This window comes from Sturnira hondurensis, unplaced genomic scaffold (genome assembly GCF_014824575.4).
Source record: "Sturnira hondurensis isolate 20B ecotype Veracruz unplaced genomic scaffold, ASM1482457v3 Scaffold0004068, whole genome shotgun sequence".
Lineage (NCBI taxonomy): Eukaryota > Metazoa > Chordata > Mammalia > Chiroptera > Phyllostomidae > Sturnira > Sturnira hondurensis.
In genome coordinates this window covers 7,176,995-7,249,083 of record NW_028076699.1, presented here as the reverse complement: position 1 = coordinate 7,249,083, position 72,089 = coordinate 7,176,995, and the positions used below count along the sequence as shown (strand labels likewise).

At 37.6% G+C, this 72,089-nt stretch overlaps 2 protein-coding genes, 1 long non-coding RNA gene and 1 pseudogene across 3 annotated transcripts in view; 3 read left to right on the top strand and 1 right to left on the bottom strand.

Annotated features, from left to right (window-relative positions):
* FAF1 (Fas associated factor 1) overlaps nt 1-13,633 on the bottom strand; it is a 432,339-nt gene extending 418,706 nt beyond the window's left edge. The window contains exon 1 of the mRNA XM_037043313.1: nt 13,147-13,633. Within this exon, the coding sequence (XP_036899208.1) occupies nt 13,147-13,191 (45 nt within the window). The 5' untranslated portion in view covers nt 13,192-13,633. The remainder of the gene's footprint in view (nt 1-13,146) is intronic.
* Nucleotides 3,737-3,881, top strand: LOC118985069 (uncharacterized; annotated as a pseudogene).
* A 7,829-nt stretch (nt 13,634-21,462) lies between the features above and the next one.
* Nucleotides 21,463-26,436, top strand: CDKN2C (cyclin dependent kinase inhibitor 2C). Its single transcript, XM_037043312.1, has 3 exons — nt 21,463-21,724; nt 22,176-22,315; nt 25,694-26,436. Exons 2-3 carry the CDS (start codon nt 22,187-22,189, stop codon nt 26,069-26,071), a joined length of 507 nt encoding a protein of 168 aa, XP_036899207.1. The 5' UTR covers nt 21,463-21,724; nt 22,176-22,186; the 3' UTR covers nt 26,072-26,436.
* An 11,884-nt stretch (nt 26,437-38,320) lies between these two features.
* On the top strand, nt 38,321-60,409 carry LOC118985008 (uncharacterized). The gene is made up of 3 exons (XR_005066027.1): nt 38,321-38,420; nt 40,897-41,088; nt 60,250-60,409. It is a non-coding gene; the product is annotated as an uncharacterized LOC118985008 (long non-coding RNA).
* Nucleotides 60,410-72,089: the final 11,680 nt, after the last annotated feature.

Sequence of the window (72,089 nt, the reverse complement as noted above, 5' to 3'; positions counted from 1 at the left end):
AAAAACAATTATGTAATTGTTTTAATTTTAAAACAATTCTTTTAATTTAAAAAATCACATAATTCTTTCTAAGCATCTTTCAAATTGGTGCTATAAGAAGATGTGCCTCTTTACTGGGTAGTTTTGTTTTGTTTTGTTTTTCTTTAAAGATTTATTTATTTGTTTATCTTTAGAGGGGAAGGGAAGGAGAGAAATATCAATGTATGGTTGCCTCTCGTGAGTCCCCTGCTGGGAACTGGCCTGCAACCCAGGCATGTGCCCTGACTGGGAATTGAACCGCGATCATGTGGTTCTCAGGCCAGCGCTCAATCCACTGAGCTACACCAGCCAGGGCTTGAGTGAGTACTCACTAGCATACCTGTTTGAGAAATGTGGATATATAAGACTGTAAACTTGACTTTGGAGTAGAGCAGACCTGAGTGCCAAACCCAGCCCTGTAACGACTGACTGACTGACTACCTGTCATTAGATAATTACTTAACCTATTTACACATCCACTTTTTCATATTTCAAATGGGAATAATAACAATGGCTCTCAAAGATTAGACAGTACATACTGACTAGGCTTCAGTGTGGTTCTGAAAGACAAAGAATATTAACATCTTTTCCTTCCCCAAACTTTCTGGGCTCTAAAGTATTCCCTCCCCAGGTGTTGAGATTGTTACTCTCCCCTCCACTGCCACCGAATCATTACGTCTCCTTCTAGTAGCTATAATATAATTTCATCTTTTTTCCAATCATCATCTCCTACTCACACTCAGGCCTTTTATATGGAAATGTAAGATACAAGAGGGTCAAGGGAATTTTATAGAACCTACAGAAACCTATTTATGATCCCTACTGACCCACAAGGGCCACTACAGCAGGGCGGGGTGGGGAGGGGACTAAGCAAGCAGTGTACTCAACCAGGTAATCATTATCCTTATGACCTAGGACTATATCAACCCAACAAGAAAATCCAGATGGTAGAACCAGAATTAAGTTTGAATCCCCTGGGCCACCTTTTGGAGAGCTGCCACACAGAAGGTTTACCAACCTAGTAGCCTTGGGTTGCTGCTGATAAGGGGAAAAAAAAACCCATCATGCCCAGGAATGGTCAGAATGGAATCTTGAATTGTCAGAATAAGGCTATATAACTTTCTACCCCTTCTGTCCTGATCACTACCCAGGAAATGGCCAGGATGATATGATCCCTTTTCTGGGGATAGGGGGCATTCAGTGACCAAACTGACTTACTAAGGAGGAAGCTGTTCCAACATTCAACATTCAACAGTCATCCACATACCCAATGCCTATGGACAGTAAGAAACATGGAAGGTCCCTCAAATATCTTGACTATCAGCTTATTGTTGAGTGGCTTTTACAATGAAAAGTTCACCATCATCAGACTGCAAATAGTCCAGAAAACCTGAAAGCATAACAGAGATTAGTTTCAAGGGCCACAACAGTGTGGCCAGTCGCCCAACTAGGCTAGAACACCAACACCATAAGCAGAAAAAGTGTCAACAACAGTGAAGCACCACCGACACCTCTAAGTGGGAGGTGAGAGGTTCAACATAGTCAATTTGCTAAAAGCAGGCAGGGACCAAATCCCATGGAAAGTGGCTTCTCTCATTATATGACAAACAGATCAACTTCTGGCAGGAGTTACAAGTCTGGCATGCAGTAGTACTGTCTGCATCAGAAAAATAAATTCCTTTGCACAGTTGATGATAGTTGATGTGACATCACATCTGATACAATGATAGATCCAGACAAGAATAATGGCTCTAGGCAGTGCAGGCTCAATCAAAGGTCTGATTCCCATGACATTCAGGAAAGAACAGGCCCTTACTGTGGGCATCTACATGAGTGATCCAGGCATTCTGACCAGCAACTATAATTTGTTCCACAGTTCACAGCTTCAAGGAGAACTGTCTTTAATCTGCCACTCTACAGTTTCCAAGTGGCAGACCAAATAGCTAGGCCACTGGCAATAGACCAAGGGTCAGCAGAAATACAAGTTTCATGAAAGAGAGTAATGGCCAGAACTGTAAGAACAGCCTTGACTTCTGTCCACAAAACAGGGCAACCACATCCATTATCAGACTGTATAGGTGGTGCAGAGGCTGAGCAAGCCCAGAAGACAAGGAGATACAATCAGTTTCATTCTGCCTGAACCACTAACATACCAGGTGCAGGTTTCAGGAAAACTCTATGAACTGAGGACCCTATAGAGTCGGTTGCTTTGCTTCAAACAATGAAGCACTAGGAAATAAAGCTTCCTCTAAAGGAGAGGTTGAGCCATAAGACATTTTGCACCCCCATCTTCTCATTTCAGACAAAGCAGTAAAAATTCTAATGAAGCCCTGACTGGTGTAGCTCAGTGGATTGAGCGCTGGCCTGCGAACCACACGATCGCGGTTCAATTCCCAGTCAGGGCACATGCCTGGGTTGCAGGCCAGTTCCCAGCAGGGGACTCATGAGAGGCAACCATACATTGATGTTTCTCTCCTTCTGTCCTTCCTTTCCTCTCTAAAGATAAATAAATAAAATCTTTTTTGAAAAAAAGGGACATCCTAAAAATATAATAGAAAAAAAATTTAATTTTTAATTCTAATGAAATTTAAAAAAATTTTTAATTCTAATGAAAACAACTTTGATTTCTTCCAACAAGAGACTGCAAATTTGCCTTCTTTCACACCTAACTGTAAGTGTACAAATGTAAGTGTTGTCTGAACAGAGGCAGAAACTCTTGCCTAGCCAAGACAAATCTTAGCACTTACTAATTCTACCTGTTACAGTGAGTGGAGTCTCTGACAGATAGATTCATTGGGGACAGGGGGCGGGGGGTGGAAACCCTACCAGAGAGAATATTTGAGAGTTAGCAACAATCAGAGGAATGTTTAGGCAAATGCCTTTCAAACTACTTCTTGGTCCTCAGTCTGCAACCACCTCCCTAATCCTCGTCATTAACAGGCAATAAAGTAGAGAGAACTACTTAACAATTTGTTCAACATTTTGCTACCAATTCCCATAGACTTTCCCCAAATTCTGTTAACCAGCCAGTGTGACCCTCACCCTTCCTTTCAAAAAGTCATCTGTCAACATTCCATCCTTGTTGCCAAAACTATTAAGAGCAAAGAAGGATTTGAGATTTTACCACACTTGCAAGCTAACAAGTTAGCCTGCCAATTTCATGGATGCTGGCCAAAGACCTAGCCTCCTGGGTTGGAGAAAATGAACTTTATGACTCATGGCAATATCTGTAGTCAGAACAAAAGCATTTTCTTATGCAGTTCCCCAGTCCCATTTCCCACAGGGCAACACAAAGTAGGCCAACTGACACCTGCACATGCAGTGGGCTGCATTACAGAAGAGAAGCCCAGAGCCCAGGGAACCCAAATCTTTTAAAGGGAATACTATGAGATGCTCTGCCTGTGGAGTAGCCATCTTTCTGTCCCACTGCATCACTGATAAACTCATTTTCAATTTAAACTCTAAAAAAAAAAAAAAAATACTACTCATGCTCCTTTGCTCCAAAGGGAGACAATATCACTATCCTCCAAGGCTACACAAACATCCTTGAACAAATAGAAACAAAGGCAGTCAGTGCTTCTGCTCACGAGGCATGGAGGGAGAAACCAGGGAAAATCCATTGTATCACTGGATCCCAACACAGGGCCACTGCAGAATTTAGATGTTAAGAGTCTAGCACAGTAGCCGACACATACAAAGCAATCAAAAGCTATTTGCTAGCCCCTGGCAATGGGCAAGGAGACACCTGATTGGTGGTATTGCTCTTATATCAGTCAGGGGCAAAGTAGATGCACAGTTCTTAGTTCATCCTAGCTTGATACCTACGTTGGTGGCCAGAGCTGTTTCATGCCTGGAGCAAATAAATAAACAAATAAATAAATAAATGCTAATGTTATTATTCCTCCTCCATGGTGGAACTTTTTTTTTAAGTCAATTTTAGTTGTATCCTTTGGTATGTAGTTAAAGTGAAGTGGAGACACAAGTCCCCTTATGCTCCCCTCCCTCCAGCAATCACCACATGGTTGTCCATGTCCATGAGGACAGATGCACAGATGGAAAATAGGATGACAGATGCAGGGTTAGTGAGGGGTGGAGAGACTGAGGAGGAAGGACTCATGGACATGGACAACAGTTTGGTGACAGCTGGGGGGGGGAGTAAACAAGGAAAATGGGGATAGACTCACAAGTGAGCATTTTAATTCTAGGTTCCATGGGGGAGGAAGAGGGTGGTGAGCCTCAAGGGCACAGAGACAAAGCTTTCCTGTCACTAACATTTCTGTTACAGCTCAATCATTAAAGAATCCAAGGAACCAGGGTAAATTGCAGAGAGGGAAAACAACAACAAAAAAAAGTGACTGAAACCTAACTCTAAAGCCATTAATAATGGTGCATATAACCTGCAAACTTTCTGCTTTGCTTTATCACAACTTAACATCTCATCCTTTCTATCTTAATTATTCCTCTATAAACACAAACAAATAGAAAAAGGCAGGTACAATTATTCTAATTTTGCCATATTCCTTCTATAACAAACTATAGAAATGATCCCTGAAAGTACAGTCTTATACTACTCCTTCTATAAATGGGTCACTTTGAAGTTATAACCCCCAATTCAATAAAAGTCCAATTTTTTTCTCAATGACAGATTTTATTATTGAAAATCATATGTCAGCAAAGGATGCCTGCAAATAGATGCCTAAAAATACATTAAAATTTATAATTCTACTCTATATATTTGTACCATACCATAATATTCTTTCAAAAAAATTCACTGGGGCGCTGGCTGGTGTGTTTCAGTGGATTGAGGGTCAGCCTAAGAACCAAAGGATTGCTGGTTCAATTCCCTGTCAGGGCACATGCTTAGGTTGCAGGCCAGTTCCCCAGTTGGGGGGGAGCAAGAGGCAACTGGTCAATGTTTCTCCCACACATCAATTTTTCTCTTCCTCTTTCTTCCTCCCTTTCCTCTCTCTAAAAATAAATAAAATACTTAGTCCTGGCACATGTGGCTCAGTGGATTGAGTGCTGTCCTGTGAACCAAAGGGTTTCCAGTTCAATTCCCAGTCAGGGCACATGCCTGGGTTGCAGGCCAGGTCCCCAGTGGGGGGCATGTGACAGACAACCACATGTTGATGTTTCTCTCCCTCTCTTTCTCCCTCCCTTTCCCTCTCTCTAAAAATAAATAAATTAAATATAAAAAATAAAATAAAAATAAATAAAATCTTAAAAAAAAAAAAAAAAAAACACTGAGTACCTCTTACTAGATACTATAGGAACAGATGGTTAAGGCCCAGGCCGTTGTTCACTCAAAAAGTTGACCATAGGGGAAAGAAACATCTGAAGTGATTGTTGACAATCTGACATAAGACTCAAATGAAGAGAAACTCCATGAGATACATAAGAAATGACTAGCCCTACTGGACGCAGATTATAAGCAAATGGTAGGAGATGGATTTTGAAGGCTAAATAGGTTTCCAAGGGACATAAAAAACAGGGGAGAGGTTTCAAAGACATGGAATCATGAAATAGCATATTCTACTGTGAGCATATTTGTTTACACACTGGAATATTTGATTGTCCTAAGTCATAAAAATGGAACAGTATGTAAGATCACAAAAATCAAAGAATCATAGGAATGGATGTAACTTCAAAAGTCATCTAGATCAGCCGTTCTCAAGTACAGTCCTTGGATCAGAAGTATCAGCATGACCTGAGTCCTGGAAAAAATGCAAATTTGCAGGCTCCTCCCAAGATCCACTGAAACAGAAACTCTGGGGTGGGCATCCAACAACAGGTAGTTTAACAAGTCCAGGTTCTTCTTATGCAAGCTATAGTTTGAGAACCACTGATTTAGATCTACTTTTTTCAGCACTACTGATATTTGAGGGTAGACAATTCTTCACATTGGGAGGATATTTTGTGCATTACAGAATGTTTAGTAGGATCCCTGGCCTCTACCCACTACATGCCGGTAGCAACCCCCAGCTATAACAACCAAAAATTCTACAGACGGTGCCTAACAGCCCCTGGAGAATAGGAATCACCCACAGTTTAAAACCACTGATCTCAATCAGGGATTAGCAAACTTTCCTATAAGGAGTAGGGAAAGTATTTTAACCTTTATAGGCCATGCAATCAACTGCTAACCTCTAATATGCATGACTGTCTTCCAACAAAACTTTATTAACAAAAACAGATGGTGATTTGGCCCTCATGATGTAGTTTGCTGAATCCTAATCTAGATCAATTACCTAAATTATAAATGAACGCCCTCAACCCCACTGCTACAAAGAGATTGTCCAGACTCTATTTGAATACCTGATCTAGTCCAGTCTTCTGCTTTTGGATAGATATAACTCTGGACAGACCTCGATTTTATAGAATGAATACGTGATACCTGGAAAGGATGAATGACTTTCTCAAAGAACCACAGCCAAAAAAAATAAAAAAAAAAAAAAGCAAAGCAAAAAGCCAGAAAAAAACTAGAGCTCTTGTCTGCCTAAGTGCAACATTCTAACAAATGCCTCCTGAAGAGTTGTAACCATAGGATGTTTACAGTATTCTATATAACCATGTAATTCTCTGAGGCATGCAAATGTTCTAGTACTTTGTAGTTACTAAAACCTGGAAAGAAAAGGTTTCTTCAGGGGTGTGGGTGGGAGATAACCTTATCCTAAAGGCCCAGACGGTAAATATTTTAGGCTTGCGGGCCACAAAGTCTGTCTCAACTTCTCTCCTCTGTCACTGCACCAAGAAAGCAGTCAAAAACAATAGGTAAATGAATGGGTGTGGCTGTGTCCCAATAAAACTTTATGTACAAAAACAGCAGCCAGTTTAGAGGTGATAATTTCCTGAGTCCGTAAAATCAGCTGGGCAAACAACAGGCATCAACCCAACCACACTTAAGAAATCTGAAGACTCTGACAACCTTTGAGCTTAGAAACATGTCACTAGACTGGAATGAATAATAGAATAGGAAGGACCAGACAAAGTGCCAGCCCCTCCCTTCCTTACTCTATCTGTCCCTCTGTCTGTCCCTCCCTCCCTCCCTCCTTTCCTTCCTTCCTCATAGTGTGTCTGCTACATGCCAGGCACTGTTAATTTATTTTATATGTTTTATCATTTAGAGAAATTTCTGCCTGGTAGTTCTGTTTTCCTCTAAAATGCCACTCTTCTGTGTATCTGGATAAAATCTTTAAAACCAATGATCATGGACAAGTCATTTGCTTCTTCCGGGTCTCAACTTCCACAAAAGGAAAAATGAAAAGCTGGAAATAGATCATCTCTGAAGTACTCTGAAGAAAACAACCACGTACCTTAAAATTGTCAAAAATGAAAATAACAGCTAACATGTAGTGAACACTTTTTATGTCAGATACCTGTTCTAATTAATTTACACCAGGGGTGTCAAACTCATTTTCACCAGAGGCCACATCAGCCTTGGGGTTGCCTTCAACAGGAGTAGTTAGTTACACTTATACAGTCCTAAAATTATTTTGGCTATTTGAAAGCAACTGCAAAAATGAGTTTGACACCCCTGCTTTACACAGATTAACTCTTTTTTCACACTCATTTTCAGTTTCAGGGAAACTGAGGCAAACACGTGTGAAGTGACTGGTCAGAGATCAGATGAATGAGCGGCACAGCTGCGATTCAAATCCAAGTGAACTGATTTCAAAGTCCATGTTCTTAACTACTAATTACTGAACTTCATTCTGCATGACAAAACCTTGTTTCTTCCCCAATGACCAACAACCCCAAACTAAAACAATATAACTTGTCCCTCTAATAAGTAAAAAGAGGACACTGAATAAAGAAAGGACGGTAACAAGACTACTTTTGGCACTAAATCTGCACAAAGTAACCTCCCCATAAATGTTTATGATGTTCCATGAATACTTAATTTAGTCCCTAATCCACAATATCTCAAAAGATACCTATCCTTTTGGATTGATACTATTTCTACTTGCAAAATCTGATACCCTCTTTTGTAAAAGGTATCTTGTCTACAGCCATACCACCCTACATGCACCCGATCATCTGTAATAGGTATCTCCTTGTGTAAACCAAAAAAGAAAGAAGAGGGATTTACAGCTTCGTCAAGAAGAAAAAAATGTTATGAAGGAGCAGAGAGTTACCAGTAGTGTCATGAAAGAGTCCATGTTTCAAAGAGGAGTGGATAAGCACATGAAAACCTAAAAGCCCCACAGTGATAATTCCAATATATGAAAATATATAAAGCAATTTAGGCAGCAAAGGTATTACCAATTGGAAAGCCCAGAAGGAGAAAACAAAAGCACAACTGTGTTGACCAGGAAATATAACTGAAAGTAACATAAAAACCAATGTCAAATTAGAAAAGAAATTAAAGGGACTCTTAATCACGACCACTGAACTAGATTCAAAATGAATACTTTCTAGCAACACAGATAAGGTTTTGTTCCTGAAAAAGTATGAAAGAAAACAGCACTAATAAGAGCTGTTCTTTTTTTTACTTCACTTAAGTAGTGTTTCGATCTATGTCTTTACATTATCAGTACAAGAAACACAAATAAAAAAATATGAAACCGGTATTTAGACTAACCTAAATGGCTACACCACTCTTTTTTGTTCCCAGATAAACCATGTTATAAAAATGTTATCTTAGAGGAAAAAGAAATTAGCCTGACAGTTGTGGCCTGGTAGCTTGGCTGGTTTTAGCACTGTCCTAGCACACCAAGGTTGCAGGTTTGATCCCCAGTCAAACACCTATGTGCCCAGTCAGAGCACGTATAAGAATCAACCAATGAGTGCATAAATAAGTGGAACAACAAATTGATGTCTATCTGTGTGTCTCTCTCTTTAAAATAAATAAATTTTTAAACAAGGAAATTAACATGGCATTAACTCAAAGGGGGGAGCCTCATTTTTAGTTCATCTGGACCCAAAGTTAAGAGGTAACTACTGAAATGATCTGATAGCAACCACAATTCTATTTGGATAACCATTTTTGCATCGGTAAACAAACCAAATGCAGTCTCAAAAGCTAGTCTGATCAAATGATTTTTGTTCTACATTTAACCTAAAAAAAAAAGTTAAAAGAATTCTCAATTACAAAAAGAATAAGATTTGGAACTTTCACGTGAATGCATCTCTGTTATAAAAAGACATTAAGAAAGAAAAAATATCTCATGATTCATCAATGCCTGCCAGTTGTCTAAACCCAGGAAATTCCTTTAACACCCCCTCCTGGCTGTGGCCAGCCAAAACTGTAGGTGTACTAGTCTATTCATTCCTTTACCAGCAACATACTATACTAACACTATTATATTTAAAGCTGATTTTTATTAGACTATTCCAAGTTCTAAACTCACTCAGAGTTAAATTTACAAATAATTGACTAAATAGGATGCTGTCATTCTCTGCATTCAAAATTTTGGGGGTGCAGCTGCTGTGAAAAACACTGTGGCAGTTCCTCAAAAAAATCAAAAGTAAAAATACCATATGATCCAGTAATTCCACTTTCAGGTATATATCCAAAAGAACTGAAAGAAGGGACTCAAACAGATATTTGTACACCACGCTCATAACTTCATCAATAACTCACAACAGCCAAAACATGGGGAAAAGTGTCCATTAGCAGATAAATGGATAAACAAAATATGGCATATATACATACAATGTAATATTATCACATATGTATATACACCAGCCTTCAAAGGGAAATTTTGACACATGCTACAACATGGATGAACACTGGAGACATTATGCTAAGCGAAATAAGCCAGTCACAAAAGGGCAGGCACTATACAATTCCACTTATATGAGTTACCTAAGTATTCACATTCACAGAGACAGAGAGTAGAATGATGGTTGCCAGGGGCTGGAACGGGGAGAGAGTGAGAAATTTCCATTTAATAGGTACAGAGTTACAGTCCTTCAAGACAAAGAGTTCTGGAGGTGGATAGTGGTTATGGTTGCCCAAAGTGAATAAATTTAATGTCACTAAACAGGACACTTAAAAGTGGTTAAGATGGCAAAGTAAATATCATGTGTATTTCACCATAATGTAAATTTTGTTTTAATTGGGAGCTGTTTTTATTTGGGGAAAAAAATCTTTTTAGAGGACAATTTGGAATATATTTGCTTTGTAATGAGTTCACTCATCTACAAAGTCCCAAATCTATCCCATTAAGTTTCAGCTGTAATCTTCCATCCACTTATAAGGAACCAGGTTTTATTTATTTTTATATATGTATAAATAAACATATATGTGTGCATAATTACAGTAAAGACTTGGAATCTGGATACATGAATGATACTGGTTTCTCCCATAACTGAGCGAACCAATTTCCCCACCCAAACGCGAACATAGTAAAATTACGTCCTATTTACCTCACATGATGGTTATCCACTCCTCCACTGATTTCAACAGAAATACCTTCTCTATTGAGTTGAAATAGTTAAAGGCAACACAAAAATCCTTCTTAAAAGTTTCTTCCATATTTAGACACTGAATTTATAAGAATCTATCATCCAGCAATAATCAAAACCTAAAACTTTATTTTTAAAATCTAATCACATTTAAAAATCATGTCCCTATTTTTAAAGGATAAACTGAGCTCTCAAAACTATTTTTAAATTTCATAATCATACAAAGTAAATAGAATATAATTTCACTATGTTCACTTTTGAGTGGGAAACTTATCTACCCAGTTATAGAAGAAACCAGTATCATCCAAGTATCCACATTCCAAGTCTTCAGCTGCGATCTTTAACACAAATTACCTGGTTCTACTCTGGGTGGTGTGGCTCAGTGGATTAAGTGCTGGCCTCTGAACCAAAAGGTTGCCAGTGTGATTCCCAGTCAGGGCACATGCCTAGGTTATGGGCCAGGTCCCTGGTTGGGGCATGCAAGAGGCACCTGATCTATGTATCTCTCACATATCAATGTTTCTCTCCCTCTCTTTATCCCTCCCTTTCCTTCTCTAAAAATAAATAAATAAAAGCTTTAATGAATAAATACATACATACATTATCTGGTTCTGATAACTGGATAAATGCTAAATTTAAAAGTTAATCCTATAAAAATCTTGTATAATATTTAAAAAATAGAAAAAACAGTCCATTTTAAAACTAAGTCCACAAGAGCAAACTGATCTGGAATCATTTGTAAGAGAAATACAACGTTCCTAAACACAGAAAAAAGGCTAATGTACATAAGATGTATATAGTTTTCTAAGTAATTGTTTATTCTACCATAACATTTTCTTACCTATTTAACAATATGAAATTAGCTCAACCATTCAGCAAACAATTATTCCCTGCCAATGCTTTTTTCCATTTTGTAAATAATTACTCACAAACTGCCATTGGTTTGAAGAGAAAAACTTTAATTACAGTGTATTAATGTGATCAAAATGCTTGCCCAATTAAGTCTCAGCTGTAATCTAAGGTTTCTCAGCTGTAATCCCAATGCTTACCAGAAAAATCTTACTTTGCCTGTAAGTACAAGAATCCAAAATTTCCTGTCCTTGGCCAATAAGGTTCACAATATGCATAAGACTGATAGTTGTCAAAAGTAAGAAGAGATCAAGCAAACAAAACAATAACAGCAACAAAAAGAAATAAAAGAAAAAAACTTAAGCAAAAGAAAAAAAGAGAGTAAGTCATTACAAGTTATTAGAGGAAGTAAAAAGTTTGGGGAAATCAAAACAGTCATAATTACCTTGAAGCTTTTAATGAGGTAAAGCACAATTTTTCTCACTTTCTAAAGCCATTCCTATCAGAGCATAAACATTTTGTAATAGGACAAAACTGCTCCTGGAAATATAAAGTCCTTTTTTTCAAACAACTGAATTTCACATTAGATAAACAACTGCATTGGAGGGGGAGAAAGGATGATGAAAAGATTTAGACAAGCAAAAATATCTCGGGCTAATCCTAATCCTACAAAACACTAAAATCTTGTGGTCAACTTAATTTGAGAAAACTTCTTTCTGAGTTTGGAAGTTACAATATAATCAAATGCGGATTTGTGCATACTCCTAATAACAAATACTACTGGGTAATCGAAAGGGAAAACTCTGGAAATGGACATCAGAATATTAAGCTGAGAAAAAGGGAACTTAAAAAAAGTAGTCAAAGAATCAATGAGGAAGAAAAGCTCATCAAAATCTGAATAAGGAAAAACATTACCTAAAATGCCAGTGTTACACCATGTGCAACGGTGACAGTGTTAAAGAGGGAAAAGTCTGCCTGTACATAACAGGCAGACTTCTAACTTAATGCCAAAATGAATGGTTAAAAAGATCTAACTACAATATTTTCACCAAACTCAAAAGACCAAAGGTGGTGTTCACAGGGTATTGATTCTAACTCCAAGTCTTTCATAATACATACAGCTCTACTTTCAAAAGGCCTCCCCTTAAACATGCCAGTGTTACTATCCTTTAAATTACTGGCGGAGAAAGGACAACACCCAAGCAATTCAAAGCTGTAGGAAAAGAGAATCTGCAAATTTGAATAACTTATTAAGTTTGTAAATTCACTGCAAAGATACTATAGTATATATAATTTATTTGACTCCTGCTAATCTTCCTAACCTCCAAAGATTCCAATAAAGCATCAAAGTCTCAAATGTTTATTTCTTCTTGAAACCGACCAGGATGCCCCGCTACCCTCACCACCTCCTCTTCACCATCCTTTTTTACTCTCTCTTAAGTACAATACTCGCACAACATCCCAAACTCCATACCCATGCTGGCTGCACACCATACTCCATACAACACACTCTCATGGAAGAACTCAAACTCCTGACCCAAAACACCCCATAATTAAAAGCCCCAATTCTACACATGCCGCATATGATACAGGAAACACTACACAGTCCACATTCATAACCCAATTACCATAACACCCCTTCACCCTACAAGTCCCATTCAAGCCGTACCTAACACATTTTACACTCATACAACATACACAACCTATGAATTACACATCCCCCGTGGCTCAACACACACACCCAAGCCACCTACTGGATAACACCCCAAACCACTGCAGTGCTCAAATAAACGCTGGGAAGAAGCCGCCCTCTGGCACCGGGAACCCACGAGGTTTGAGGTGGGAGGGGGACAGGGCCAGATACTTCACCTGAAAATCCGCCAAGATCATCTCCCGGTCCATGTTGGACGCCATGGCGGCCTCCGAGTGCCGCGGCTCCGGGAGCGAAGCGCGCACCTGGGAGGGAGACGGCGCCTCCTGCGGCCGTCTCCGCCGCCGCCGCCACCGTCCGGCGCGGAGGGGCGGGCGGGCGAGCCGGCGGGCGGGCCCGCGGGCCGGCGGGCGGGGCAGCGCGGGAGGCTAGGAGCTCATGCACTCGGTAACCTTCAGGAACCTGGGCCGCCCGCCTGCGCCCCGCGGAGACCACGCCGCCCCGACAGGGAGGTTGGTTTGGATGCAGATCCGGTCTGACTGTACCCGGCCAGGATGAGGTCAGGTCAGGTTGTGACAGCACGGATTCAGCTCCTTTCAGCCACGGCGAGACCGGCAGGGGCGGGGAAACCGAGCGAACAAGCAGGCGGGTGAACGCAGCGAACGCCTCCGCCTCCTCCTCTTCCTACCCGGCCGCCGCCTCCGCCCCTGGTTGGCTTACACCACGGCTGTCGCACATTTTGCCTGTCATCGAGGTCGCAAAACACCGCTTTGCGGCTGCCACGTGACTGCCCTTCTGTCAAGTGCTGGGCGCGCCACTACCAGGCGAGGATCCGGGCGCCGCTGGCGGAGACGCCAAATTCCATCCGCGGGAGTCCCGCAACAGGTTATTCCGGTTTGGAATTAAGCAAAGACTTCACGGTACCGCTTCCCCCTAGCTGGAGCAGGGGTCAGATTCTGTGCTCTACGTGGTTGCAGTCACGCACATACATTTCAAGCCTCAAACCAACTCAACGCACTCTGACAACCCGTCTAACAGCATTTCATAAATGTGCATTTCCTCTAACAAAGTTTCACCAAAATATAACCTAGAGTCTTTTACACTCAACCTCACTGTCAAAATCAATTGACACACAGTCACACTTAATCCCAATCCCCCTGATGCCTGCATCCTCAGGTTTTATACATGGGGGAGACGTGGAAGCTGAGAAATATGTGAATATCCACCCCAAGAAAAAGATGAGTGTTTTCCTGCTAGGACAAATAAAAAACATTTCTATCACTTTTTAAATCAGGGACACATCTTACAAATGGGGAAAACTTGAGTCTAGCTTTGAGTATATTTTCTATTTAAGATACTTTCACAAGTGAAGAAATTACCAGTTACTAAAATTTTCAACTAATTGTCAGAAATTGGCAGGCTTCGAGCCCCCACGGTGTATGTGACCCAGTTGGTTGGGCTCACTCCGACAAAGTGTAAGGTGACCCGTTCCATTCCCAGTCAGGGCACATGCCTGAATTTCGTCCAGGCCTCCGGTTGGGGGCGTAAGAGAGGCAGCGATAGAGGTTTCTCGCAGGGTGCTTGTCTTCTATCCCTTTCCCTCTTTCTAAAAGCAAATTAAAAAAATATTTTAAAGAAAGAAATTGACACGCTTTGAGCCAAGAACAGCCAAAGGCTACGTGTGAATGAAGTGTGACAATACAAAATTGTGCTGACTGGAGGAAGAGTGACTAGGATTATGTTCAACTTTGACATGGGAAAGTATCTTTGAAAGGTAATACAGCATTTACTTGCCTTGGAAAGTATGTAAATTCCTGAAAGTATGAAGTAGGATTGCTGATTTTCTTCTGTAGAGTTAAAATACAGACTAGTGAAATCACCATATAGAATCAAGACCTTTGTGTTTTCTTTTTTTTAATATTTTTATTTATTTATCTTTAGAGGGGAAGGAGAGAAGTATCAATGTATGGTTGCCTCTTGTGAGTCCCCTGCTGGGAACTGGCCTGCAACCCAAGCATGTGCCCTGACTGGGAATTGAACTGCAGTCGTGTGGTTCGCCGGCCCGCATTCAATCCACTGAGCTATGCCAGCCAGGGCAAGACCTTTGTGTTTTCTGAACACAAACAAGAGGACTAGGGTGTTCTCAAGACTTACGTTTATTCTGCGCATTTTCCTAAGTGAAAAGAGTCTGGCCTACAACTCTCTGTGCCAATCTGTATTTAGACCAGCATTAATTAGGTAAGGAATACAACTTTCCATACTCACATGCAATGAAGTCTTTGTTTAATTGCTATCCTTAAGGAAGTAATTTCAAAATATAGCTAGAATGTGAATCACGAGGTGAAACAGTACCACAGTTTAAGTGTGGCAATTCAGTTGTCACATTCATGTATGTCACTCTCAGCACAAGGCAGGTGAATAATTGTCTCTAGATACCCGGCTAGGATAAGACAGCCACGAAAAGTTGAGATTTTTCTCTGTGATGATAGAAGAGAAAAAAACACAAAAATCTATTCAAATCCAATGCTACATTGCTTCTCCCTCCCTTCTGGCTATCTGGAAAGTAAAACATTATAGTAATATAGAAAAATGAGAATACCCTACCTAGACTTTAAGGCATATGGGTTCTAGTAATGCTTTCCCAACTAATTTGCTGGGGAAATTAGATGTGTCACTTAGTCTCTCTCACTTCAGTTTCTCACATGACTACTTCAGGTGATGAGAAAACAATTAAGAAAATGCATGGAAAACATAAAATATTTTTACAAAATAAGCATATATTTCATAGTCAGCATTCACTACACTTTAGTTCTAACTCTTCCCCTTAACAAAAAAAAAAACTCGAGTCTCAATCTCTTTACTTCTACAATGTGATTTATAAAACTTATCTCAGAGAGTAATTATGAATATTGAGTAATATAATACTTGTGAAAACTTCAAAAACCTTAAAGCTCTCTAAGCATATCAGTTGTTATTATTCTGTATACCAATTCCTAAATGCTTTTCTTGGGACCAATTCTTTCATAAAACTGAAGCTAATAAGATTCTTCTCCTTTCTACTCTCTGCTTTCACTATCTTATAACACAATTTAATGCTCTAATAAAATTTGTTAATTTTTTCTCTAATTGTTTCATCTACGCATGTTTTAATCTCTCCTCAAAGGTTGAAAGTTCCTTGAGATTATAAACCATTTCATCCCATATATTTTTACATTCACCATAGTTCATTCATAGCAAAGTTCTAAGCACATAATAACCCATACTTTTGAATTAATTTTTATTGGATGTCTAGAATACACAGGTACTTCACACACGTATCTCATTTAATTCTTACAACCACCATTTTACAGCATAAAAACCATTCTGAGAGGTTAAGAATTTCCCCAAAGTCCTGGGACAAAGTGACAGACCTAGGCCAAAACTAGTGCTCTTTCCACTTACCCTGTGGCCTCCCTGCAATTCACCTTCCATGCTGCAAAGTTTGTACAGTTCCTGATGAAACTGATGCTCCCCTATGACCTAACTCTTCATGGTTGGATAGCCAGTACCCAGAGTAATTGTCCACTTCAGGAAGAAGAATACAAGAAAAATAAATACTGAATTAAGAAGGAAAAAATTCACTTTTCATTTCTCAAGAATTCCTCCCTTAAGAGAAACTATTTCATTTCAGTGTTACATACTCAGAGAAAAAATATAGAGAGATTCTCTGTACATAAACATGAACAAAAAATAATTTTTTACTTCTTTTAAATATTTTATTTATTTATTTTTAGACAGAGGGGAAGAGAAGGAGAAAGAGAAGGAGAGAAACAAGTGTGTGGCTGCCTTTCACACACACCCCCACCAGGGACCCAGCCCACAATCCAGGCATGTGCCCCGGCTGGGAATCAAACCAGTGACTCTTTGATTCACAGTCCAGCACTCAATCCACTGAGCAACACCAGCAAGGGCCAAAAAAAAAGATTTTAATCTAACCATTCTCATAGTTGGTCTACCACATTAACTCATAGAGCCCAGACTAATTCAAATACTGTATAGATCTTTTTTTAGAATCTCCATGTTCTCTGATATTCATTACCCTTTTAAAAAGAACTTTTTTTCATCTTTCTCTAAAATGTACATAGTAAAAGTTATTTGTAGTTATTAGGCTAAATTTTTATTTGAAATTATCTTACTTTATAGAGTAGTTGCAAAGATAGCACAGAATATTCTTATACACCTTTATCCAGCTTCCTCTAATGTTATCATTTTACACAACCATGGTACAGCTATCAAAACTAAGAAATTAACATTGGTACTATACTATTACTTATATTCAGGAGATTCTATTTGGATTTTTATATTAATGTCCTTTTTCTGCTCCAGGTCCAGTCAAGAATACCATACATTATATTTAGTATCATGTTTCATTAGACTTTTCCAGTCTGTGATATTTTCCTCAGTCTTGACTTGTGAAGAGTAGTGGTTAGGAACTTTATAGGATGTCCCTTGGTTTGGGTTTTTCTGATGTTTTTTCTGAATTACACAGAGTTTATGGATTTGGGGGAAGAACACCACAAAGGTGATGTATTCCCAGCACATAATATCAACATGACTTATTACTGGTGATGTTAACCTTGATCCTTTGGTTAAGTTAATCAAGGTTTTTAACAATACTATTCAATTATAATTCATGAGAAGATTAATACTACTACAGTATTAGATCCATACTTAAGTAATCAAAATATATTTCATCTAGTGGTTTAATATTCTTTAGGAATTTAGTGCCTAATCCTAATCCTGCCTAATGAAAGAGGCATAAAATTTGGGGACTCAAAATCTGAATTTAAATTCTATATCCACAACTTACTGGCTTTAAGTCACAATCTCTATAGGCCTCAATTCCTTCACCTGAAAAAACAAGAATAATTATTTCACCTCAAAGAGTTGTTGTAAAGATTAAATAATGTGTGTATCATATTTTAGAACCATGAAACACCATACAAATATTAATTATTGCTATTATGTTTAAGCTTCTGAGTTGCTTACTGGGCAATTTTTTTCTTATTTTACCAAAAATCTTTCATCAGTGATGTGAGTACCCACATGAAAAAGCCTGCTGAATCTCAGAAATAAAATACCAAAGCCACAATTATGAAATGATTAAATGGTCCCCCAGGGGGAACCAGTCTGCTTTCCACCTCTGTCAGATCTATAAATACAACAGAGGAAGACTTTGAAACTAGGTAAAGAAATTGTAAATACCATACACATATTCCCAAAGGTAATCATTCAGAAACTGTGCATGCTTAGGTCAATTAGGAAAAGTCACAAAGTAATCTGACTAAATTATATTTCTATAAGCCCTTTAAAATGAGTGTGAACTGTTGGAAAAAATTTCATGACAGTAAATAATATCCCACTATAAAGCCTCTATTTTCAGTGTTTGAGTAATATCTCATCACTACGTTAAAAGAAAAACCTCTATTTTCAATATATAGGTACTTAATTGTGCATCTTTCTTGTATACCATGTTAGAATGTAAGCTTACTGAGGGCAGAAATACTTTTGAATCTACTTCCATGAACTGGCACTCAATGAATATTAGATTTTCATTGGAGGTACTTTGTAGTACTTACTTATGCCCTCTGAGCTAAGGCTAAAACCTCTGCGCCGCCACTTCTGGCTTACACATAAACAGACTGAGCATGAATGTGCTTTAGGGCACCAGCTACACCAGAGTAAAAAAAAAAAAAAATTCTTAAAGGATTTAATATTTCAGCAAAAGCAACTTTGTTGGATTTCTTTACACATTTTTTTGGTTTAGTATTATTTTTACTTTATTTACATATGAGGTGAGGTGGTGAGATATCAAAATCATTTCAGTGCTTAGTACCTGCAAAAATCTTAATTGAGCTCTACTGTATGCCTCTTAAATTGCCATAAATTTTATTTACTGATACTAACCAAAAGTATTTTATTTCACAAAAATTATAACATATGTGTCCCTATATATTATAATGAGTTACAGCTTAACGTTCTTCCTCATTAGAGTATCTTCTCTTAGCAAGAAACCATAATAATGCGAGAAAGCAATTCTCATACATTGGATTCATGCCAGTTATCTCTTCCAGACCAACAGTGCTACGACATCATCACCCTCCAGCTGCACTAAAAAATTACACAGTAAGTCCCCAGAATAACCAAAAGTAAATTGTATTATTTATGACATTTACTGGTGAGAAAATGGAATCCTAAATGTTCTATCTAAAATGTCTAAATAAGTATAAGAAAAGAGTTAATTTCCCGTGGTGTAGTTCACGCTTGATTCACATTTCAAGTTCTGTTACCTAAGAAAAAAGCTCTGGTTATTTTTTTTTCTCAGCAATTCAGTTAAAGAAAACACTGCCAAATTCCTCCTGGTTTACACGACCCCATACACACACTCACCTACCAGCCAGTCTGTTGCTACATGATTATCCAGATGTTTCTGGTGTGTTTTTGTTGCTAATATTCCCAGTACACTTTAAGGAGCTGAGTACAGATGTTGCTTGAGGATATGCTTGCTAGAAGCCGGTACTAATTAGACCACTTGTCATTTTTTGCTTGGTTTCATTTTGACCACTGGATGCATATGCAACCGTGTTGGATATTTTTAAGAACAAAAATATAGAAAGCTGTAGTTAATTAATGTCACATAGCTAAAAGAGGAAGTCTAAAAGTACAGAGAGAACTGTTGTCTCCGATGATTTAAATAAATGATTTACATTTAGACACCCTTTCCCCCACCCCCCACATCCCACCCCCCAAAACAAGCCCCTATCTATGTAGTCAAAGTGAGAACTTTGGCCAATAAAGAAGTGGCCTTGTTAGAAAACCCTTCCCAAGGCTTATTTTAAGTTGTGCTTTAAAGTTAACTGCTTTTCTCCCTTTCCCTGTAGAAATGGAATATTTCCCAGTTTCGAGTCCCTGGAACATTAAGGTTTCAGAGTTCGTCATGATTTCTTACCTATATACCATGCCTTTAGTACTCTTAAAAACCACTCTATAAAAGACTTTTGCTGAGCACTGTAGTTGCTGTCAGTCGAGGTCTCTCCCTCCACCCCCAGGGCACCTCTGCCCACAGCGGCCCTGGGTCCGTCTGGCAGGTGCGAGGCCGGGGCCCGCAGAAAAAAAGGAGGCCAAGTTTACACAGCGCGAACCGCAGAAGAGGCTGCAGCGCAGGCCCGGCCGCCGGATCTTTGAGAGGCTGGCAGGGGAGCGCGGAGGCCGGCCGGCTCACCGCCTCCCAGCAGCCAGCGGCGCCCAGCCTCTAAGGCCCTGTGGCTCTACGCAACCGCGTTAATTAACAGGCCTCTTTCCCTCGCGCGCTGACCCCGTCAGCTCGCGGCTGCCCGGGGTTTCTCGTCGTCAACTCCTTTGCGCGGGCCCGCGGAAAAAGGCCGCGGGGCTGGCGGGTGGGAGCAAAGCAAGAGACCCGGGGAAGGAGGCGGGGAGCGAGGAGGCGGGAGTCAGGACGCCGGGCCGGGGGCGGAGCGCCAAGCGGCCGGGGGGAGAGAGCGCCACCAGGGCGGAGGGCGGGGCGTGGGCGGCGCCCGGCCTTCCCGCTCCCGCGGAGCTGCAACTCCGCGGAGCCTCCTTAAAATTCTGCCGTTAAAATGGGGGCGGGTTTTTCAACTCAAAAAGCGCTCAATTTTTTTCTTTTCAAAAAAAGCTGATGAGGTCGGAAAAAAGGGAGAAGAAACCGGCACCGTCTCTGCAACGGCAACAGAGGCAGCAATTGTTTGAGCGAAAAAAGAAGCAAAGAAAGGAAGGAAGAAAAAGAGCAAAAAGGGGGACAAACTCTCAAGTGTCCGTAGGAGTGAAGGAAGCAGGGACCGGCGATTTGGGGGAGAGCAGCTACAAAAGAAACTGTCACTGAGAGCGCTGCGGCTCGGAAGGAAGCTGTGCTACCCAGTTGGGCTCGAGGTCACAGCTGGCCGGCGGCCGCTGTCCCGCCGGTGAAGCGAGCTGGGAGCAGAGGCCGGGGCACCGCGGGAGGCTGGCGGAGTGGCACGGGTCGCCGAAGCTACTGGGATCTCGCCGAGAGGGCGGCGGGGCCGGCAGCGTCCGGGGACCGTGGTGACTCCCCACGCTCGGAGCTTGGCCCGACCTTCCAGGACCCTCCCGACCTCCGGAGGCCCTCTGCAAACCGGCGGCGGCGGCTCTGGGAGCGTGTGCAGTAGGAAGTCTCAGCTGGCTCGGTCGTAGGCGGGAATTTACCGGTGGGCTGCCCGGTGCAGCCGCGATGCTGGCACTCGCTGCACCAGCAGCCCGAGCTCCGTAGACGCTTCCCGCACTGCCCTCCCCTCCCTCTCGCTGCTGGAAGCCCCGCAACCCGGTGGGGTCGGCATGACCCGCTCGCCCGAGGCCCGCCGGGCGCCCGGCGGTCTCCGAAGACGCGCGCCGAGGCTGGCTCCCACAGCCTCTGAGGCTCGGCGGGGCTGCGGTGGCCCGGCGGGCGGGCTCCGAAGCCTTCCCGCGCGGCGTTAGCCCGCGGCTCGGCCCGGGCGCTAATTAAGGCTCCTCCGGAGAAGCTGAGGCCACTGAGGAGTCGTTAGGACCTATAACTTGAGGGCCACGGAACTACTACTCCCGTTTGCCTTTGGCGATCATCTTTAACCCCCCGGAGTACGTCAGCATCCAGCTACAGCTGCGCTCTCCCAGCCGCGGCGGACTGAGGACTACCCCTTCGTGCGTGACGGATGGAGACCGAGCCTCTCCGAGGACCTGCCCCTGCAGTTCTGGCTCGCGCGGCTCAAGTCACCGTGAACCAGGGTGGGTTAATGCCTCCCCGCCCCCCCCCCCAAGAAAACTCTTTTCTTTCGCGGTATTTTCTCCCGGATCTAGTCCCTTAAGCCTCCGCACATTCCTCGCAGAGATCTGTAGTGTTGTAGTGACAGCTCTGCCTACATTTTACATCCAGGCTAATTTACCAGGAATGTGTCTGTGTGTCTCTCTGTTGAATCACCAGGATTCTTCATAGGGGTTAAGCTAAAAAGCAAGGAACGGAGCCCCTCTCCAATGGCTCAGTTTTGCTGAATAATCACGTGTGAATCGAGGGGCGGGCTTTTGGCAGGCAGATCTTACTAGTATTTACTACCAAGCTCTACTCCAGATTAACCATCCCAGTCCTTCTGTCAGTCTCCGATGCCATCATGCAGCCTGGTTAGGAGCAAAAGAAAGGGAAAAAAGATAAACAACTAATTCATCTTTTCCCGATCGTCAGGACCCTAAAGAATGGCCGAACCTTGGGGGAACGAGTTGGCGTCCGCAGCTGCCAGGGGGGACCTAGAACAACTTACTAGTTTGTTGCAAAATAATGTAAACGTCAATGCACAAAATGGATTTGGAAGGACTGCGCTGCAGGTTGGTATCCAGAGAGGTGGGGAAAACAGGTCAATAATGTTGCCTACGTGACCCAGGTGTCTATAATAACAGCCTTAAAGCTTTCAAGGGTACAAAATTTCACTGTTTTTAAACCTAGTTGGTTGCCATATTTTATATCTTTAAATGGATCCAACTCCCCAAAATGACGTACTTTGAACAAACTCGTCAAATCCACTAACATCCTCGATATCAAGTGGGTTCCAGATTTGGTCTTAATTTTTGTAATGTTTTTGTGACGGTGGGGATTTGAAAGTAATCGTAGCAACGCCGAGGTTTTGTTTGTGGTGGGGGGGTAGACAGCTCTGTAAACACATTATTATGATTATTGTTTGAAGTAAATACACTGCTATTAGTGGTTTCCGTACTGTGTTCCAATAATTGACTTTAACGTTAATTTTCTTGACTACTGGCGAGGGTGTTTTTCCTTCAAATTCTTCAAGTTTTGACAAACGACCTTTCCTAGTTTGGAATAGGTAGACTGGGCACGGGGACAGGATGTACATTTCACAGTTAATGTAACACCATCAACCCATTCAGGATTGAGGAGGAATAAAAAGTTGTATTTTCTAATCAGAGCTCAGTTTATGTTTTTGTCTCTGCGGTCATGCCGTGGTATCTTCTAAATTTTAGTAATTAAATTTACAAGCAACAAATGAAACATATCCAGCTGCCAAGTATTGTACCTGATAATTTTTTTCCTCCTCTGAGCGTTATCATGTAACTTAGTTGAAAGGCTTAGAACAGAAAAAGTGGTCTCAAATAGATGCTTCATCAGAGTTCTGATGATATTCTTATGAGCTATTAGTATTCAGAAATGCCACACTTGAAGCACTGAGAATTGGGGAGAGGGTTTTTTGAGTGCTGTGTTTTAGTTATAAGAATTAGACATTTAAGTGGCAGGAAATATACTATTAACTGACAAAGACCATACAGTCTATGTATGTCAAATCAGAATACACTGACCTTGCAAAATGTTCAGTAGTATGGAAGGTTATACATAGATATTAAATAATTTATCTTGTTGCTTCAGGTACATTAAATGGGAAAAGAAATTTTTTCTTTTTCTACTTACCAGATTTGATAATGATACCAATGCCACAAATTTAATATTTTTAAAAGTTTCCTACCGAAAACTAAAAGATTATATAAATCTCAAAAACAATGAACCACTTAACCCATGTTCAGAATAAGATCTTACAGGATTTCTGACGAACAGGAAGACTAGTAGATTAATACTGAAAAAAATTGTTTTGACAAACATTTTAAATAAAATTCTGCAATCTCATTTATATTAAACACACTTATCAAGATACTAACACCCACTTATTGTGCCTTAATCCTTGTACATATAATGAAACACACACAAACAGGAGTCTCAGGGCTTTTCAGTATGTATAATCCTGACTCTGAAATTGTGTCATAACTCAAGAAAGAACTTTCTTTTAAAACAATTTCCAACATTACTATTATTTTCTGTGAAAGATGGCAAATTTCCTTCTGCATTTATGCTTATTTAACTCAGTTGTAAAAGTTTTTTCCCCTTTGCCTGGAGTAAGCTTTTCAATCAGGGTAGTATCAAAGGCCTTAATCGTGCATTTGCTTTACGAAGATCCAAAGTGTCTGTTCCTTATTTTTCCCAGTCCAGGTCCTTAAATGTGACTGATTCTTTAGAGGCAGTTGTGGCAAAAATTAGATTGTATTGATTTTTAATAACCAAAAAGTATATTTCATTGAAGTTCTTGAAAAATAACTTATTTATCATTTTTACCATTACCCCAAAGGAAGGGCTGAAAGCCAGCAGGGTTTTGCCAACAGGGAGCTTAATATCTTGACTATCCATACACTTCGCATTTCTAAAACATTATTTACTCTAAATATATTTCATTGTATTACCTAATTTGTGATTATTTTTAAAAAACAAACATTTTAAAGGGATAGATCAACTCTGTGTATATTTCCCAATGGATTTTTTAATTTCACAAGTATGTGTCTATTATGCAATATTTTTATTAGAAATTCATAGTGTTATGAGTATACCTAAATATAAGTGAAACTGGTTAAAATAATGAAATTTTCTGGCATGTTAATGAGACTATTTTTTCAAAACTAAATTATATGTATTGTATAACTGCATGCTGCTCTTCAAGATATTTTATAATTATGAGAGCATAATAGAGACCTCTTAGTAGAGTGAAATATATCCAAACAACAGAAGATAAGTCTTTATCATGTGAATTATTTGTATGTTGACAGCACATTTTAATACCACTTTCTGGCTTTTAAAGTGTTGGCAGTTTACAAATAGCTATTCCTAAATGCCTGACAATAACTGCAAAAGGAAATAAGATGGGATCACCAGTTGATTATTAAATGGGCTTAAACCACAGACAAAGCTGTCTGTGTCTCAAAATACACATTAAATATCTTATTTTCTCTTCTTTGCTCATTTGATAATCAGGAGGCTAGTCAGAACTTTAAGAAACAGTAAATAACATGGTAGGATGACTGTTCCATTCTTTTCGAGAGCAGTTGCCATACGATCATCTCCTATCTAATACACGGCACATCACAAACTTAGTTTTAAATAAATCAGTATTATAAACCATGTAGAACACTTACTTATTTAACACCTTAATAATCAATAACATTTAAAAATATTAAGTGAAGGATTCTAAACACTGAATACACTTATTAGCTAATATATAATAATTTGTAAGGAAAAATATTTTTAAAAAACACTTGGAAATTTGGCACTATCTATTGGGAGAGAACTTGTGAAAATTAATCATTTAAGAAAATCAGGTCTGGATATTTGAATAGATCGTTTTTACACTAGGTGATGGAGTCTGATACCTCTTTGGAATTTAAAGAAACTCACTCTCCTTTTCAGTAACTATTTAGAAAATAAATTTTGCCCACATTTGAGTTTTCAGAGTAAATACTCAATGTTCATTTCATGACTATGAACAAGCACAGAAGGAGTCTCTTATTTAAATATCAAATTTAATTTTATTTTAAATAAATTCATGAAATTATACAACTCCTCATGGAAGATAGAGAACTGAGTTGTGAGTGAATTTTACACAGTTTGGACTAGTTTTATTTTATTGATCCATATATCCTACTTTGGAACCCATTTAAGATATTTCACCACAGCAGCTCAATTTGTATAAGTTTCCTTCTACTTTTCCTACTAGTAGTTTCCTTCCTGCAACTGAGTCATTCAAGCTCCATCATATGAGTCTTTCCCGAGTACTCCTTCACCAAAAATAGTTACAAAAATAGGGAAGATGGATATTTTAATATATTCTTGCAAGAGGAGCATTTTAAAGGTTACCATCCTTTCTTCTTGTCTAGGTTATGAAACTTGGAAATCCTGAGATTGCCAGGAGACTACTACTTAGAGGTGCAAATCCCAATTTGAAAGACGGAACTGGTTTCGCTGTCATTCATGATGCTGCCAGAGCAGGTTTCCTGGACACTTTACAGACTTTGCTGGAGTTTCAAGCTGATGTTAACATCGAGGATAATGAAGGGAACCTGCCCTTGCACTTGGCTGCCAAAGAAGGCCACCTCCCGGTGGTGGAGTTCCTTGTGAAGCACACCGCCAGCAAAGTGGGGCATCGGAACCATAAGGGGTACACCGCCTGCGACTTGGCCAGGCTCTACCGGAGAAACGAGGTCGTTAGCCTGATGGAGGGAAACCCAGCGGAGGGAGCTGAGAATCTGCAGTGAATGTGGGGAGGGGTCTCCCACACTGCCTTCTATTTTGTCAGTTAAATGGTTGGCTGTCCAATTTTAATACCATGCTAAAATTCAGTTTTGTCGTATTTTAAGCAGCTTTTTAAATCTTCTGAAACTGCTAAATGGAAATCTTACTGCAAGTTTATGAATATATTTAAGCAACATCTTTTCCATCAACAGAATTTTAAGTTCTAACATGTAATTGCAAATAGCTTTGTCTTATTATTTTACCTTTCCTTGACTTTTTCCTCGCTTCTCTCTTTGCCAGTCTCAATACCCAAGCTGGAGACTTTGTTTTAAAAAATGGGTTGTCTTACGCTTTTTTTGCCTTAATAAAACACTTTTGCAGAACAGGACAATGTTTTTCTATGATTTCCACTCCTCTGTAACCCCCACATAATTTACCACTTGCTAGAATATCATGATGGTTTATGTCTTGATATTAGAAAACATAGACCAGTTGAAAAACTAGACATATTTTCTTGAGGATTCAGTTATTATTTTCTTCCTCTCCTGATGTTTCACCCAAAAGAGTTTACTTAGTGCCTTGTATTTTTGCTTTAAAATAGGATAATAACAACTTTTTTTTGAAGATCAAACCTGAAATTATTTCAGCATGAATTTATCCTAATGTTCAATCTCCCCTTTTTCTCAAACTTAAGTTAAATATTTGAGAAACAGGTTTCAGAATAGCGATCTAAAAACAATTATGTTAGCTCTAAAAGCTACATTTGTAAAAGAAACTCACCTTCAAAGTGCTTCCCATTAATTGATTTTTTTAATCGCAAATGAAACAATTGTCTACTTAATAAATTTTTTTAAAATTTTAAAATATGATACCATGATACCAGTCTCACGATACCATGAGACTATTGCTAAATGCAACACTGACTGTTTCTCCCTGGATGACAGAAATGTAAAATTACAAAATATTTAAGTATTAAAATAATGCAAATATCAACTTTGGGGGATAAAAAGCTCAGCAAGAAAAATACATAAGTTACATATGAGTGTCATAAGTAATTTAGGGGCTGCAGTGTAATAAACATAGAAACGTTTACAATAAATAGGCTACTCCTACATCAAGTATATAGTTACCACAAAACTTTTTATTAAAGGCATATAAAATATTTTTAAGAATAATTGTTGAGTGAAATAGAAATATCGAATTTCCAGGAGAGTTTTCCAGTATCTACTATTTACTTTGTCATTCTAATGAAAGGTTTTAACCAAAAGATTTCAATGCAGTTACCATTTATAAATTTATAAATACTTCATTTATCATCTCCCACACGAACAAAGATATTTTAGGTGAAAGTTTCTTCCTTCTGCTTCATAAGCTCCCTGCTCTCTCTCCAAAAAGAAAAAACTACTCCAAGGTTTACGGGAGGACGTGGTTCGGATGCCTGCCCTGACAAGGACTGGAATGGTTGCAGGCAGGTGGCTTTCAATACTTTGTTTTCCATGAAAATATAAAAAGAATATGGGAGAAAACAGTTTAATATTTTTCATTTGGCATTAAAGCTCACCTTCGCTCAGTAAAATGCAACACGATTTCAACTGCTGCCACCTCTAACCATAAGTTACTGAAAAAATGTATTTTTGACAGCAACATGAAATTAAATTTAAAACACATTTTAGGAAAATTTAGAAGAAAGTAGAAATTGTGATGGTTTTGAAGAAAAACGTGTTGTATATGGATTTTAAAACTAGTAACAATGTACAAAACACTACTTACGTAAGGGCAATATTTTCTAAACACAAGACTATTGCTAAAAAACAGAAACCCTTCTTACAAGTTTCAACAGTAAGGAAGGATTTTTTTTATTTAAAATCAAGTTTAACGGTCTTTTCAGTATCCACCAACTCTCAGTATTAAAATCGCTCTTTAGAGATTTCAAATATAAAGTTATAGGACTTTCATAAAGCTAAAAAGAAGTACTTCTGCAGTCGCTTTGTTCTTAGGTGGTAGGAGCACAATAAAGGGAGAAGGAGCTAGGAATTAAACATCGCCACATTTCTCTGGCTCTTCGCAGGAAATAGCTTTGCTAATTTAAGTATTTTAGAAATGAGTTATGTGGTCCCATCTAGGAAATGTGAAAAGCCATTATTCACTCTCTCAAAAACCTCGATAATATTCAGTAAGACTCTTAAATATGCCTAAATGTATAGGATAGAAGAAATGGTGTTGGTGAGTTTAATGGGGTCTAATTTGCAGCCAGCTGAGTTTGGGAAGGGTCCGAACTTATTCAGACCCTGAGTGGAGAGAGGCAAGTGCTAATTTATAGAGTGTTCAGAGCCCCAGGGGACGACTCTATAAGAAGGATGGAAGATGCTAAACAGAGATGCTCTCTTAAATTCGGTTATCCACTGTGTCCGCATCCACGTCGGGAAATGCAGGCTCAGCAGTACAAGCTAAATCGGGACTTACACCTGGGGGAGGGGAGCACTAATTGTACCTCAGTCAGGGTTCTGGTCCCCGAGCCATTAGGCAAGCTTCATTTTTCCATATTTCGGTAGTGAATCAACAGTTTTCTCATAAACATTACGCATCTTGTAATAGTGTGATGAGCTGGTCAACATACACAATGCTGGGTGATTGATAAAAGAATCCTGCTCCGGGCAAGCAATTCAATTGATAACACAGTATCACAAATTCCCCCTACGGTGTTTATCAGACTGACGTTGCGGAATCCGTGGCCCGGGACTGGTTTCGAAATCTCAGTTCCCAAAAAGGTGCTTTCGGCTTTTGCCCGGAGTAAAAGCAACAGCCCAGAAGCGCTGCAAGATCACTGCGCTGGAGCGAGAAAGGGTCGTATTCTCAGCCTTCATGACTTCGCTAAGTGACCTTCATCAAATGGCTCCGGGGGCAGATGGGGGGGGGTCCCTCTCTTGGTCTCTAAGAGACAGTCTAGATTTTACTCCGCAGTTCAAAACACACACACACACACACACACACACACACGCACACAAACAGGTCCACGCAGGGACCTAGTGAGAGGCAGGAGACAATCTTCCAGCCTGAGCCCCGGGGTAAAAATCTGCCCAGAGCCAACCCAAGCCCCCTCTGGTCTGGAGGGGCTGCGAAGACATCCTTCTGTCCCTTCGAGACTGTCCAGAACCCAGCTGCATGCAGCTCCGTGATCCCTAGTGAAGAAGCTGGAGCCCAGAGCTCCACAGGGCGCGCAGAAAAGCCCGTGGTGGGGGTGGGGGAGTTTCAAAACCGTTAGCTCGCTTTTTTTTTCTTTTCCCTCCCTCGCTAAGGTTTCTTTTCTTTTCTCTTCCTGTCCAAATATTTCAAATTTCCGCGCCTTAAATAACAGTCTCTTTTTATTTAGTTAGTTTCCTCGGCAGGTTTGGCCGCCCGCTCGTCTCTGCCCCCCATTGGGCCCGGGGCGCCTCGGGCGCCTCGACGCTGCCTGCAGCCCCCGCTCGCTGCCCCCGGCCCGGCCTTCAAGGCAGCACTCCCGCCGCAGCCACGGCCCCCTCGAGCCGAGACCTCGCCTGACCTTGCTCTCTGCACCCAGACCCAACCACTGCCGTCCCCCCCGCCCTGACGCCTGTCTGCCTCCCAACTCGGCTTCCCTCCCGGGACTTCGGAGCCTCTTCTGCTTTGGGGTACGGGTCCCAGAAGCCGCGGAGCGGCGGAAGGGTCCCAGCTCTAGGAACGCAGCGGCTGAGAACGGAGAGGAGGAGGAGGCCAGTGGCCGAAGCCTGCCCCAGCCCCCACCCTGCGGGTAACCTTGGAGGCGCCCTCGGAGTGAGTGAGTGCGCCGCCGCCCGAGCCCGCTGGGGAGAGCGGGCGCGCGGCGCGGCGGGCAGGAGGTGGGAGCTGGGGGCGGGGAAGAGGAGCGGGCCGGCGCCTCCCGGCCGCCGCCGCGGCACCCCGGGAGCTGCGGGCTACCGGGGCGGCAGGGGTCCCCCGGCCTCGGCCCTCGGGCAGCAGTCCCGGAGGAGGCGGCCGCCATCCCAATGCTTGGTCCAGGGCGACCTGCGCCTGAGGACCGGGGCTGAAGGGTGACGTGGGAGCAGGGGCGGCGGGCGGGTGGTTGCCTCGCTCTCTGCAGAGGTGAGCTGGCGGCGGGACGCGGCGCGGCGGCTGGAGCAACCCCAAGCCTGGTGCCAACGCCAGCACGCCCTCCTCCTTCCCCACCCCCCTCTCCGTGACAGCTGAGGACAGCCGGGCTCCGAGCCTCACGTCCAAATGCGTGGAGGCGAATACCTCTCAGGCTTCTCAGCTCTTAAACTATTCATGAAGATCCCCTACGGTGTTGCTGTTGCTCCCATAAATTACTAAACGTCCAGGACTGAATATGCACGTTCGTTTGAAAAGACCCTCAGAGTGAAACACCGAGAACTGTAGGCCCACAGTGACTTTGTGTGGGGCTGGGGTGCGCAAAATACCTAAAGGAGTCTTCTTGGTTTTTCAACCCACAATAGATCCGAAAATCGAGTATGGATCTTTAGCGATGCCTCAAATGAGTAACCTCTACCTCCAGATTTGAGTATTAACTTGGTAAATTAAGGTTAGAGTGAAATGTTTTACCATCTGCTATAGAAACATTGTGTAAGCTTCAGGTGTTAGGATGTGGGTTTGGAATTTTCTGTGCCGTTTTTAATCCTCAAAGACATTACGTAACACCATGGTAACCCACCCAGCAAGCTAGCAAAGGTTATCCTTGCCCCCACAGCACCTGCAAAAGCACAAGTGTAAGTCATATTTGCTTCCTGAGTTCTAAAATGGCCTCTGAACCATCCAGAGGTACCAGCACAGACGAGGAGGGGGCGAGGTGGGGCAGGAGGAGAGTTTGTACTTTTTTTTTAAATTACACAGAAATTACTGTACTTCAGCTATTGCACCTCACCCCTCTCCGCCCCCACCCTCATTGGTCAAGGAAGAATTTTAGTGTAGGCCTATTCAGTAATTCCGTATACAGCTTTTTTCTCTTCTCTCACTACCCCCCCCCAAAAAAAAACCTAGTTAGCCAAAACATCAGCTCTTTGGGGGAAGAAATTTTAAAACCACCAGTCCTTATCCAAACTACCGGCTATTTCTTTTGAGCACTATAAAGAAATCCTACATATAACCACTACTATGAAAGAAGAAATAATTTAGCAGGATCCCAGATGCATTCAAATGTGTATTAATAGAACAGTATTGTCTCTTAACATCAGAATAGTGGGGTAGTTTAAGGATTGTGTGGAAAGCTCAAAAATCTCCATGGAAATGTTTGGAGACAGAGTTTCAGCTTTTCTTTACATTTCATCAGTACAGTAGTTACTTAGAAAAAAGTGATAACTTTATCTTGACCATATAGAGCAGTATCATGCTAATTTTCTTTTAGTTATATGGCTTAGTTTTCCAGATAAATTGTGTGAATAATGAAAGTTTACATATAAAACTGACATCTTTTACTGTTAGAGTTTTAATTTAGAAATGCAACAAAATTATTACACCCATATTAAAATATGGTCCACACCTCTGTTTCTTCTAAGTGTACAGTTTACACAACTTGCTAGTAGAAGAAGTCTTCCCTGAGTTTAAAATTTATGCTTTGGAAACATGATTTCCTGAAGTAAAATGTAACTTACTGGTCTTCAGGACTAATTATTCTATAATTTGGCTATTCCCGTGTACAGCTAATGTAACAATATTTTCTTCCCTTATGTTTTGGAACTATGGTAAAAACCACTTGGGCCCAAATAGTTCTCGTTTCACATTTTTCTCTTTCAGATGTTTTTTTACCAAGAAGTGACTGTCCTGAGTGATGCAGCAGCATTCTGGTGCCCATTCTGCTAATTCAAGAACCTCAGACCTAACTTATACAGGCCATTTGAAAAGAAACATGCATTTCTTCTTTTGTCAAAGTTTAGAACAGATATGAATGAATATTAACACTTGAAAGGCCTAGAAGCATCAATTTGTACATCAGTTATTATAGAGTAGTGATGATTCAAGATGAAAAATTTAAAACCTCACATATTAGGAGAATAAATGGTATCAATTTATTAAATTGAGCAGCATTTACTGATGATTAATAGTATAATGTTCTCTATCCCAATATTCAGATAAGCAATAGTGTATATTGTGGTATGATTTTTAACTGTGAAAGGTAATATTATATAACAATCATCATGAAATATAAAGGTAATTGATCATTCCAGAGTCTCCTTCTCAATGTTAAGTAAAATATGGTTAAACCAGTCTTTTTTTTTAAACCTTCACTATACTCACCTATATTTTTGGCTGTCCATATATATATATATTTTACTTTTTTTGCCTTCACATTTTAGGTGATGAACAAAAATAGCACGTAGAAAGAGGTTTCCAATTCTCCTTTATTACTGCACCCTCTGCCATCTATTCTCTACTCACAAACAGTACGTCAGCTTACAAAAATCACATTTTGTGATGCTAAAAGGTAATTATTATTCTCTTTAATTTAAATTGACTGTAGGCCTATGAGTGCAAGCATTCAGGCTGTATTTTATTTAAAATAAAGTGAACTAAGTGTAGGTGTTAACCTGTTGCAAGTGTGTATTTATGTTTTGATATAAATTTGTTGGAATTTTAAAATGTATTTAGTATTTTGACATATGCTGAGATTTTCAGCACACACTCAAGATTTTAAAAATCTTAAATGTAATTTCTGGTCTTTGGAAAATACTTTTTAAAAATAAAATAATTTAATGTATTTTAATTTGCCATATTAAGATGAGGCTAATTGTTTTAACTAACAAAATGTTAAAATGTAGGTACTTATAGAAAAATATGGAGAGAACTATGATATCAAATCCAAAGCAATGCTTTTTTTAAATAAATTACTTCTACTGGTAAATGGTCTATTTTAATTGTAGTGTTTATTATTATTATTTTTTGCACTTGACACAGAGACCAGACTTTTCTATGTTCATCTATAAGTATATACTTGTTAGACAGGTAATGAAAATGATATTTTGTCTTATATGAGTATTTTTGTGTACATATGTGTATGTTGAGATATTTCTTACTAAAGTTCAGTACTGAGCAAATAGAATTTTGAACAAATAGTACCAGTTCACTTAACATGACTATTTTTAAGATGTTAAATTATGATCTGCTACAGAGATATAAGCTGAGAATTTTTAGATATAGTTGAGGCCATTTTCATTAATGATCCAAGGAAGGACAATAAATTAAAATCTTAGAACTGAAAGCACTGATGCAGGTCCTAGCTCTACCTAAGTTTTGTTTCAAATTCTTGTCATGGGGCAAATATATACGAGGCCTCTTAACATTCACAACTAATGTAATCAATTTTAAAATATTAGAAATAGAATTGCCATAGCAGCATGAGGGAAGAATGGATATTTTTAACGTTTTAGGTAGCCATGCCTATAAGTTAATTTCATATTAATTACATGATGGGCAATTTACTAAATAATCCAAAATCAAGGACAAAACAAGACCAGTAAAAGATATTTGCCCAAGAATTCAAAAGCAGGGCAAGTATGACCAAAAAAAAATTTTTTAGACACTATCATGGGAGATATAAACAAATTAATTTTCTTGGTATGGGTAATTTTACAGTTTCCAGTGACGTTTTTACCATTTCACTTGGATAATGCTTTTAAAACACATAACTAGAAAATAACCACTTACTATTTATGGTCTTACTTTTAAATTACATATATATGTTTTACTCAAAGACAATAGACACACACATTCTGCCCCAAAATAGCAAGTTCAGCACCATTCTAAAATGATGAGTGGATGCAGCTGGGCATGTGGTCTACGCTGAGGGGCTGTTTAATATGAAGCCTGAGCAGGGCCACATGGGAAAGAACACAGAACTGACCAAATGCTCATTTTCTTAACAGTAATCAAAATGACTTCGAGCTACTTTAAATTGCTTAGTTTTTTAAGCTATACCATGTACCTATTGGAAAAGCAAATAACTTCGTGCAAAGACAGTTAAAAGAAGGAACAAGTACATGTTGCATTCAGAGGGACGTCACAGATGTCATGTGGAAAATATTAATGTAGCAATATAAAAGAACTGTACATAAGAACATCAGCTGAAAATACATGATTGCTTCCAATTTTTTTTACAAAAGGTTAATGTATCATGTCTCAGAGATTCAAAATGCATTGTTCTTCAAAATATGACTAATATCTTAAAAACACAACAGCAACCTATTAACATTCTAATTTTTAAAACTTCCCCCGCAAAGTACTCCAGAGTACCTTTTTAGTTCATTCATCCTATTGAAAGATCATGCACCATACCCTAAGATTAGCAAATAAAATTTGTGGCTTAACAACATAAAAGAACTTTAAAGATCAGTGCTTTCTAAGGAAAATATTCTGTCTGGAATGATGAGGATGAAGATCTGGGAATTTTTAGTAACACTTTTTAAAAAACAAATAGATAGTATTTAGAATCAATGTAAGTTTAATTTAACATTTCTACTATAGTAGAGTAACATTTTTCATCATTACTTTGAGTTTACATATGTAGATTTAAGGCATAGAACTCTGCCTGGTCATTGGGAGATTTCCCTTCATTCATAAACAGAACAGCCTGAAGAGAAATGAGATCAAAATGTAAAATTCAGACATAATATTCAAGTTCAGAACAATAATGATAGTAAATCAACCAACAGAAAAATTGTCTTACATGAAGATTGTCTATTAATTTGGAGAAAAGTGGTAAGGACAAAACGTTTAAATCTCTTTCCATTAGATTAAAAGAGTACTACTGATTTCTTACCCAATATTATAGGAAATAAAGTCATAAATATTTAGGAAAGGGATATGAACATCCTAAAAAACAAGTGAGTCTCTACTAAGAAAGTGTGATAGTAATCGATCTGACAGGATCCTCTGAAGACATTTTAATGGAATTATATGTTAGTGTATAAAATGTGCTGAATTATATTGAATTTTGTCATCAATTAGTAGGCTATTAAACTATGTATACTAAGAAAATAGGACATATTTTAATGAATGTCTTTTTTGGTACTTCTTAATTTATATTTATATTAATTCAGCTTATATTTCAGTAAGAGAGAAAAGAAACAAAATAAATTACGTTAATAAATCAATATTTATCATTTTCTATCTATATTACCTAGTTTAATTTAATATAATATTTATAACCCCTTTATGGATTGGGCCTTATTCTCCCAGTTTACAAATAAGGGAACTCAGATTTAATGACGCTTTATAACTTGCCCATGGTCACAGGCTGGTCTTTTATAGCATGAGGATACAAACCCTTGTTTGTTTGTTTGTTTGTTTGTTTGTTTTGTACTCTGTCGTGGCCAGTTGGAAAGCTCTCTCAGGGAAATTTCAGTCAACTCAACAATCCCGCATTAAGGACCCATCGTTATAGTCACTTAATACATTTATAATCTTGGAACTAATTATACCCAAGACTTTCCACATCTGCAAGTGGAGGTAATAATACCTAATTTGCCATGTTATTGTAAATAATAAAGGAAATATGTGTAGATATCCTGGTATTCAGTAAGCCTTTAATAAGTGGCATCTATTATTACAGGGAATACAAAAAAAAACCAGAAAACCATTTTTGACCTCAAGAAGCTTAAAAACTATTTGGGTAAATAAAGTTTATGTATGGTATACATATAACGACTAGAATGCAAGCAAGGTGAGAGCTGATACATGGCTGTGTGTGGTACAGATTGCACACAAAAAAAAACAGCCTTATTAAGGAAAATCCTACTAGGAGGCTAATGATATGGAAAACTTCCCTTACTGAGAAGATAAAGGAAAGTTCCCTTTAAAATAATTGGCTGTCTTTCTAGCATGTACTCTCTGAGGTTGTCTGTATCTGAAAAATACATCAGGTGGACAGTGGAAAGTGACTGCATGGACATTAGCTTTCACTATTTTGGAATAAATGACATGATAGCTGATTCAAGTGGGAATAGAAAAATATCTAGAAGTTTCCCAATTACTACATCAGGGGATCCATAGTAAGTAGTCAATGTAGGCGAATGAATAGATAGCTTTAGAGCCAAAGAAACTTCATTTGGAACTCTGGTATTTACTACATATCTCACCTTTTTTATAAGCTACTTAATTTTGTAAAAGATTTTACTTATTTATTTTTAGAGGGAGGAGAAGGGAAGGAAAAGGAGAGAACTATCAATGTGTGGTTGACTCTCACACACCCACTACTGGGGACCTGGCCCCAGGCATGTGCCCTGATTGGGAATCAAACTGGTGACTCTGGTGTGCAGCCCACGCTCAGTTCACTGAGCTGCACCTGCCAGGGCTGTGTATCTCACCTTGAAACGGGCACTTACTCTTTATGATCCTCATTTCCTCATTTGTAAAATGGGGACAATAATATTTACTTTATAGGGTTGTAATAATTAGAAATAATATTTATTAGCAAGTTATTTCATACTCTAGGAGACTTGGAAGGCCACACACCTGAAACTTTTAGTTATATTAGTAGGAAGAAAAGAAAATCCCTCTTAAGTGACCATAAACTTCAGTAACAAACATTTATGGATTAAGAATAAAAACTTTGAATTAAGACTTAAAGTCATCACTTCACACAGCTTACACACCCATGCATCTGACCTATATACAAGTACAGTCAGTTTAATAACTACATTTATTAAATACCTATTATATGAGAGGTATTTTTCTATTGAGTGTTAAAAGGTAACACACCCTCTCAGCCCTCAAAGAACTAGCAATTTAGTGAGAAAAATACCATATATAGAGTATAATAGGATATGAGGCATAATGAAGGCACAAAAGAAATAATAAATTAGTCTTGGAAACTAGTTAAGTACCTGAGAGAAACCAAACACCATTTTCAGAAAGTTATTGTAGAAGAGTCATGTGGACTTTCATCAACAAATTGAAGACTAGATTTCCTGAAAAATCTTTCCAAAATAAAACAATTTACTGGATGAAATATTTTTTAAAAACATACCTTGGAATGCAGAGCTGCCCTGCTGAGAAAGAGAAATCTACAGAGACCAAAAATGAGTAAAAGTCAGTGCTGACGCCAGCTGCTCTGGGGAGCATCACTGATCTCTAGTGTATTCGTTTCCAGATGCTCCCATAGCAAAGTACTGTTGTGTGGCTCGAACAACAGAAATTTATTATCTCACACTTCCAAATGCTAGAAGCCTGAAATCAGTCGTCTCCTTCTGAGGGCTGGGGGAGAATCTTTTCCATTCCTCTCCCCTAGCTTCTGGTAGCCTCAGGCATTCCTGGGCTTGCAGATGGTGTTCTTCCTGTGTCTTCGCATCATCTTCTCTCTATTATGTGTGTCTGCCTCTGTATCCACATTTCCACTTTTATAAGGACACCAATTATAATGAATTGGGGGCCTACCATAATAATCTCATCTTGACTTGACCATCTGCTAAGACTCTATTTTCACATAAGATCACATTCACAGGTACTGGAGGTAAAGATGGCAACTTTTTTTTTGAGGGGGGCACAATTCAGTTCATAACAACTGTTAACCTAAAGTTTGAATTTTAAAGAGACTCAAGGGGAGGATAATAGCCAATGCTTAGGACCAGAGATATTTAACCTTTTTCATTTCATGGCACACATAGACTAATCACTAAAATTCTGCAGCACACCCAAAAATACTGTGGTTTTTTGGGGCCATAAAACGCACCTAGGTTTTAGAGGAGGAAAATAGGAAAAAAATTTTGAAGCAAAAAACGTGGTAAAATATTTAATAACATAAATAACATAATATTTCACCAATGTGGATATAAAGCTACATTCAGACTATAAGATGCACCCCCATTGTCCTCCCAGATTTGGGGGGGAAATGCATTTTATAGTCCAAAAAATTGGTATATTTTGTCCATCTGGCAAAAAAATAGCTACAAAAATATAATAATAGTAATTACCTACCCTTTTTGCTCCAAAGTGACTTTTTTAAAAATCAGGTGCCGATACATGTATATAAGGATTCCTGGTACCAAGAATTAACCAATCAGACACAAACTTATTATGCAACATAACCAATAAAATGCAATGCCATTAAATGACCTATATATTTATGGTTCAAGATAGGGCATTCACACTGGTTGGCTATTTTTCTGTTGTGAATACCCCCAATGAATAATATGCTAAAAGAAAAGTTAAACTAAGTGTCTGTTCAAGTATCTTCCCATTTCTTTTTAAAATTTTTACCCCAAAAATATTTCCATTGATTTTAAAAGAAAGAGAAGAGGGGAAATGAGGGCGGAGGTGGGGAGAGAGAGAGAGAGAAAGAGAGAAACACTCATCAGTCACCTCCTGTACAGTACATGCTTCGACCAGCCAGGGTCAACCCACACCCAGGTATGTGCCCTGACTGGGGATCAAACCCCACAACCTTTTCATGTATGGGACAACATTCCAACCAACTGAGCCAAGGACTATTTTGCCCATTGGTTTGTGTGTGTGTGCACGCGTGTGTGTTAGTGAGCTTTTGTGAGTCCTTTGTATTCTGAATACACATCCTTTATCATATGTATGTTTTGTAAATATTGCCTCTCAGTCTCTGGCCTGCCTTTGCATTTTTAAAAAGATTTTCTTTATTTACTTTTAGAGAGAGGGGGAGGGAGGGAGAAGAGAGGGAGAGAAACATTGATCAGTTGCCTCTCGCACACCCTAACTGGGGACCTGGCCTGTAACCTCCTAGGAATGTGCCCTGACTGGGAATCTAACCTGTGACCCTCCGGTTTCCAGGCTGGCACTCAATCCACTGAGCCATACAAGCCAGGGCTGCTTATCTTTGCATTTAACTGTGCCTTTTGAAGAGAAACTCTTTTTAATTTAATGATGTACAATTTATGTTGTTTTCTCTTCTGCTTGACGCTTTATGTGATCCAAGAAATCTTTGCCTAAATTAAAATAATAAAGTTTTTTTCCTGCAAGTTTCGTAATTTTAGAATTTATATTTAGGTCTGTGATACATTCAGGTGAATTTTTGAATATGGTTTGAAGTTTTTAATATATTTTATATAAAGTTTGAAGTTTTTTCCCTTGTGTATGTATATCCAATTGTTCTAAGGTCATTTGTTGAAAATACTATCCTTAATCATTGAATTATCTTGACATCTTTGTGAAAAATATCAACTGACCATATATATGTAGGTCTAATTCTGACTTTCTATTCCATACTATTGATCTATGTTTATCATTATGCATATGTTACACTGTCTTGATTTCTATAGCTTTATAAGTTGAAATCAAGTAGTAACTTCTCCAACTATTCTTTTTCAAATTTAACATTTAACATTCTAGTCTTTGATTTTTACATAAACTTTCAAATATTAGAATTAGCTTGTCAAATCTCAAAAATGGGATTGTTTTGAACCTATAAGTCAGTTTGGGGAGAATTGACATCTCAACAATTTTGAGTTTGTTTGACCATGAAAATGTCTCTACTTATTTAGGTTAAGAATTTCTTTCATTAATATTTTGCCACTTTTAGTATTCAGCTCTCACATACATTTTACTAGACTGTTCCTAAGTATCTCACATTTTTATGCTGTCTTTATTTCAATTTGCAATTATTCATTTCTAGCATATAGAAATGAATTGACTTTTGAATACTGACTTTATATTCTGCAACTTGACTAAGATCATTAATTATTTCAGTTTCTTTTTTGTTGTCAGTGTGTGTAAATTCCTTTCGATTCTCAACATAGATCACCATGTTGTCTATAAAGAAAAATAGGTTTATTTTTTCCTTTCCAATTTGTGTCTTTTATTTCTTTTTCTTATCTTACTGCACTGGCTATGACCTCTGATACAATGTTGAAAAGAAGAGATGAATTTGGACATCCTTTTCTTATTCTTGATCTTAGGAGGAAAGCACTCAATCTTTCATCATGATGCTAGAACTAGATTTTTCATAGACGTTCTTTACCAGGTTAAGAAAGTTTCCTTCCATAACTCTTTGCTTATTTTTTAAAAAAATACACAGATGTGAAATTTTTCAAATATTTTTTTCTATTTTTATTGGCATGATTATTATTTTTAGTTTTTAAGGGAGTAAATTACATTGGTTTTCAAATACTGAATCAACTCTACATTCTTAGGTAATCCCCCCTATTTTATGACATATTATACTTCTTACATGTTGCTAGACTTAATATATTTTTTGTTAAAGATCTTTATGTGTATGTTCATGAGTAGTATTGGCTTACAGTTTTCCCTCCTTAGCAAGGAAAATATTCCTTGCTATAGGTGGAATATTTGTGTCTCTCCAATATTCGTATGTTGAAACCTAATGCTCAGTGTGATGGTATTAGGAGATGGGCCTGTGGGAGAGGACTAGATCATGAGGTGGAACCCTTATGAATGGGAGTAGGGTTCTTATTAAAGAGACCCCACTAAGCTTTCTAGCCCATTACACCTATGAACGACAAAGTGGGCCTTCACCAGACAATGAATTTATTAGAACCTTTATTTGAGACTTCTCAGTCTCTAGAACTGTGAAAAATATATTTCTGTCATTTACAAATCATCCAGTCAGTGGTATTTTGTTATGTCAGCTCAAATGGACTAAGATGTATCTCTTCCTAGTTTTAGTATTAGAGTAATGCTGGCCTCATAAAATGAGTTGGGAAGTATTCCCTCTTCATGTATTTCATGAAAAAGTTTATGTAGAATTGGTATTATAACTTTCTTAAATGTTTGGTCGAATTCATCAATGAAGCCCTCTGGCCCTGGAGTCTTCTACATAGCAAAGTTTTATCTATAAATTGAAATTTTAAAATAGATGTGACTGTTAAGGTATTCTATTTCTTTTTTTTTCCAAAGTAAGTGATTCATTGTGAGAGTATCAACTAGGAGAATTGGGGTGAAGGGAGCAGGATAGCATGGTGGGAAAAGCTAAGCAAGAATGTGCTCACAGCTAGAGATTAGCTCCAGCTTCATCCCATAGGGAGCTCAGAAGGATGAATCCCTCCACACTGGTTGTACCTAAGGAGAGGCATCCAGCCCCCAGGCCAAAGAGGTAACCTCCAGGTGAAGCTGGCTTTATTTGGCCAAAGTCAAAACGTTGGTTATTTAGTAAGCTTTGGTAGTTTATGTCTTTTAAACAATGTATTTATTTTATTTTTGTTGTTAAACCTGTTGAAAATAAACTAGTCATACTAATGCCTTATTTTTTTATGTCTGTAGCATATGTAGTTACATCACCTCTTACATTCTGGTATTGGCAATTACTATCTTCTCTCCCTTTCAATTATGTATTTTGATCAATTGCATATATCAACTGTACTGAACTTTTCAAAGGACCAGTTTTGGATTAATTTTGCCATTGTTTCTCTATTTTCAATTTCACTGATTTCTGCTCTTATCTTTGCTGTATTCTTCTTTCTCCTTCCTTTTGGGTTAATTTGCTCTTATTTTTCTAAAGTAGAAGCCTAGATTATTGACTCATGGCATCCCTTGTTTCTGAAAGAAAGTTTCTCAAATTTCCCTGAATGCCACAAATTCTGATATGCCGTGTTTTCATTTTCAGTCAATTAAAAATATTTCTAATTTCCCTGTGACTTCCTCTATGATCCATGGGGCTATTTCAACTGTGGTCAGAAAATATATGTTGTATTATTTCAGCTGAGATCAAATATGTACATCATATCAATAAATGTAAATGGGCTTGATTCACTTATCAAAAGAAAAAGATTTTCAGATTTGGGGGTAAAGTGAAGGTCAGTATATGCTTTATTTAAGAGACATGCCTATAATTAAGTGAACCAGAGAGCCTAAAAATAAAGCAATGGACAGAGACCTACAAGGCAAATATAAACAATAAGAAAGCGAGGCATATGATCCTAATATCAGACAAAGTAGAATTCATGCAAAAACATGAAATGAAACAAAGAAGGATACTTTTATATGCTTAATACATTAAATTAATGAAGTATAAAAGTTGTGAATTATATGCACCAGCTAACACCACAACTTCATAAATAATTTACCTTCATAAATTTGTACCTAAAAGAGGTGCGAGAAAAAAATAGACAGAAACACACTGATTGTACAAATCTATAATGTATGATGATTAATCCAACACATGTCAATTGTAACAGAAAATGTAAGAATAAAAAGTCCTAAAACAACATAATAAAAAAGATAAAACTATACAATATTCCTCATAAACATAGACACTTGTTAACAAATATTGGCATATAGAATTCAGCAATAGATTATGCAGTTTGAGTATGTAAAATTTAGACCAGAAATGCAAGGTTAGTTTGATATTCAAAGGTCAATCATTTTTAATTCACTACATTAGCAGAATTGAGGAGAAAAATCATATGATTATCTCAATAGATATAAAAAGACATTTTCAGAACTCAGTACCCATGTATGATAAAAAAATTTTAATTTAAAATTTATAATTTTAAAGAGAACAATAAATTTATCCTGACCACATAGCTTAGTTGGTTAGAGCATTGTCTTGTTATGCCAAGGTTGTAGGTTTGATCCCTAGTAAAGGCACATATGAGAATCAACCAGTGAATGCATAAATAAATGGAACAACAGATTGATGTTTCTCTTTCTCTCCCACTCTTCCTCTCTCTCTCTCTTTCTCTCAAATAAATTAATTAAAATTTAAAAATAGTAATAAAGTGGACCTTCTTCAGCCTCAAAGGGCATTTATGCAAAAATGACAGCTAACCTCACACTTAATTGTTAGACTGAATATTTTCCCATTTAGATCAGGAACAAAGCAAGGATGCACATACACACCACTTCTAATCAATGTTGGCTGTCCTAGGCAGTGAAACAGGCAAGAAAAATAAACTAAAGGCATAGATATTAGAAAGGAGACATTGCATAGTAATACAAATAATAATGATAAGCTAGTGAAAACATGTGTACATTCTGTACATTAAAAACCACAAATATAGCCCTGGCTGGGGTAGCTCAGTGGATTGAGCACGGGCCTGTGAAACACAATAGCGGTTCAATTCCCAGTCAGGGCACATGCCTGGGTTGCAGGCCAGTTCCCAGCAGGTGACTCATGAGAGGCAACCATACATTTAATGTTTCTCTTCTTCTCTCCTTTCCTTCCCTCTAAAGATAAATAAATAAATAAATAAATAAATAAAATATTTTTAAAAACCCACAAATATTGATGATAAAATTTGTGAACAAATGGGGAAATATATTAGGTTCATGGATTGGAAGGCCCAATACCACTAAGATGTTAACCTTCCCAAATTGATTAATGGGTTTAACGGAATCACATTCAAATGCCTAGTGACTACTTTTTGGTAGAAAGTAACAAGCTGATTCTAAAATTTATGTTAAAATGAAAAATACCTAGAAGAGTCAAAATAATTTTAAAGAGAACAATAAAGGTGGAGACTAATTCTATCTGATTTTAAGATAATACTTAATAAACAAAATCCAAATTGGAAAGAAAGGAGTAAAATTATCTCTGTCCACAGTTGGTATGATCTTATATGTAGAAAACCCTAAATATCCTACACACACATACACTTTAGAGCTAATAAATTAATTCAGCAAAATTACAGGATACAAAATCAACATACAAAAAGACAATTGCTTTTCTATACACTAGCAACAAACAATCCAAAAATGAAACTAAGATAATAATTCCATTCACAATACCATCAAAAAGAATAAAATATTTAGGTGAAAGTATTATAAAATGAAAATTACAAAACATTGCTCCAAGGAATTTGAAAGGAAAAAAACAAAAGAAGACATAAATAAATGGAAAGACATCCATGTTCAAGTATTGGAAAACTTAATATTGTTAAGATGACAATATTGCTCAAGATGATCTACCAATTTATTGCAATCCCTATCAAAAGCCCAAACACCATTTATTTTGCTACAGTAATTAAAACAGTGTGGTACTGGCATAAGGATAGATATAAAGTCCAAGTCTCACCTATATGGTCAAATGGTTTTCAGCAATAGTACCAAGCTCATTCAATGGAGGAAGGAGCAGTCCTTTCAACAACTGGTGCTGGGAAAACTGTGTATCCATATGCAAAAGAATGAAGTTGAACACTTATCATACACTACACACAAAAATTAACTCAAAATGGATTAAAGACCTAAATGTAAAACCAAAAACCATAAAATTCTTAGAATAAAACGTAAGGGGAAACCTCATTACATTAGATTTGGCATGATTTATTAGATATGACATCAAAAACACAGGCAACAAAGAAAAAGTTGAACTTTGTCAAAATTAAAAACCTTCATGCATCAGAGTATCATCAAGGGAATGAAAAGACAACCCACAAGATAAGAGAAAATGTTTGCAAGTCATATATCTGATAAGGAATCAACAGAATATTTAAAGAATACCTACAACTCTGCAACAAAAACCAAACAATCCAATTTTAAAATGGGCACAGAAATTGAAGAGATATTTCTCCAAAGAGGATATACAAATGGCCAAAAGTACATAAAATGATGCATGGCATCACTGGTCATTAGGGAAATGCAAATAAAAATCATGATGAAATGCCACTTTACATCCATTAGGATGGTTATTATTATTTTTAAATGGGAAATGCCAAGTGTTGGCAGGAAAAATGGAGAAATTGGAACCTTCACACGGTGTTGGTGAGAATGTAAATAGTGAAGTTGCTGTGGAAAACATTTCATGGTGCCTCAAAGAATTAAACATAGAATTTCCAGATTACCCAGCAATTCTACTACAAAGTGTATGACCAAAGGAATAGAAAGTGGGAATCCAAACAGGTACATCTACTGTGTTCACAGCAGCATTCTTCACAATGGTCAAGTGAAGGGAAGTGGGGAATGGGGAATGGTTTACCCATTAAGTACAGAGTTTCTGTTTGGGTCTTTGAAATTGAATAATGGTAGTAGTTGCACAACACTGAGAAAGTACTTAATTATACTATATTGTACTTATAAAAATGGTTTTAATGGTAAATTTATATATATATATATATATATATATCTTACAATGAAAAAACAAATTTTAAAATTCACTAATCAAAAAAGTGAGGTCTTTGTTTAAGGACAGATATGTAAATCAATGGAATAGAATAGGCTTTCCAGAAATAATTCTATGCAGTTATGGCCAATTGATTTTCAACATACATAAGATAATCGAAGGGAGTAAATTCCTTATTTTTAACAAGTATGCTGAACCAACAAGATATTTATACAGAAAAAAATAAATCTTAACCTTACTTTATACCATATATGCAAAAAATTAACTTAAAAATAGATATTAAAGAAATATAAGCAAGTCATTTGATAAGGAACTTACAAATAAATAATAAAAAGACAAATGACCCAACTTAAAAATAAGTATAAAGATTTTAATATATATTTATCTACAGAAGATATAGTATGGTTAATAAGCCTATGAAAAGATGTTCAATATCATTAGCAAACCAAATTCACAAGAAGATATTCATATTCGGTAACATGGCTATAATAGAAAGGACTATAAGCATTGACAAGGATGTGGAGATATTGAAATCCTCACCCACTGCTGGTAAGAATATTAAATAGTAGAACCACTTTAGAAAAAACAGTTTGGCAGTTTCTCAAATTGTTAAGCATAGAGTTACAACATAGTCCAAAAATTATACTCTTAAGTGCACACTAAAAACTTGTACACTAACGCTCATAGTTGCATTATTCATAATAGCCAAAAAGTGGATACAACTCAAATGTCCATTAAGCAATGAATCAATAATGGCATATCCGTAAAATAAGCAGAAGTTTTAAACTCTGATGAAGCCCATTTTATCAAATTTTTTTCTGCTGTGTTTACCTGGGTACTGTCTGCAAAAACTTTGCTTAATTCATCATCATGCAGATATATTTTTACTTTTTCTTCTGATAACTTTAGCTTTTATTTTATTTTTTTACAGATTTTCTTTATTTTTAGACAGAGAGAAAGGGAGGGAGAGAAACATCAATGCATGGCTGCCTCTTGCACGCCCCTTACTGAGGACCTTGGCCTGCAACTTAGGCATGGGCCCTGACTGGGAATAGAAACGGTGACCCTTTGGTTCAAAGCCAGTGCTCAATCCACTGAGCCACACCAGCCAGGGCAACTTTACCTTTTATATTTAAATCTGTAAACCATTCTATAAGTTGTTGACAGATTGGTGTGAAATTCTCCAACTACAATTACGGATTAGTCTATCCTTTCAGTTCTACGAATTTTTTACTTCACTTGTTTTGCATATCTGTTGTTTTGTGCATGTATGTTTAGGATTGCTATGTCTTCTTGCTGAATTGATCGGTGTATAATGTATTTCTCTGTTTCTGGTCGTTTTCTTTGCTCTGAAGTGTATTTATTCTGATATTAAGAAATCTGGTATCAGTACCTGGAGTAGACTTCTACTCCAGGTTTCTGATTTGGACTTGGCTGACAGGCAGGGTGGAAGCTATTCATTACTGCTGGGCAGGGATGGGAGTTCTGGCTCCCCACTAGGACTTCAACTGATACCTGCCTCCTTGAGAAAGGTCAGAGGACTTCCTTACTGCGACCCATTTGGCTTGCACTGATACTTCTGGGGAGGGGGGAAGTGACTCCTCGCTGCTGGCCAGCGGTGGAAGTCCTGACTCCCTACTAAGCCTCCTCTGACACTATCTCCATGATTACTTTTTAATGTGATATATTTAAATGTAAGTTTATATCATTTCATTGTAAAGTGTCTATTTTAAACAACTGGATCACAAAATTCTTGAAAATTTAACAATCCGTCCTCATGAACCAGAGGGAGCTGGCTCCAGCACAACTCATGTTAAAATACGACCTTTGGCCCAGCAACTCTACTACTAGGAATCTACTCTAAGGAATTCTACATTTCTCTTAAATTCTTCTGTGCAATGGTCTACTTGACATCTCTAATTGTGTGTCTAATAGGCATGTCAAATTAATTATGTCCAAAACTAAACCCTTAACTTTTATTCCATAAAACTTGTTTCTCTTCCTGTGTTTCCTATTTCAGTAAATGGCACACAATCACCAAAATACTCGGGTTAGTTAGTCTTGATGCTTCTTTTCTTTTTAGACCATTTAAATTATTGGCAAATTCTACTGACTGCATCACCAAAATATATCATGAATCTGATGACTTCTTACATTCTTCATCGCTGAGCCTCATGGGTTCTAACTAGCTGGTATACCAATCTGTGAAGTAATTACTGTGACTTTGTCTGGCCAGGACTGAGGTACGTTCATCTCTAGGGACACTGAGTTAATCCTACCCAAAGAACCTGGATGCATTGATTCTGGCAAAAATACAATTTTGGCTATCATACTGCAGCATAATCATTTAAATGCTCATGTTATAAACAGTATAAAAATAATCCTATACATATATAGTTGACTAAGTAGGAAAGAAAAATAAACCCAGCATTTAATGCTTACAAAATATTTTCATGTGTAGCCCTGGCTGAGGTAGCTCAGTGGATTGAGCACAGGCCTGTGAAGCAGAAGGTTGCTGGCTCAGTTTCTGTCAGGGCACATGCCTGGGTTGTGGGCCAGGTCCCTTGTAGGGGACACATGACAGGCAACCACACATTGATGTTTCTCTCCCACTCTTTCTCCTTCCTGTCCCTCTCTCTAAAAATAAATAAAATATTTTTAAAAAATATTTTCATGTGTAGCATGTTTTCAAATGTGAGTTAATTCATGTGACCTAAACAAATCTTTAATTTTTTAAAACATATTTTTAATTACCTAGAGCCAGTTTTCTCAGTTTGTTCTTTTAAAAAGACAATACTTAATATTTTTTCACATACCATGGAATAGTGTAATAATGTATGCAAATTCAAGATAAACTCCTCTAAATGGCAAAAATACTTTTTTCTAAATACTTGTTAAATTCACTGCTCATGCACTTAAAAGAAAATATAAAAGCAAACCTGTTTTACACCTTTGTGCCAGTATTGTTTTAAACCTCTGTTTAGTTTATTGCCGATTTCTCTATTTTCTTCACTTGTCCCCTGAGAGAATCGTTTTCTTCATTTGAAATATATAACTGCCAAATAAGACATAGTTCTAAATTTGAAACATTCAGAGTCTTATAAAAGTTACCCAGACTTTTAAACTGCAGTAACTACTTTATATTCAAAATTTTAGAAGAATCATAACTCTTCAAAAGAGATAGGTTCTCTCCATTTAAACACATAAGATTATTGTTGTTCAAGAAAGTAATGTCTGTTAGATGCAATTTATATATTCAATACACATTTGAGTGCCACTACATATGAGGACTGTGATAGGTGCTGAAAATGTCAATAAGACAAACTTGGTTTTTGCTGCTTGGAATCATAGTTTTGTCATATTTATACAGATGTTTTTGTACTGCTTATATATGACCTAGATATACAGGGTCTGGCAGAAGTAACACCTGCTTGAGTGTGATTGATAGGGTAATAATATGGGTGTAATAATTTATAGTTTTAAATTGAACATATTATATAACATGTCATATGCTTGAATGTGATATTGATATGTTACAGAACTACATGATTATAATTTTATAATAAATTTTTTAATAATAAAACAAAGGGCATTATTTGTACTGAACCATATATATTTTTTTCTTCCAACCCCACTCCCATGTCTTTCTGGTCTGAGTGCTAATGACTTTGGCTGTCTTTGGTTCTTGAGATCCTCTTCTTCCTTTAAACTTGTTCACATCTCTGCAAACAGTCCCTTTATAAAACTCCCTTAATTTAAGTCCTTTTGTACATGCCATGCATACTGAATGAAGCTAGGTGTTAGAAATATTCAGATTTTGCTTAACGATTGACTTGTTTGCCTGGCAAACAAGTAAGTACTTTGAAGAGCTAGCTGTCTGTCTTCTAGAGTACCATTCCTGTCACCTCCATCATTCTCTAGTCCATCGCCTTAACCACTCGGCCACGACTGCAGACTCACCTCCTTCATTCTCAATCTCAACATTGTGTTCGTTTCCATAGTAACTTTTGTCAAAAAATTTATTTTTTATTTTTTTACTTACAATCTTCTCCAGTAGGCTATAAGTTATGTAAGGCTGAAACCATGTTTGTTTGTTTTTTTACTCTTGTATTCCTTGTGGCCAGCATATAATAGATGCTTAATAAATATTTGTTCAGTTCCTTGTTTAACAAATATTCATTAAGTACCTACTCTGTGCCAGGCTCTGATTAAGCTTCTAAGAACAGAAAAAAATAAACCAATTCCTTCTTTTATGAAATAAATAAATAATTGTGTTTCAGATATATATCTAGGGGATATTAATAGCCCTTACATAAAAAAAAAAAACATTCGATGGGAAAGTAAATTTGAGAAAGTTACACAAAAGCTGAATTGATTTTTTTGTTGTGTGTTTTATCAATTACTTTAATAAGCAAATATGAATTTACAAGAGGAGCTTGATATATATGCAGTGGATTCTAAGCTCTGTGTCACAGAACCCTTATTTATTTGTTTTTATATTAAATTTATTGGGTGACATTGCTTAATAAAATTTATAGGCTTCGGGTGTACAATTCTATAATGCATCATCTGCATATTGTATTGTGTGTTCACCACCCCAAGTGAAGTTTTCTTCCATCACCCACCTATCCCCCTTCTCCCTCTTCTCCCACCCCACTCCTTTTCCCTCTGGTAATCACCATACTGTTCAGAAACCACTTTTCAAAGAGCAAAGATAAAGATTTCAAAATAGGCCGTATTTTGGGGGGAAGGCATGGTTGTTGTTTTGGATTTTTTAAGTAGGTCAGGGAAAATTTCACTACAGGTACAATTTCCCTATCTAATCTTTATTTCTCTCCTATTTATTATTATTTTTTAAAGATTTTATTTATTTCACTTCCCCCAAGATGGAGGCATAGGTGGAAACACTGTGCCTTCTCCCACAACCAAGTTTGAATACAACAAAGGTTTGGAGAACAAAGACACAGCCAAAGAACAGAAAATTGAATTATATGGAAGTCTGACAACAACTAACCGTTCAACCTGGAGGGTAAGAGGGGCAGAGCCAGCAGTGGAGCAGGGTCGGGCAGACAAGATCCCCAGACCTAGGCGCGCAAGGAGCCCAGACCCAGTCAGGGTGTGGGACAGACTGACCACGGTCGCACATTCGCGCACAGTGAGATGGACCACGCAGGCCCCAGGGGCCGAACCCAGTGGAGGGCTAATGGCGGTGGCGCACTCGCATGCAGTGGAACGAAACGCATGGACCCAAAGACAGTGGCAGCTGCGGCACCGACCACCTGTAGGGGCCGGGGTGGGAGGCAGCAGACGGGACGCAATTGCTCCTCTTTGACCCCACCCCCACATACAGCGTCACAACCCAGCGACTGAGTTGCCCTGCTCTGGTGAACACCTACAGCTCCGATCCTGCTACCTAACAGGCATGAACAACCCAAAAGATGGCGCAAGAAGAACTCAAAGTCCCAGAGCCAATAACTCTAAGAGACCAGGAAATAGCCAGCCTCTCAGATGCACAGTTCAAAATCCTGGTCATCAGGATGCTCACAGAACTGGTTGATTATAGTCACAAATTAGAGGAACATATGAAGGCTAAACTAATTGAAATGAAGGGAGATGTCCAGGAAACAAATAGTGATGGAAAGGAAACTGGGACTCAAATCAATGGAATGGACCAGAAGGAAGAACGAAACATCCAACCAGAAAGGAATGAAGAAATGAGAATTCAAAAAAATGAAGAGAGGCTTAGGAACCTCCAGGACATCTTTAAACATTCCAACATCCGGATTATAGGGGTACCAGAAGGGGGAAAGAAACAGCCACGAGTGGAAAACTTATTTGAACAAATAATAAAGGAGAACTTCCCCAGTCTCACAAAGGAAATAGACTTCCAGGAAATCCAGGAAGCTCAGAGAGTCCCAAAGAAGCTGGACCCAAGAAGGAACACACCAAGGCACATCATAATTACATTAGCCAAGATTAAAATGAAGGAGAGAATCCTAGAAGCAGCAAGAGATAAGGGGACAGTCACCTACAAAGGAGTACCCATCAGACTGTCAGCGGATTTCTCAAAAGAGACCTTACAAGCAAGAAGGGGCTGGAAAGAAGTATTCCAAGTCATGAAGTCCAAAGATCTACAGCCAAGATTGCTTTATCCAGCAAAACTTTCATTTAGAATGGAAGGGCAGATAAAGTGCTTCTCAGATAAGGTCAAGTTCAAGGAGTTCATCATCACCAAGCCCTTATTATATGAAATGCTAAAGGGACTTATATAAGAAAAAGAAGATGAAAAATATGAACAGTGAAAGGACAGCAAACTCACAGTTATTAACAACCACACCTAAAACAAAAGCAAACCAAGAGGACAGCTAGATCAGGAGTGCAACCATAGAAATGAAGAACACATGGAGGGTTAGCAACAGGGGAGTGGGAGGAGGAGAAGGGGGGAGAAGGTACAGAAAATAGCATAGACAGTAGGTAGAAAATAGATAGGGGGAGGGCAAGAATAGTGGGGGAAATATAGAATCTAAAGAACTTGAGACATGTGGTTATAAACTAAGGCGGGGAGAATGGTGGGGGAGGGAGTGTGAGGGTGGAGGGGAATGAAGGGGGGGGAATAGAACAACTGTAATGGTATAATAAATAAAGTATATTTAAAAAATAAAAAAAAGATTTTATTTATTTAACTTTAGAGGGGGAGGGGAAGGAGAGAAGGAGAGAAATATCAATGTATGGTTGCCTCTCGTGAGTCCCCTGCTGGGAACTGGCCTGCAACCCAGGCATGTGCCCTGACTGGGAATCCAACTGTGATCATATGGTTCGCAGGCCCTCGCTCAGTCCACTGAGCCACACCAGCCAGGGCCTATTTATTATTTTTAATCAACTAATTTAAACATATAACACAAAATGATCATTTTGACTTAAGAGCAGGTTGTGCTTCTTATTTTTATTATTTATTTATTTTTCTTTACTTTTGTTGTTACATAATCACAGCTGTCCCCGTTTCCCCCCCTTTGCCCACCTACTCCCACCCTTCCCCCCTTCCATCTGGCCTTCATCACACTGTTGTCTGTGTCTATGGTTTATGCATGTGTGTTCTCTGGCTAATCCTTCACCTTCTTTCATCCAGTTCCCTTTCCCCAATCCCTCTGACAGCTGTCAGTCTGTACCATGTATCCATGCTTCTGTTTCTATTTTGTCAGTTTACTTTGGTCATTAGGCTCCACATATAAGTGAGATCATATGGTATTTGTCTTTCATCAACTGGCTTATTTTATTTAGCATAATACTCTCCAGGTTCATCCACGCTGTTGCAAAATGTAAGAGTTGCTTCTTTATGGCTGCATAGTATCCCATTGTGTAAATATACCACAACTTTTTGTCCATTCATCTGAAGAACACTTGGGCTGTTTCCTCTTTTAGAATGTATAACACAAATGTAAAGTTTTGCGGTTGATGCATGAGATGATGTATAATTAATAATAGATCTTCAATAGAATAGTTTGTTCCTTAAAAGGTACACACAACATTGAAAAAGTTTACATGATTTCAAATTCATGCATGTTTAATTCAGGGCTAAACCAGCATAAACCTAATCCACTTTACTGATTCACCAGGACAGCCTACTGCACAAACTATATACCTTTTCATTTCCATGCTTTAAGTGTTCTTTTACTCCCAGAGAAGTCCTAGTTCCACCTCTTAATCTCTGTGTCTATAGAAAAAGTGTGTTATCTCTGAGCCTCAGTTTCCTCAACTATGAACTGAGATAATAATAGCTATCTCAAAGGACTAAAGAAGATCATGTAAATAAATCTTCTCATGAGTGGAAGGTTTCTGACATGCCAGGGAAACAGGCTAGAATGATGGATGTAGTAATAGATTAGAGTTGAAGACATCAGTAAGCATGCATGTTTAATTAATATAGATACAAGTGGTTAAATATAGAAATATGAATAAATATATGTATATATGAGTTGGGTTAGTATATGCACACATATTTCTTTGTTCTGTCAGCTGAGAGGGAGTAGGAGAAATGACACCCTAAACACAATGAGTACACTTAGAACCTAGATCTTGGCTTCTAATACCATTTTCCATGAAAAGAAACCAGGGCTCCTTGGAGAGATGGATGATTCTAGGGCTGAGGTAAGAAATATACAACATGATCCCAGATTGTCTTGTGGTATTAGAAAGTAGGAAATTGTTACACACACGCATTGGTGGGATATGTAAGAGAAGCATAGGAGCCAACTGAAAGAACTCCCAATAGTCAAACCTGGAACAGTTTGAACAACAAAATAAGATAGCATCAGATTATAACCCAGAGTATAAAATAAATAACCATGAGTTCCTACTCATATAATTAAATGACTGAATAAATTAATTAATGGAGGAAAATAGACAAATCAGATATTCCAACTTAAAGAAAGGAAGCATAAGTGCTTACTTCTTAAATGTGGGCTGCTCCTAGTGACTTTCTTCCAAAGAGTACAACATAGAAAGGGGGGAAAAAGAATAGCATTATAGTAAAGAAGCCTGATCAATACTAGTCAGATGATCAAGGTCAATATCAATAGTCTAGTCATGTTGGTAGTATATAACCTCAAAATGATATAATACAAATGGCACTTTATATTTACAAAAAAATCCACCCAAATTCATACCATTACACATTTATTAGAACGGCCAAAATCTGGAACACTAGCAACACCATATTTGGGCAAGGATGTCGATCAATAAGGACTCTTATTCACTGCTGGTGGAGATGTAAAATAGTACTGTCACCTTAGAAGTTTGGCAGTTCCATACAAAACTAAACATACTCTTACTCTTTGATCCCACAATTGTGCTCTTTGGTATTTATCTGAAGGAGTTGAAAACTTATATCCACTAAAAAACCTGCATATGGATGTTTATAGCACCATTATTCATAACAGCTAAATCTTAGAAGCAAACAAGATACCCTTCAGTAGGTGAATGAACAAAAAAAACTGGTATGTACACTCCTAGAAGGAAATATTATCCGTTACTAAAAAGAAATGTGCTATCAAGCCATGAAAAAACATGGAGGAACCTTAAATACATGTTACTAAGTAAAAGAAGCCAATCTGAAAGGCTGTATATTGTATTATTTCAACTATATGCATACTTTATATCTCTAATTTTCTCATTTTTAAAATGTGACTAAAAGTAACACCTACAATAATTGTCAAAATGAGATGAGGCAATGTAAACATTCATTTTTTTCTATTATTTTTTATTGAGTGCCTACTATGAGAAAATCCAAGAGGACAGATTTGGGGGATCGAGAGGCAGGGGGTGACAGGGAATTATAGGAGTTCAATTCTGGCCTGTTAAGTTTGAGATGCTGATTAGCGATCCATGTGGAAAAAGTCAAATAAATAGTTATATATGAGTGTCTTGAACACAGGGAAGAAATCACGGCTGGAGATGAAGTTTAGCCTTATAATTGTGAGATTGAATAAATTGACTTGGGGGACACTCCAACACTGAGCACTCAAGCACAAGAAGAATCAGAAAAAGAGCGTGAGCAAGAGAAACCAGAGGGGTAGAGAAAAAAATCAGGAGACAATAATGTCACAAATATAAGAAAAGTTCAAGGAGAAAAGTATTGAATGCTTCAGCAAATGTAATTTCAAGTCCTTAAAATGTTAAGGAGTAGTTACATTTACACAGTCCTAAAATTATTTTGGCCCTTTGAAGGCAACAGTGAAGCTGATGTGGCCCCTGGTGAAAATGAGTTTGACACCCCTAATATAGAGAATTAAAAAACAATAATAAAACTGACTAAAAGTATATCTGCTTTTTACTGTCACCATGTACCAGCACTTCGAAATCATTCCAGTAATGAAACACTCCTCTTCCCAAAATCTCGTTCATCTAAGTTCTAAACAACTGTGTGGTTACACTGTCAGTTTTAACTACTAGCACATTTTTTATCATTTAAACATTGTATTCTACATGGAAGTTAATTTAGAATCAGCCTCCAACTCACTCAGACTCAGATGCCCATTTGTTTTTCAAGTAAGTTCATAATGTTTCAGAACTGCTTGAGTTCTGAAACACTCTAAGTGCTCTCTAAGTGCTCTCCAACCACTGAGCAACGAAATATTCTTGCATTTAAGCAGAAAATTTGATATAACTGATAACAGATTGTAAAGATAAAGTAAGGAACTTGAGTTTCTTTAATTGTCATTTTACATGATTAGGTGGAGTTCTTATCTGTGTTTAAAATTTCAAATTTAAAATTAAGAAATATTTTCAAGCTGTTACAATCAGTTCTAAAGAAACAGATATGTAATTTCTAAAATTTATTATGAAATAAGATTTTTGTGAGTCTCTGCCAAGCTTATCTTTTTTCAAGACGTTTCCTATTTGTAGATTGTTACTTTTATTTTTAAAATAAAATTAAAATATTTTAAAATATTTTTAGAATAAAATAAAAATATTTTTTCTATTGACTTTAAAAAATTGAAGTCAATAGAAAAAGTTCTTCAACAATAAGTAAAGGCAGATTGACAAATTTAGGTATATGCGCTATTGAATATGAGTATATTAACAAGACCAATTTTGATGGAGTCATAGGTTCAGAAGGCTATGTTCAGAACACTAGGTTCAAAATAAAATGTTATTCACTACTGCAACAGGCCAATATGTAAGTATAAATTCCCTTCCCCTTTGAAAAATAAACTGATTTTTAAAGTATTAATCTTTTATTTTTTCTTTTTTTCACACTATGATATGTCTTTATTTTTCTTTGTTCTATTTTCAACAAAAGAAGATTCTCAATTCATGAATATACAGTCAACTAATTTATGACAAAGAAGCCAATAATATGTAATGAGGAAAGGATGCTATCTCTGATAAATGATACCATTCCTTTTGAAAAAATTGTGCAATTGCATGCAGAAGAATGAAACTGGACAACTATATCATTCTACATACAGAACTCAACTGAAAATGAATTAAAGGCTTGAACATTAGAACTGAAACCATAAAAATCCCAGAAGAAAACATAAATGGTAAGTTATTTGATATCAGTTTTGGCAATAGCTTTTTGGATCTGACACCAAAAGCAAGCAGCAAAAGCAAAAATAAACAAATGGGACTACCTCAAACTAAGAAGCTTCTGCATAGCCAGGAAAAATCATCAACAAAAATGGAAAGGCAACTTACCAAATGGGAGAAAATACTTTCAAATCATGTATATGATAACAAGTTAATACCCAAGAAATATAAAGAAGTCATACAATTCAACTCACGCAAAGCAACAAACAATCTGATTTAAAAATGATCAGAGGATCTGAATAGACATTTTTTCAAAGACATACAGATGATCAACAGGTACATTAAAAGGTCAACATCACTAATCACCACAAATTCAAATCAAAATCACAATGAGAAATCCCTTCACACTTGTTAGAATGGCTATCATCAAAAAGACAACAAACAAGTGTTGGTGAGGATGTGGAGAAAAGGGAACTCTTGTTCAGTGTTGGTGGGAATGAAAATGGATGCAGCCACTATGGAAAACAGTATATGGAGGTTCCTTAAAATACTAAAAATAGTACTATGATATGATCCAGCAATTCTACTTGTAGGTATTTATCCAAATAAAGTGAAAACAGTAACTGAAAAGGATGTATGTACCCTCATGTTCATTCCGGTATTATCTACCATAGCCATGATATGAAAACAAACCTAGTGTTTACCAATAAATGAATGTATAAAGAACATGTGGCATATATATGTACATATATATATGTATATATATATATATATGTACGCACATACACAGTAGAATATTATTCAGCCATAAGAAGGAAAGCTTACCATTTGTGACAACATACATGGAACTTGAGTGTATTGTGCTAATTTACATATGTCAGACAGACAAAGAAAGACAAATACTAAGTGATCTCATATGTGGGCTCTAAACAGACAAACCAAATTCATGGGTTCAGAGAACATTTCCTTTTCAATATTCAATGTATACTTTACTCTCAATATTATTTTGTATTGGTTTCAGGTATGCAGCATAGTAGTTAGATAATCACACACTTTACAAAATATTTCCCCCATATTTCCAGTACCCAACTGGCTCCATATGTAGTTATGGCAATATTATTGATTATGTTCCTTATGCTGTACTTTACATCACTGTAACTATTTTGAAACTACTAATTTGTACTTCTTAATTCCCTCACCTCTTTTCTACCCAATTTTCTACTGATGGGCACTCAGGTTGTTTTTATGTCTTAGAGGCCACGGTAAATAATGCTGCAATGAACAAATATCTTTTTGAATTAGTGTTTTGTATTTCTTCAAGTAAATACTCATAAATGATACAATATAACCAGCCATCACAAACAAAACAACAAACAACAAGTGTTGGAGAGGTTGTGGAGAAAAGGGGACCCTAGTTCATTGTTGGTGGGATTGTAGACTGGTACAACCACTATGGAAAACAGTATGGAATTTTTCTAAGAAAACTAAAAATGAATCTGCCTTTTGACCCAGCAATTACACTGCTAGGATTGTATCCTAAGAACCCTGAAACACCAATCCAAAATAACCCACACACCCCAATGTTCATAGCAGCACAATTTACAGTAGCCAAGAGTTTGATCCATCAGTAAATGGATGGATCAAAAAACTGGTACATTTACACAATGGAATTCTATGCAGCAGAAAGAAAGAAGGAGCTCCTACCTTTTGCAACAGCATGGATGGAACTGGAAAACATTATGTCGAGTGAAATAAGCCAGGCGGTGAAAGACAAATACCATATGATCTCACCTTTAACAGAAACCTAAACAACAAAACAAACAAGCAAGCAAAATACAACCAAAGACACTGAAATAGAGAACAGGCTGACAGAGACCAGAGGGGAGAGGAATTTCAGGGGGAAAGGGGAAGGATTTACAGGAACTAGTATAAAGGACAAATGGACAAAAACTAAGGGGGGTGGAAATGGGAGGAAGGTGGGAAGCACTGGGGGAGTGGGCTGGGATGGGAGTAAAAGACAGAAAACATACTTGAACAACAACTAAATAAATAAGTTTTAAAAATACTCATAAATGGAATTACTGTGTTATAAGGTAGTCCGATTATTAATTTTTAGGAGTCCCTTCATACAGTCTCCCTATTGGCTGCACCAGTTTGCAATCCCACCAACAGTGCACTAGGGCTCTCTTTTCTCCACATCCTTGCCAACACTAGTCATTTGTGGATTTGCTGATGATAGCCATTCTGACAGGTGCTAAGTGACATCTCACCATAGTTTTAATTGGCATTTCCCTGTTGATTAGTGACATTGAGCATCTTTTCATATGTCTATTGGCCATTTGTATATCCTCTTTGGAGAAGTGTCTATTCAGGTCCTCTAGCCATTTTTTAACTGGATTGTTTGTTTTTTTTTTCAGTGCTGAGTGGTATGAGTTCTTTATACAANAATGGATGGATCAAAAAACTGGTACATTTACACAATGGAATTCTATGCAGCAGAAAGAAAGAAGGAGCTCCTACCTTTTGCAACAGCATGGATGGAACTGGAAAACATTATGTTGAGTGAAATAAGCCAGGCGGTGAAAGACAAATACCATATGATCTTACCTTTAACAGAAACCTAAACAACAAAACAAACAAGCAAGCAAAATACAACCAAAGACACTGAAATAGAGAACAGGCTGACAGAGACCAGAGGGGAGAGGAATTTCAGGGGGAAAGGGGAAGGATTTATAGGAACTAGTATAAAGGACAAATGGACAAAAACTAAGGGGGGTGGAAATGGGAGGGAGGTGGGAAGCACTGGGGGAGTGGGCTGGGATGGGAGTAAAAGACAGAAAACATACTTGAACAACAACTAAATAAATATATTTTAAAAATACTCATAAATGGAATTACTGTGTTATAAGGTAGTCCTATTTTTAATTTTTAGGGGTCCCTTCATACAGTCTCCCTATTGGCTGCACCAGTTTGCAATCCCACCAACAGTGCACTAGGGTTCTCTTTTCTCCACATCCTTGCCAACACTAGTCATTTGTGGATTTGCTGATAATAGCCATTCTGACAGGTGCTAAGTGACATCTCACCATAGTTTTAATTGGCATTTCCCTGTTGATTAGTGACATTGAGCATCTTTTCATATGTCTATTGGCCTTTTGTATATCCTCTTTGGAGAAGTGTCTATTCAGGTCCTCTAGCCATTTTTTAACTGGATTGTTTGGTTTTTTTTTTCAGTGCTGAATGGTATGAGTTCTTTATACAATTTGGATATTAACCTTTTATCAGACATGTCAGTGTCAAGTATCTTTCATTCAATAGCTTGTCTTTTCCTTTTGTTGATGGTTCCCTTTACTGTGCAAAAACTTTTTAGTTTGATGTAGTCCCATTTGTTTATTTCTTTCTTTGTTTCCCTTGCCTGGGGAGATGTAGCAAAAAGAAAATTAAAAGACCAGTGTCACAGAGTTTACTGCCTATTAACAGATTCTTATGTTTGACTTCCTCTTTTCCTATTGGTTTTTTCCTCTTGGTTCCTGGGCCTTTCTCCTAAATAAACTACCTGCATCCAAGAGTATCTCTATGACTCTGCTTTCAGAGAAACACATTGAAAATACTCTCAACCACTATATTCCAATAACATTAGGGACTTTGCAGTTCTTTGAAAAAACAAGCTCTTTCCTGCCTCAGGGCTCTTGTATATGCTATTCCTTCTAGTTGTGCCTTTTCTCATTTCATCAGTCAGGTGTCAACTTAAATACAACTTCCTAAGAGAAACATTTCCTGATGTCTTAGGGAAGGTTTGATGCCTTATATCAACAAGTACTTTTGTTTAGTGGCACTTATTATAACTATAGTTGAATATTTAGATGCTTTTATGTGTAAAGTTGGTTTCCTGAAATAGATTGCAAGCTCCATGAGGGCTGGGATGATATCCGTTCATGTTAGTGTGCTCATCATCTAATAAAAAGTCTGGAAATATCACCTGTTCATCATTTCCTTAGACTCTAGAGATACAATAAGAACAAATCAGACCAACATTTTACTCTCACAGATCTTACATTCTAGGAGGGAGAACCAAGGCGAAAGCCAAAAGATACAAATAAAATATGCGGTGTGCTAGAAGATGGTAAGTGCTCTAAGGAAAATAAAATAACAAAGGGATCTCTTTTCCAGCTGGAAACATGGAGGACACAGAAGAGAAGAGGAAGGTTTCTGCCATGCCAGAAACCCTTAAGAAAATGCAAAGAAATTTTGCAGAGCTGGAGATCAAATGTCCAAGAAAGAAGTTTGCCCTAAAAGATGTTTCAAAGGACAAGAAGGACTCTTATCTATTTAAAAAAACTAAGCATTATCACAAGATATATAGGCAGAGATATGGAATTGAAATTTGAAAGGCTAGAATGACAAGAAAAGCTAGCAACTTCTATGTACCTGCAGAGCCCAAATTAGTATTTGTCACTGGGATCAAAGTTATCAATGGCACCTTTGTTAAGCTCAGTGCATGGGGCTATCCAAACCTGGTGTCAGTAAATGAACAGATCTACAAGCATGGTATGGCAAAATTAACAATAAGCCAATTGCCCTGACAGATAACACATTGATTGCCTGATTTCTTGATAAATAGGGAATCATCTGCATAGAGGGTCTGATTCATAAGATACATTCTATTGGAAAATGCTTCAAAGAGGCAAACAACTTCCTGTGGCCTTCAAGTTATCTTCTCCATGAGGTGGAATGAAAAAAACAAAAGACCAGTCATTTTGGAGAAGGTGGAGAATGCTAGTAACAGGGGGTACCAGATCAATAGGCTTATTAGGACGAAATAAGGTATCTACCATGGTTATTTTTGTAATCTAGTCACTTAATAAATAGTGATTGCTTTCCGACTTAAAAAAAAGCAGCAAAGGGAAAAAGAGAGTGTTGAGGGAGTTGCAGTTTTAAATTGGGTGGTCATAGAAGATCTTAATGATGTGAAATTTGAGACAGCATCTGAAAGATATGTTGTCTTTGGTGCCACCAACTAAGCTATTAAAGGGTGCGCATCATATATGAAATATAAAACTGAAAGCAACAAATACACAAACAAGAACAACAAACAAACAAAAACTCACAGACACAGACGACAGTATTGTGGTTACCGGAAGGAGAGGGAAAGGACGGTTAGTAAAGGGCAAAGGGAATCAAATATATGGTGACAGAAGATTTTACTTTAGGTGGTAAATACTCAGTATGATATACAGATGATTTATCAGATTTGTACACTTGAAACCTATATAATTTTATTAACCAATGCTGTCCCAATCCATTTAATTTAAAGATAGAATATACAAAATGAAATAAATAAAATATATGAGCCATACTGATATCTGGGTGGAGTGTTCAAGCAAAAAGAAGAGTTAGTGTAGGAGGATACCCACCGAGTATGTGAGGGGGGAATGGGAAGAGTGAAAAGTAATGAAATTTTCTGAAATATCAGCCACGAGTAGGGAAGAAAAGGTTGAGAGAGCAATCTTAAGGAATCAACGAAAAAGAATAACCCCACTTTCTGCTAGCACTACCAGATTCAGCTTGTTTAGTAAAAAGGCTACAGTTATATTGTAAGGTAGCAAATGGTTAGTATCATAGAAAAGGAAGAGAAAAAGTTCTTGGAAGTTGGGTAACAAAAAGAATTGAAAAAGTAAATGAAAGAGGCAGCATGTCAGCAGGACCTAAAAAAAAATTGAATACTGCAGAGTGCATAGAATTTAAAGGTGAGAAGGAAACTACTAACTATAACAGGTTATGTTAGTCTGGATCCCCTAAAAAAACAAATCCTGAGACAAAGATGAAGTGCTAATGTAAAAGTGAGGGGAAAAAGAAGTAAAGTGAGGAAAAGCTGGTAGCAAATACAATGTGATACATTACATCTTAAAGTTACACAGCTAGAAACTTGCTTAAACAAGGTATCTCCAGACAGGTTATATGGAAACACCATGCCTCAGACAAGTCTACTGAAAAGAAAGAAGAGAGAATTTCCTGGCTAGCCACTCCTGGGTCCTGCCCCCATTGTCATAACTCTGTGGCATGATCCTTCGTTTTAATCTGGAATTGAGGGGGGAGTCAGATACCTCAAGCTGTGAAACCAGTTGGATCCATTGGAGTCTGTGGGATTGGTGATGGGGCAGTAGCTGGGGCTGAGCATGGAGTGAGCACATAAATTGGTATAAATCACTTTAGAAAAATTTTGGCGGTATCTATTAAATATAAACATCTATTTTATTCCAAGAGAATCTACTCAACAGAAATGAACGGATATGTAAATGGATATCAAAGAATGGAAACAACATATCAACATATGTAAAAATGTTTATAGTACTTTTAATTGTAGCCAAACAATGGGAATAATGCAAATGTTTAAAAAAGTTAGAAAGGATAAACAACTGTAATGAAATCATATGAGAGACTATCCAACAATAAGAAAAAACTAGTACTAAATACATTAACGTGGGTGAATCTCACAAATATTATGTTGTGTGAAAGAAGAGACTCTAAAAAGAATACAAGAACAGGCAAAACTAATCTATGGCAATATAAATTAGAATAGCCATTTCATGGGTGAGGCATGGTTATAGGTAGGGAAGGGGTATGAGAGAACCTGGAGTGATGGAAATGTTCTAAATCTTAATCAGGATGATAGTTGAAAAGGTGTATATATATTTTAAGTCCATAAAGTTGGACATTTAATTCATTTTACCCTATGTAATTCCATGAAAACTAGTAGTATGGTCACCATCAAATTGTCTGAAAATGGTGTGTTATTCAAAATAAAAATGTATAGGATTTCATTGAAGATACTTTTGACCTAGACCTTATCTTTCCAGACAAGGGTTTACTTGCTATACCTAAATATTTAGTGTTTTTCTAATTTTTTAAAATATATTTTATTGATTATTCTATCACAGTTGTCCCATTTCCTACTTCCCTCCACCCTGCACACCCCCTCCCACCCACATTCTCCCCCTTTAGTTCATGTCCATGTGTCATAAGTTCTTTAGCTTCTACAATTTCCCACACTACTCTTGCCCTCCCCACTGTCTATTTTCTACCTACCATCTATGCTACTTATTCTCTGTACCTTTCCCCCACCTCTCCTCCTCCCACTCCCTGTTGCTAACCCTCCATGCAATCTCCATTTCTGTGATTCTGTTCCTGTTCTACTTGTTTGCTTAGTTTGTTTTTGTTTTAGGTGTGGTTGTTAATAATTGTCAGTTTGCTGTCATTTTACTATATATGTTTATATTCTTTTTCTTAGATAAGTTCCTTTAATATTTCATATAATAAGGGCTTGGTGATGATGAACTCCTTGAACTGGACCTTATCTGAAAAGCACTTTATCTGCCCTTCCATTCTAAATGAAAACTTCTCTGGATAGAGCAGTCTTGGATGTAGGTCCTTGCCTTTTATGACTTGGAATACTTCATTCCAGCCCCTTCTTGCCTGCAAGGTCTCTTTTGAGAAATCAGCTGACAGTCTTATGGGAACTCCTTTGTAGGTAACTGTCTCCTTTTATGTTGTTGCTTTTAAGATTCTCTCCATATCTTTAATCTTGGCTAAGGTAATTATGATGTGTCTTAGTGTGTTCCTCCTTGGGTCCAATTTCTTTGGGACTCTCTGAGCTTCCTGGACTTCCTGGAAGTCTATTTCCTTTGCCAGATGGGAGAAGTTCTCCTTTATTATTTGTTCAAATAAGTTTTCCACTTGTTGCTTTTCCTCTTCTCCTTTTGGTACCCCTATAATTCGGATGTTGGAACATTTAAAGATGTCCTGGAGGTTCCTAAGCCTCTCCTCATTTTTTTTGAATTCTTGTTTCTTCCTTCTTTTCTGAGTGGCTGTTTCTTTCTTCCTTCTGGTTCACTCCATTGGTTTGAGTGCCAGTGTTCTTTCTATCACTATTGATTCCCTGTGCATGTTCCTTCATTTCACTTAGTGTAGCCTTCATTTTTTCATCTAATTTGCAACCAAATTCAACCATTTCTGTAAGCATCCTGATCACCAGTGCTTTGAACTGTACATCTGATAGGTTGGCTATCTCTTTGTCACTTAGTTGTATTTTTTCTGGAGCTTTGATCTGGTCTTTTGTTTGGGCCATTTTTTTTCTCCTGACCTACCTGTTATGTGGTGAGGGGCTGAGCCTTAGGTGTTCACCCGGGTAGGGCAACTCAGTTGCTGGGTTGTGACGCTGTATTTGGGGCAGGGGTCCAAGAGGGAACAATGGCACTTTCGCTGCTCTCTGCCAGATCTCAGTCACTTCCGCTGCTTCCCACAAGCAAATTGGGCCCTTCTGGTGCTGGTTTCCGGGTGTGTGAGCTTGTGTACATTCTAGGACCCTGTGGGTCTCCCCAACAAACTCTCCTGTGAGGCTTGGAGTTTCTCCCAGCACTTCAACCCCCACATGTGTTTTCAATCAGTGGTTTGAGGCTTTATTCCCCAGAGCTGGGACCGTGGGTTGCATGGTCTGTCTCACTCCCCAGTTTTGCCTGGTTTTCCTGTGCCCAAATGTGGGACTATTGGGTATACCAGCCACTTTGTACACCTCTCATCTCCATAATCTGACACCTGCATGCCGCAGGTCCGCCAGCCATTGCTTTGCCACGACCCTTCTCTGCCCAAGCTGCTCAACTCTGCCCCTCCTACTGGTCTGGATGAATGTGCCTACTTTACTTCCTTGGTTGTGGGACTTTCATACGGTTTAATTTTCTGTCAATACTGGTTGTTTTTTGTTTCTAAATTGTTATTGTCCTTATTTTGGTTGTGTGAGGAGGCTCAGGGTGTCTACCTACACCTCCATCTTGGCCGGAAGTATCAATATTTAGTGGTTTTTAAAAAGTAAAATACCACACACTCAAAAATTATTTTTGCAAATGCTGTTCCCTGCCTGGAATATCTTTTTCATTCTTTTAGCCTACCCCCAAATTTTCCTAGTAATTTACACAACATTTTAAGTCTTAATGCAATCAGCATCTCATCCAAGCCATCTCAGGCACAATTAGCACCTCTTTGCTATATTATTTTAGCACTCTCTTATAGCACTTGTCTGACTCTTTCATCATATTGTACCCTTGAGAAAACCATTTTGTTTGTTTCATTTATTAAAAAAGTATTATTAATACATAACATACAGTTTGAATAAATTAGGCACAATAAAAGTTTTGCAAATGACATAACAAGAAAAGAATTAGGGAAAACCGTGGTCAGCTACTCCACTGAATTTCTTCTACATGTTTAATGAAAAATCTAGGATATTTCTATGGCCCATAGGCTCAAATAACACAACTCTATAATTCCTCACTTGACTACTACAAGGATGGCACTAACTTTATTTCCTTCAGGTGGACATTCAAATATAGAAAGTTGTGTATTCCCAGAAACAATCGCAGCAGCCAAGTGATTTAAATAGGGGATAAGTGATTTTTCCAAAAGCAAGCTGGACAATAAGTAGATTTACAAGTAGGCAGTTACAGAATAGCCATGGGGATGTACAGTACAGTATAGGAAATGGTGTAGCCAAAGAACATACGCATGACCCATAGACATGAACAATGGTGGGGGGACTGCCTGAGGGAGTCGGGGTGCTGGGTGAAGGGAGGCAAAGGGAGGAAATCAGAGCAACTGAAATAGCATAATCAATAAAATAAAATTTTAAAAATAATTAGCCAAATGACATCTTGTACAGAGGTGTATGCGATTAATTATTTTGTACCAAAATGGCTGTTTGATTGACAATCTGTGCAAATGTACATGATTTACAGATTAGCTGTATTATTGCAGTACAATACACTCTTTATCTTTACATTGACAAAAGATGTTTTTAACATCACACAAAATCTTACTGGAAACCATGTATTTGGTCCCTAAATTCATTTATTTTTCTTATGTGATGCCTAATTATATCTTTATTCCTTTTTCATTGTTGACACTGTTACAGATGTTTCCCATTTTCCCTTGTTGCCATCCTCTGCCCAGCCCCTCCCTGCCAACCTTCACCACACTGTTGTCTGTGTCCATGGGCCACACATATATCCATGTATGTTCTTCAGCTAACCTCTTCCAGTCTCCCTCACCTGCTTCCCCTCTGAGATCTGCCAATCTGTTCCATGTATCCATGCCTCTGGTTTTATTTTGTTGTCAGTTTATTTTGTTCATTAGATTTCACATATGAGTGAGATCATATGTGAGATCAAATCTCACATATTAGTAAGATTTATCTTTCTCTAACTGGCTAATTTTGCTGAGCATGAGATTCTTCAAGTCAGTCTATGCTGTTGCAAAAGGTTAAGAGTTTCTTCTTTTTACAGCTGCGTAGTATTCCATTGTGTAAATATACTATGTCTTCTTTATCCATTCATCTACTGATGTGCACTTGGGCTGCTTCCAGATCTTGGCTATTATAAATAATACTGCTAGGAACATAGGGATGCATATATTCTTTCCTAAATTCATTTTGAAAGTGACTTTTAAATTGTAAAATATTAATTTAGCAAATGTATTTTCAAGACATGACTATTGCATTTATTTCATTGTAAACCCTTTTTAAAAAATGAGAAATTGAAGACAAAATTCTCAAAAGATATAAATTGGCTGCTAGTCAAGCTCTCAAAAATCAATGTAACAGATCGCATGCTAAAATCTATCATAGTTGCTTATTTTGTTGTAATCTACTTTTGAAACTGTCTCAACTGTTACATTCCTATTGGTTCCATACTAATCTGATGTAAATTTCTTACCAGACTATCTCCAGAACATGTTATAAAACCTGGTACAGTTTAGTCTAAAGAACTTATGATGTTTCAATGGCAAGAAATTTGTTAATATTCATCCACCTCTAGGACTTTAATGGTAATTTTGCTCCTGTAAACATGAGGTCACGAGTAATATTTGGGAATGTGTATGCAAAACCAAATTTAGAAAAAACTGAACTACAGTAAACTTTTAACAGAAATGCAATTTGAGGATTTAGAAATTTATCATTTTAATGACACAAGAAATAAGCATTTCTCCTAAGAAGCCACCTGTAACACATTAAGTATAAATCATAGTTTCTCAAGTGCTGTTTTGGGACCTTTATGTTGCAATTCCAGATGCATAAGTTAACTTGATTAAGCAAGGATATTGTTGCATTTGGGGTGAGCAAAAACAAAGTGATGAAAGACAGGCCTTAAAATAACTTAGGAGAAAAACACTTGGAATTTAAACTTAATGTGGAGTAAATGTGGGGGAAAATAATATTAAAGTGATTAAGATTCGAATGTATAAAATAAATATCTACACAGCAGAGAATCATTGATTTACTAATCTTATTAGATTTATTATAATATTTTTAAGTTTTGGCATAAAAATATACCAAAACAGCACCAAAAAGTCTAAATTAGAAGAAAAACTACATATTTTAACATTTAAATGCACTGTGTAAAATCCAGAGTTCAGTCTTAACCTTAGAGCCTCTTAAAACTTTTACTAAAAACTTTCAATATTTTTAACACTTTTATTATGCTTGCCAAGTGTCAGTTACCGTTTTAAGCATTGTGTAAATACGAAGTCATTAAATCTTTATAATAATCTAATGAGGTATGTACTATTATTCTAATTTTACAAATGAGAAAACATATTGCTTTTGGCTGGGTAAAACCTCCAAAATATTGATGTTAAGTAACTTGCCTAAGGTCACAAGGCTAGTGACAGAACCGGACCTGAACCCAGACAGTTGCTCTAAAAATTATCCTCCTATCTATTAAATGCTATGTTGCTTCTCCAGTGCCTAATATTAAGTCTTCAGAAGATTAACTAGTATCATGTGTAGAACAAAACTACAATGGTGTCACTTAGGTCAAGGACCAAGTAGAGATGGTCAATGCAAGCGAATAAAGGAAACTTAACCTAACCTTACAAGAATGTATGGCTCTTCTTAGAAATCAGCCGAGGACACCAGTCAATAACCAAATGCCAAGTCTGTTCCTCTTTGAATGTCCCTGTCTTAACTACCCTGATAGAAATAAGAAAGACCATTATGCAAGCAATCAGCTGAAAAAGCCAAATAATTTCTCCATTTATCCCACAGAAATCCCTTAGTCCCTGAGCAACTTGGAACTCATTACTCCTATAGCCTTTCGTTTCCCAGCTTGCAAGTCAAAAACCTTGCAATAATCTCATCTTTCTGCTTTGTTTTATTCATTATGTGGAGTTGGGTTTTCACAAAGGAATAATAATGTATTTTGAAATTTTTTAATTGAACAAAATGTCAAAGAATATAAAGGCTAAAGGCATTAACTACATTCTACTAAAACCCCATAAACACTAGAATTCCTCATGAAGATCTTCAACAAATGATCATAGAGATTGTACTTGAACACTGCCAGTGAGGTGGACAATTTCACTTTGAGAAGTTAAGTATTTTTCCGGAATCTTCCTCCTTCCACCGTTTATCCTATTTTGACCCTGTACTCTAGAGCCACACAAAATTTATCTCATCTTTCTTTTGCACTGCTGTTCTTTAAATATGTGAGGAAACATTATGTTCTAATTTCTCTTCACCCAGGCTAAACATTCAATTTCCTTCAAAATTTCTTCATGTACACAGTGGAGTTTTCTCACATTTCTACACTTTCTTTTCTGGACATGTTCCAGTCAGTCTTGTATCTTTTAAAGCACACCATTTCCAGACTCAAGGATAGAGAGCAGGCTAACAGCTGTAAGGGGAGGGAGGTTGGGTGGTTTTGTGGAGGGACTGAGCTAAAAAGAAAAAAAAAAAGAAAGAACTCATGGACTCAGACAACAATATAGTGATTGCTAAGGGGAGGGAGATAGGTGGAGGATAGGGGGGATAAATGGTGATATATGGAGACTCGACTTGGGATGGTGAACACACACGACTGTGTACAGACGATGTGTTGTAGAACTGTGCACCTGAAAGCTGTACAATTTTGTTAGCCTGTGTTACCCCAATAAAAAATTAAGTGCACCATTTCCAAACTAAATTCCATATTCCAGGAGTATTTTAACCATAATTGACTAAAAACATCACTTTTCATTCTAAACACTGTCAATGTAGAAGAATATTGACTTTTTTAGACAGCAAAACCTTACAGATTCACATCAAGTTTATCATAAAATACAGCCTCAAAGATTTTTTTCACATATATTCCAACTAAAATACACGCAATTGATTTTTTGGACGTAAATTCACACTAATTTAACCTTATGAAATTGCATCTTGTTGCTGATCAATCTACTATTCCAGTCTGTTGAGATCTTTTGAAATACTGATTATCTCATTTAACAAGTGAACTATTTTCTCATTTTTTCTCCATCAAACCTGATTGGGACATTATCAATATTTATCCAAGATAGTGCTTCAGATACCAAACATGAAAAAAAAAGCTCTACCACTAACTTTAAAAATTATTAAATACACTGTTTATTTTATAACCTTGAGATGCACTGAATTGTTACAAAGATAGTACAGGGAGATATATCCCACATCCAGTTTCCCCTATTATTAACATCTTAAGTTGTTAGTATGGTACATCTGTCACAATTAATGAGCCAATACTGATAAATTATTAAGTAACATCCATAATTTTCTCAGACAGGCTCCATTTTCCTCTAACATCCTCTTTGTGTTCCAGGATCTCATCCAGGACATCACATCTTCTTAGGCTCTTCTTTGTAGTGACAGTTTCATAGACTTTGCTTGTTTTTGTGACCTTGACAGTTTTGAGGAGCACTGGCTAGGTATTTTGTGGAACTTGCCTGGTGTTTTTCTTATGAAGAGACTGAGGATATAGGTTTGGAGAAGGAAGACCACAGGAGTAAAATGCCAATCTCATCAAATCCTTTCAGTATGGTTACTATCAATACTATAAATATGACATCACTGTTGATGCTAGCTTTGATCACCTGGCATGAGACAGTGTTTGTCAGGATTCTCCACTATAAAATCATACTTTCTGTTTTATAAAAAAATCTCTTTCCATAATTTACTCTTTGGAAGAAATTCAGTAGGTATTGTCCACACTTATGAAGTGGAGATTTATGCTTCTTATCTTTAAAGGTGGGTTATCTACAGAAATTATTTGGAATTATTCTGCATGAGATACTTGTCTATTCTCTACCATATATTCATCTGTTCAATAATTTACTTATATTAGTATGGGCTTATGAATATTTATCTTAGATGCTACTTCATTATTTTCTTGTTCAAATTGTTCCTTCCAGCTTTGGCTCTTGGGAGCTATTTCTGTTGAGTACTATATCCCTTTGATGTATCTTCATTGTGAGGGTTAGTTTGTTGGAGTGTTTTCTTACTTCCAGCACTACCTTTTTAATTTTTTTCACTTTAAATAATTTTTTATTTTTCAAGGGGACATACAATATTAGATTAGTTTCAAGTATATAACCCAGTTGTTAGACATTATATAACTTGCTAAGTCATCACACCAATGAATCTAGTGCCCTTCTGACACCATTTGTAGTTATTACAGTATTATTGACTATATTCCCTATGCTATACTTTATATCCCCGTGACATTTTTGTAACTATCAATTTGTACTTCTTAATCACTTCACCTTTTCCTTCTTGTCCTCAACACACATCCCATCTGGCCACCATTAAAATGTTCTCTGTATCTATGAGTTCATTTCTGTTCTGCTTGATCATTTTGTCTGGTGTAAGTATTGCTACCCCAGCTTTTTATGCTTATTTGTCCCCATTTTCATGAAATATCTTTTTCCATCCCTTAACTTTCAGTCTGTGCATGTTTTTTGATCTGAAGTAAGTCTCTTATAGACTGCATATGTAAAGGTCTTGTTTTACTATTCATTTGGCCACCATATGTCTTTTGATTGAAGCATTACATTGTTTGCATTTAAAGTAATTGTTGATAGATATGTATTTCTTGCCATTATATCATTTATATTTTGAATCTCCTCCTCCTTCTTCTTTTTCTTCTTCTTCAAGAAGACCCTTTAACATTTCTTATAATACTGGTTTGGTAGCAATGAACTCCTTTAGTTTTTCTCTTCTCTTTAAAGCTCTTTATTTCTCCTTCAATTCTAAATGCCATATTTTGCCATGTATGATGTATACTTTTTGCCCAAATTTTTTAGGGAAAAATAAAGATGTGCATTATACATGGGTATAATGATTATATACCATGGGTATAATAATCCCAGGTATAACACGCACAAAGACACGGGTGCACATTATACATGGCAAAACACAACTAATAGCTTTGTTAGATAGAGTAATCTTGGTTGGGGAGCTGGGTGAAAAGGTGAAGAAATAAAACAAAAAAATCTGATAGATACAGACATTAGTATAGTGATTAACAGAGGAAAAGGGGAGTGGGGAAGGTAGAAGAGGGGAAGAGGGTGATAAATGGAAGTAGACTTGAATTTAAATGTTGCACACATATTACAATGTACAGATTATGTATTATACAATTCTACACTTGAAACCTATATAATTTTATTAACCAATATCACCCCCAATAAATTCAATAAATATTAAAAAGAAATAAATGAGAACAAAAAAGAGAGAGGGAAAAGGAAAATATACAACTAAAATTATAAATTAAAGATATAGTCAAGATTTTAAACTCATGTAAGAAGTGATGAAAAGCTATAGGCCAAAATATTTGAAAAATCAGATAAATAAATAAATTACTGAAAAGATACATATTTTTTAATCCTCACCCAAAGATATGTTTAATGATTTGAGAGAGAGAGGAAGAGAGAGGGGGAGGGAATCAGCGTGAAAGATAAACATCAATCAGTTGCCTCCCATGTGTACCCCAACCAGGGGTTGAACCCGCAGCCTAGGTATATGCCCTCATTCAGATTTGAACACACAACTTTTTGGTGCACAAGACAATGCTCCAACTAACTTAGCCACCTGGCCAAGGTTAGAAAGTTATTTTAATCAAAAAAAAAAGCACAAGGACTTCTGGTCAAGATGGTGGCATAAGTAAACACAACTT

Coding starts and splice junctions, on each gene's coding strand:
- CDKN2C (XM_037043312.1), top strand. CDS start 22,187: ATGGCCGAACCTTGGGGGAACGAGTTGGCGTCCGCAGCTGCCAGGGGG. Junction 22,316..25,693: donor TTGGAAGGACTGCGCTGCAG/GTTGGTATCCAG, acceptor CTTCTTGTCTAG/GTTATGAAACTTGGAAATCC.